The 72,089-nt window shown below is 41.1% G+C and overlaps 1 protein-coding gene across 1 annotated transcript; it reads left to right on the top strand.

Annotated features, from left to right (window-relative positions):
* Nucleotides 1–27,664: 27,664 nt before the first annotated feature.
* On the top strand, nucleotides 27,665–52,106 carry hcrt (hypocretin (orexin) neuropeptide precursor). The gene is made up of 3 exons (XM_043674967.1): nucleotides 27,665–27,683; nucleotides 49,166–49,205; nucleotides 51,431–52,106. Exons 2-3 carry the CDS (start codon nucleotides 49,173–49,175, stop codon nucleotides 51,878–51,880), a joined length of 483 nt encoding a protein of 160 aa, XP_043530902.1. The 5' UTR covers nucleotides 27,665–27,683; nucleotides 49,166–49,172; the 3' UTR covers nucleotides 51,881–52,106.
* The last annotated feature ends 19,983 nt before the right edge of the window (nucleotides 52,107–72,089 follow it).

The following is a 72,089-nucleotide window of genomic DNA, read 5'->3' as shown; positions in this document are numbered from 1 at the left end:
GGTGCTTCCACTGGTTGTAAGAAGTACAGAGTGACCGGGTCACTTAGAAAATGTCTCTGATTTATTGATTCAAAAGTCCCAGCTCACAGCGACTGCTACAAGGTAGGTAACTGGTTTTCTTCATGTTTACACTGAGTTTCTGACAGCAGAGAACAAGCAGCTTCTGGGCTGCAAGAAGATCAACACACTTCTTTCCATCTCTCTCACCCCCTCCCCCCCCCCCCAAATCCCAGGTCTTTGTAACTTGTTTCCAGCTCCAAGCTGCTCAGTCTCCTGAGAACCAATCAATCTCTTGTTGTCAACAAGAACAGCAGCAGTACACTCCCTCAGATCCAGATTATTTGCAAACTGAATGTCCATTGCTGCTTGTTCAAACAGTTGATTACAATGTCTACCTTGGGAATCGGATTTCTTGCTTTTAAAATTACAGCCACTCTTTCAAACACTGATTTTTACAAACTGTTCTTTCTCATTTAAGTCACCAGTTTTTAAAATGACAAAAATAAATAGACACAGTCTTTACAACAAGCAGAATGGCCATCATTTATGGTGCACGTTTCTATGATAGTAGTCGATGAAAAGCTATCAGATTAACCATTTATTAATATATTTTAGGATTTTGAATACTACCTCTTTTATTTGTACAGCATCTTCTGGATGCAACATTATAACTTTCCTGCTTTGAATTTCTATAGATGACATGATGACTTAATGCTATTTTTCATTTCAGCTTCACAGTCATTCAATCTGCAGAAGGTTCTAGACTGAGCTGTGAATATGGATTCTTCTGGATAGTGAACCTGCGCTAACCACAGCCTGTATAGAGTTTATTTATCTAAAGGTACCTTTGATAGGTCCTGTTATTCATCACTCCTGGTTACTGTGACATGGTGGAACCACATTTCTGTAATGATACTTCCAATCATCAATAATCTTGAAATCTCAAGATGGGATTCCTTACTAGCTTCCACCTTCAAGAGTTCAGCATAAGATTTGCAGTCGAGAAGATTGGCACAGTTGTGTCTTTCTTTCCCAATGTGTCTTTTCAAGTGTTTTTCAAAGTGTACAGTGAGAATTTCTTTTGGGGTTCTCCTCATCAGCAGCTATAACTGCAGGGGAAGTTCGAAGGAAATGATTGCTTAACTGGACAGAGTTAACAAGAACAGCAGCAGTACACTCCCTCAGATCCAGATTATTTGCAAACTGATTTTCCATTGCTGCTTGTTCAAACGGTTGATTACAATGTCTACCTTGGGTATCGGATTTCTTGCTTTTAAAATTACAGCCACTCTTTCAAACACTGATTTTTACAAACACCAGGTTATAGTCCAACAGGTTTATTTGTAAGCACTAGCTTTCAGAGTGCCACTCCTTCAGCACCACCTGATGAAAGCTAGTGCTTACAAATACAGCTGTTGAACTATAACCTAGTGTTGTGTGATTTTTAACTTTGTCTACACCAGTCCAGCACCAGCACTTCCAAGTCATAACTGGACAGGAACCACATAAACAGAGCTTCTGCTAATCTATTTTCAAGGTTATGATGTCCAGTTAGGAGTATCCTGGAGAACATTCTAATCATTAGTTTTATTTTTACGTTCATTAGATGTGGATGTCACTGACAGGGGATCAATATTTATTGCCCATCCCTAAGATGGCAATGAGCTCCCTTTTGAATACAACCAATTGGATTGTAAGCCTGTTTCATTAAAAAAATAACTACACAATCTGGAATCACAGAATGGTCACACGAGATAAAGACTACAGATTTCCTAAAAAGCATCAGTGAATCAGGGGATTTTTTTTTCACAATAATCTGATAGTTTCATGGTTGCCATTACAGATATTAGCATTCTTTAAAATCATGATTGACTTATTAAATTAAATTTGAATTTGACATCAATGGTCAGATTCAAACTGATGTCTGTGGATCAATATTCCTGGGCTCTGGATAGTTAGTCTTGGAATATGTTGATTAACACCCCAACCACCACCTAAACATTGACTACTGATGTGCAGTGGCAGCAATGTTTATCATCTACAAGATGCACTGCAGCAATTCACCAAGGCTCCTTGACAGCACTTTCGGAACCCGTGACCTCTACCACATGGAAGACATGAGCAGCAGATGTGTAGAATGCTGCCATTGACAATTGCTCTTCAAGCCATGCACCACCTTGCCCTAGAGCTACTTAGCTGTGCCTTCTCTGTTGCTGGCTCACAGGCCTGGAACTCACTGCCTAGCAGCACTGTGGATTTATTTACAGGGTTCAAAAAATTGGTTCACCACTTGCTGCTCAGGGACAATACAGGATCGGCAATAATTAATTATCTAGCCATCATCACACACATCCCATGAATGATTAAATAAGCATCACAACATTATTACTGTAACCCCTAATAAGGGTTGATACAATTGAATGTAACATGCTGGGGTGGGAGGTAAACCTTTGTACACTTTGCAACACAGCACTTTTGATCCTAGAGAGATTAATTGGAGTGTATACCAACTAACAGATGGTTGGACAGATCTGTCACAACATATTATTCCAATGTTGTTCTTTGCAGATTGCCATTGCATTCTCCCAGCAACATTTCCTCCATATTTTTCTTTGTCCTGTACAGACCTCTGAATTCCTTGCATGCCAGCATCTTCCAAAAGTGTAAGTCATGTGGTAGCATGACAATCCACCATGCATGGGGCTTCCCAGTAGCTACTTAACAGCAGAGCTCAGAGAGACGTTGCTCTCCAGTAGATACCAATGGATTGAGTCATTGTTAGCAGGGAGGAGTAGGTCTGCATTGATAACATTCTCCTCGATTGGAATTTTTAAGAAGCCCTGAAAAGGTCATGGATTGTTTCCTGCTTTTGCACAGAATCTGAGTTTGCAGGGTTCTGAAACAAAATCCAAGAAATTGAGATGTACATCTGAATGACTGGAATATGCTTTGATTCTGAATTTCAACTCAGTTTGGAAGCCATAGATCATCCTGCCGCACATTCTATGCCATAGCTTGCTTTTATTTTGGCTAGTACCAAATACTTATTGATATAATCGGTCTTCAGCAAGAAAACTGGCAGTTATGTTGGAAAAAGCCAGGCAGAGTGTGTCCCTGACTATAATTACATTAAAAGTAGAGGACTATCCAATTACTAAGAGATCCAAATGGGAATAACGTTTTTTTCTTAATTTCTGGCATCTTTCTTACTGTGATCTGAATTGCACTCTCTGTTTCTTGCTGGGATTCTTAATTATGGGATGCATTCGTCTTTTGACATGTTACCCAAGTGGCTGTTATTTAAATAGGGAGTTTGAAAATGAGTGAGCAGCTTGTTCCTACATTAGAACATATTCACTGAGGTCTGAGCATGGTCCTGTGTCTCCATGCACAGTTTCAGCAGAAGTAGTTTAATTATCATCAGAAACAGGAAATTAGTTTCTATTTCTATTGTTTTGGGAATGGAGAAAAAGAAACCATCTTGTTGAAAGTTTCTTAGCGTATTGGAGTCATAGGGCATGGAAACAGGCCTTTCAGCCCAACTCATCCATGCTGACCCGGTTTCCTTGGCAATTAACTGTCGATCAGCACCTATCTGCTGCATTGTCTATGGCAATACCTCTAGCAAAAAGAGTCAATTTGCCAACCAATCAACATATTCTTCTCGTACAGTACAAAAATGTTGTTCAACTTTGTGTTGGGATTCTGGTGAATTGTCCTGATATGCACAAGACAAATCTTCATCAAAATTTGTTTTTTTTTCAGCAATACTCGAAAGAATTTTCTTTTTCTTCTTGCCCCATTAACCAGATTTCATTTATGGCAACCTACCATATTTCAACAGATGAGATTATTTTGGATAAGGGTTGAAGCTTATTGTGTTCTAGACCTTGTGCCTCATCTATTCCCTGTCATTACATTCTACAGCATAGAAGGAGACCATTTAGCCCATCATGCCAGTGCTAGATCTTTGAAGGAGCAATTCAGTTAGTACCGCTCCCCCATTCCTTCTTCCTGTCTTGCAGACTGTTTCTTTTTTGAGTATATATCCAATGGTCTTGCTGTATAAGCTCATTTTCTGTTTGGGTAGCACACATGTTATTCCAAATTGAAGTTAATTATATAACATGAATATGTATCAAGATTTTGTATATAAATACACATGTACAGATTTATCTTTGAAAATACCTGAGACCTGTAACATGCTGCTAAAGTGTGGCAACAAATGTTTTAACTGAGGTTTGGACAATTCCCAGGCACTGAAAAACGTGATTAGACAAAGATACTGCTCTTGAGCTCCCATGGCAGATTTGGCCATTTTCATTAAAAACCTCTAAGTTCTCACCAGCATTACAGTGGAAGAGTGGCAAAACTTCACAACTAACACATCAATAAATTCCAACATTGCATCAATGAATCTTTGCTGAATAATTTACACACTGGATGGACTGAGGTGTCTCAACTTTTTTTAGATTACTTACAGTGTGGAAACAGGCCCTTCGGCCCACCAAGTCCACACCGACCCACTGAAGTGCAACACACCCAGACCCATTCCCCTACATTTATCCCTTCACCTAACACTACGGGCAATTTAGCATGGCCAATTCACCTAACCTGCACATTTTTGGATTGTGGGAGGAAACCGGAGCACCCAGAGGAAACCCACGCAGACACAGGGAGAATGTGTAAACTCCCCATAGAGAGTCGCCTGAGGCGGGAATTGAACCCAGGTCTCTGGTGCTGTGAGCCAGCAGTGCTAACCACTGTGCCGCTGTTATTTAAATAGGGAGTTTGAAAATGAGTGAGCAGCTTGTTCCTACATTAGAACATATTCACTGAGGTCTGAGCTTGGTCCTGTGTCTCCATACTTTGTCAAATGGAAATCAGGACTATGTGACTATAACCTTCATCTTGTAGACCACATTTGTTGCGAGAACACTCCTGACAAATCTATGTAAGATGTATTTGGGCCTTTGGGTCATTAACAGGGTCCATTTTGCTAATTAAACTGCAAAGGATGATTCCAGGGCCAATTTCAAATCTCTCCATGCCTGCCAAAAATTGCATGTGCCCCGACTGATTGTTTTACCTGGTTTGTTCCCACCACCACACCCAAACTACTGGGTCCTTCCCACTTCACTCCTCTGTGCTCCCCTGGCTCTCTACGCTTCCAAGCCCAGTCCTACTCCTTACCTCTCCCTGTCCCCCCACTGACTCATTTCCACTGGTCCTGAGACTCCATACAAGCTGCCCATTCTCCTGCTCCCCTCCTTTGCACTGTGGATTTAGACAAGGAAAACTGCTGACCTGACACACAACTGCGCGAGGCCAACTCATCTTGAAATGAGCAAGGTGAGATTCTTGTGCATCACTGACATTTTTCCTGTAGGGAGGAGATACTTTTCAAAAGGTTTTATGTTGATACGTATTCATGGTTCAAGTATAAACCTGCCAAGGTCACAAGAGGCTCTAAACAATACAAATACAACTTTATCTCTGCATCTTCAGGAAATTGAGATTTCACATACTATCTAATAAAGTAGTCCTCCCTGCCATGTTTCTCAGGCCCCTCCCCACTTGCTTATTCCAGTTAGATAAGTAAATTAAAAACTGGAGTTTCAAAACTGCATCTGGTATTGAATCCCTACAGGGGCTCCAAAATACTTTGCCCATTTCTCCATTGCTTATTCTGGTTTGATAAGTAAATAGAAACTGGAATTTTCAAAATTGTTTCTGGTAGAAATGAATCATCTCAGCTAAAAATAATAGCATGGCTATAGCTTCAGCCTTCCAAATTTTGTCCATTCAGAATGTTTTATTATGAATGAAATCCAGGTGCTCTTGCCCAAATCTTGATCTTGATATCAAACAGCTTCAAATTGTGGAATGAAGCCTAATAATAGATATTCCCTGGATAATCCTTCCTGTAATTTACTGTAAGCCTAGAGCGACTGCACAGCAGTAGATGTAATAAAGAAATGTAAAGGAAAATTTATATCCTTCCATTGCTCTGAAGTATACCCAAAGGCTTGATATACAATAGATCTCTTGACAATGCAGAGATTTTCAGTGAGCAAATGTAGTGACTCAATAAATATTTGACAAAAATTGTACTCTGAAGCTGTGGAGAGACTTAGTATGATGAAGTACTCCATTATTTAGCAGTGTATAATTTAAGTAGATGGCATCACTTTTGTTTGTAAGTAAAACTGTGTTTTAGAAATTATTGCTATATAATGTCCATTAACAATTTAAATAACTTGAGAAGTTAAAGCCATTGCAAAGTTTAATTGAATTCCAGTTCTAGTTAACTAAATACAATAATTTCCATGGTTCTTACAAGCTCCTATCCTAATAACTGTGGATTATTTAATGTCATTTTTAAAATGTCCAGTATTTCATTTCTCAGTAAACAGTCTAAATCTCTTGTGGTCAGTTGATGCTGTTTACGACCCCTGCCCTAGTATGTATATATTGTCTTTTCATAATCAGTGGATATAAAGGCAATGTAACCAGTTTAAAAGTAAAGATATGAACTGCTGCATAAAATCCAATTTAAATAATAAAATGTTCACACTTAAAAAACTCTTCTTAAATGGTCGTAAAACCAGTTGAAGGAATTCAACAAACATGGGTCAATCCTGTAAAAATTACTTGGGTTTTCCAAATATTAATATCTCTTCTTGATCTGGCTGGAATTTGAATCTGAAACTGTGCATGAATCAATGGGAAAAGCAAACCAGGCATGTTGTAATTGGAACTGTAGTTTCACTCTGACTATACGCTAAATTTAACACTACAACTTCATTATTATTTGGCTTTTTAATTTAGGCCAGCTCTGCATGTGCAGAGGTATGACCAGTTAGATCTAAATTATAAAAAGGGAAGAGTAATTATTTATGCCAATCACATTCAATATTTGTACACTCAGGATTAAAAATGCCCCGCAAATTAAATGTTTTTTGTTCATTCATGGGATGTGGGTATCGCAAGCTGGGCCAGCATTCATTGCATTAAACTAGCTGCTCTTGGGACAGCATGGTGACACAGTGGTCAGCACTGCCAGGGATCCAGGTTCAATTCCTGCCTTGGGTGACTGTCTGTGTGGAGTTTGCACATTCTCCCTATGACTGTGTGAGTTTCTGCTGGGTGCTCAGGTTTCCTCCCACAATCCAAAGAGGTGAAGGCTAGGTGAATTGGCCATGCTAAATTGCCCATAGTTAGGGGTGAATATGAGGAATGGGTCTGGGTAGGTTACTCTTTGGAGGGTTGGTATGGACTCATTGGGCGAAAGGGCCTGTTTCCATCCTGTAGGGAATCTAATCTAACCTTGAGAAGGTGGTGGTGAGCTGCCTTCTTAAGTTGCTGCAGGCCTTTTTGTTCTAGGTTAGACCAACAATGCAGTTAGAGGTGAATTTCCAGAATTTTGACCCAATGACACTGAAGGAACAAGATATATTTCCCAGTAAGCATAATGATTGGCTTGGAGAGGATCATGCAGGTGATATTATCTTGTAGATAGTACACACTGCCCATACTGGGTATTGGTGATGGAGAGGGTGACTGTTTATGGATGTGGTACCAATCAAGAATGCTGTTTTGCTTGGATGGTGTCAAGCTGTTGAAGATTGTTTGAACTGCATTGTTTCCAGGCAAGTGGAAAGTATTCCATCACACCTCTGATACATGCTCGGGGGAGTCAGAGGTGAGTTACTCACTGCAGGATTCCTAGCCCCTGACCTGTGGTTGTAGACACAGTATTTACATAACTAGTCCATTTTAGCTTCCAAACAAAGGTAACACCCAGGATGTTGATTGTGTGGGATTCAGTGATGATAATGCCATTGAATTTGAAGGGGTATTATTTAGATTCTCTCGCAGAGATAATCATTGTCTGGCACTTGGATGATGTAACTGTAACTTACTACTTGTTACCTGAATCTTTGTCCAGGTCTTGCTGTATTTGGACACAGACTGCTTCAGTCTGAACAGTGCTGAATATTGTACAATCCATAAGCAAATATACCCACTTCTGACCTTATAATAGAGGGAAGGTAATTGATGAAGCAGCTGAAGATGGTTGGGCCTAAGACATTACCCTGAGGAACTCCTGAAGAGATATCCTGGAGTTGAAATAATTGACCTCTAACAACCATAACCATCTTCCTATCTGCTAGGTATAACTCCAAACAGGAGAAAATTTTCTCCCGGTTCCCATTGACTCCAGTTTTGCTCAAGCTCCTTGATACTAACACCATTAACTGATGGCACTCTCACTTCACCTTTGGAACTCAACTATTTTTCTCCATGATTGGACCAAGGCTGCAATGAGGTCAGGAGCTGAGTGGACCTGGCTGAACCTAAACAGAGCATTAGTAAGCAGGTTATTGCTAAGCAGGTGCTGCTTAATAGCTTTGGTGAAGACACCTTCCATCACTTTACTGATGATCAAGTGTAGACTGATGGGGCAGAACTTGGTTGAGTTGAATTGCTCCTGCTTTTTGTGTATGGACATAGCTTGGCAATTGTCAGGGAGATACCAGTGTTGAAGCTGTACTGGAGCAGCTTGGCTAGGGAAGTGGCAAGATCTGAAGCACAGTTCTCAGTACTATTACTGAAATGTTGACAGAACCCATAGCCCTTGCAGTATCCAGTACTTCACGCTATTTCTTGATGTTATATGGAGTTAGTCGACTTTGTTAAGGATTGTGAAGCTGGGGACCTCTGGAGAAGGCCAAGGTGGATCATCTACTTCTGGCTGAAGGTTGTTGCGAATTCTTCATCTCTATTCTAGCTCGAATTGCTGCACCTCTCATTTACAAGAGAATTGACTATTACATTTAATCTGTTCTTTTTGAGAGTATATTTCATTTTTTATTAGGATCCGCACCACATTTTTCACTAATTTTCTTTCCCATTTTGCCTTCCTGTTTTTCCAGTCCCAGAAATGAAGACAGATTAACCTGCAGCCATGATTAATATCACTTTGGACCAATTCTTAGACAAAAGAAACAGAAGCAAAGACATACCATTCATTTCTTTTAGAGTCATAATATCTCTAATGTCTGCAGAACATATCTCTTTTCCATTTTCCATTGATTAATATTTCACTTCCTTTTACTGTCACATCCACAAGACATTGTTAAAAATCACACAACACCAGGTTAGAGTCCAACAGGTTTGTTTGGAAGCACTAGCTTTCTGAGCACCGCTCCTTATCAGTTGGTTGTGGAGGTTAAGATTATGCTGACATAATTTATAGTCAAGGATGGGCTTTTGGACAAGCAACAACGCAGAGTGGCTGAGCAGAAGCTGATAGCAAAGTTCGGTATCCATGGGAATGGCCTCAACAGGACCCTGGGTTTATGTCATACTACAGGTGATCCCACTGCACGATACACACTCTCTCTCTCTCTCTCTCTCTCTAGACCATAGAACATAGAACAATACAGCACAGAACAGGCCCTTCAGCCCACGATGTTGTGCCGAACATTTGTCCTAGCTTAAGCACCTATCCATGTACCTATCCAATTGCCGCTTAAAGGTCACCAATGATTCTGACTCTGCCACTCCCACAGGCAGCGCATTCCATGCCCCCACCACTCTCTGGGTAAAGAACCTACCCCTGACATCCCCCTATACCTTCCACCCTTCACCTTAAATTTATGTCCCCTTGTAACACTCTGTTGTACCCGGGGAAAAAGTCTCTGACTGTCTACTCTATCTATTCCTCTGATCATCTTATAAACCTCTATCAAGTCACCCCTCATCCTTCGCCGTTCCAATGAGAAAAGGCCTAGCACTCTCAACCTATCCTCGTACGACCTATTCTCCATTCCAGGCAAACATCAGGCAGTCCATTCAACCTTGTGGCATATTGAGGCCTTTACATGGCCAGAGCTTCATTCCAACCCTGTCATCATTTTATTCGCAAGAGAGGGCAGCTGAGGAAGTAAGGTGGTGGCATAGTAGTTATGCCATTGGGCTAGTCATTTAGAGCCCTGAAAAATACTCTGGGGATGTGGGTTTGAAATCCCCCCCCCCCATGCCAGATATTGAAATTTGTATCTGGAATTAAAAGTAAACATAATGGCGAACATGTAACCACTGTTGATTGTCATAAAAATCCACCTTTTGTGACAGAAATCTGCTGTCCTTACCTGGTCTGGTCTATGGGTAACTCCAGACCCACAGTATTATGGTTGATTTTTAACTGTCTTCTGAAATAGTCAAGCAAGCCACTCAAGGGCAATTAGGCATGGGAAATAAATGTTGGCCTAAGGCAGTGATACCCACATCCCATGACTGAACAAAATGAATTAGGCAGCCCATTTGTTTTCTAAATAAAAATTAAGTAAGCTGTTGTAAGGCAAATTAATGGTGAAATTCTTTTGAAAATCCCCTGTGCCTGACTCAAGATCATGCCCCATTGAACTTGCTCACTGGCGTCTCATATCTGGCACTGCACTGTCACATCCCTCAATGGGGTCTACCAGTCAGTGACCACTGTTTAAAACTGGTGTTTCTGGGACTACAGAGTTACCAGTCAATTTGATTGGTTGGCAGCTGAAAATGTGTTGCTGGAAAAGCGCAGCAGGTCAGGCAGCATCCAAGGAGCAGGAGAATCGACGTTTCGGGCATGAGCCCTTCTTCAGGAATGGCAGCTTTATAAAGTGAACCGTCCTCCTCAGATGAGTGTGAATATCTTGGCCTGAGCTAACCCTCAGGCCTAAATGACTGCAGGGCTGAGAACACCTTGTCAGCAGCCTCCTGACTAACATATTGGCCAGGAGAATATGGTGTCCAGTAAAATTCAGTTCTAGAATACCGAAAATGTTCAGAAAAGATAGCCAAGAAAACATAGGAAAATGTGTTTGCAGAACAGATTAGAGAACAATTGAATGTTGGGAAATAATTTTTTTTACTGGAGTAAGGAGAAAATCCATTTGGTTGGCTTTGGGAAGTAAAAAGGTTGTGATTACACTATTTGTGTAAATAGGCTTATGAGAAAAATAGAGGAGGAGGTTTGCAGAGCAAATGTATGCCCAACAAAGTTTTATGTAAATAAATGTGAGGTTACCCAATTTGGGAGAAAAAGCAGGACTGCAGATTATCACTGGAATGGCAATTAATTAGTAAAGGGGAAGTTGCAACACCACCTGGGTATCCTTGTACATTAGTCACTGAAAGCATGGCAGCGCAGCAGGCAGTGAAGAAGGCAAATGGTATGTTGGCCATTATAGCAAGAAAATTCATGTACAGGAGTAGGGATGTCTTTCTGCAGTTGTATATGGTCTTGTATGCAGTTTTGGTCTCCTATCGCAGGAAGGATTTTGTGGCTATGAAAGAGTGCAACAAAAGTCTTACCAGGGTACATACGTATCAAGGACACGTCGTATCTGTTCCTTGAAGAAGTTCCACATTTCCACGACATCCTTCCCTGCCAGCCTATGCTCCCAACTTATGCTCCTCAGATCCTGTCTTACAGCATCGTAATTACCTTTCCCCCAATTGTAAAACCTACTCTGTTGCACGCACCTATCTCTCTCCATAACCAAGGTGAAAGTTACAGAATTGTGGTCACCATCACCAAAATGTTCACCCACTATCAAGCCCATCACTTGTCCCGGTTCATTTACGAGTACCAAATGCAATATGGCCTCCCCTCTGGTCGGACAATCTACATACTGTGTTAGAAAAGCTTCCTGGACACACTGCACAAACACCATCCTGTCCAATCTACTTGATCTAAACAGTTTCCAATCAATATTTGGGAAGTTGAAATCGCCCATGACTACTACCCTGTGGCTTCTGCACCTTTCCAAAATCTGTTTCCCAATCTGTTTCTCCACATCTCTGCTGCTATTGGGGGGCCTATAGTAAACACCCAACAAGGTGACTGCTCATTTCCTATTTCTGACTTCAGCCCATACTACCTTCAAAGGCAGATCCCCCTTGAACTGCCTTTCTGCAGCCGTTATACCATTTCTAATTAGCAATGCCACCCACCTCTCCTTTTTTACCACCCCCCCTAATATTACTGAAACAAGATTAGGGGGGGTTTCTGTGATGGCCACAACATCGTAGTCCCAAGTACCGATCCACGCCTTAAGTTCACCCACCTTATTTCTGATACTCCTTGCGTTGAAGTATACACACTTGAGTCCATCTCTGTGTCCGCAAGTTTTCCCTGTCAGTGCTACCTTCTCCACAGCCTCACTACATTCTTGGACACCCTGAAAAACAGCTAACATACTTGTTGGACTACAAGTCCGGATCCCATCCCCCTGTCAAATTAGTTTAAATCCCCCCGAAGAGTGCTAGCAAACCTACCTCCCAGGATATTGGTGCCCTTCTGGTTCAGGTGAAACCCATCCTGCTTGTACAGGTCCCACCTTCCCCAGAATGCAGTCCAATCGTCCAAATACCTGAAGCCCTCCCTCCTACACCATCCTTGCAGCCACGTGTTCAACTGCACTCTCTCCCTATTCCTTGCCTCACTGTCACGTGGCACCGGCAACAACCCAGAGATGACGACTCTGTCCGTCCTAGCTTTTAGCTTCCAGCCTAACTCCCTTCTCTCTTCTGTCTCTCTCACACACAGAGACACTCCTATGTACTCACGCACCCACATAGACCCTCCCTCATACCCCATCACACTCACACTTAACCAAGCTTACCCACACACACATATACACACACTGTATTACATACACTCACACATACACACACATGCACACTCAATCTATCATTCCCACAGTGCACACATTTAAGCTTATGGGGTGAATTTGGTTTTTCAGAATTCCATTTTATTTTGCTCAAAAACTGCATGAATCCATGTAAAACTCTGTAAAACTGTGCAGAGGGTATGTCAGGCTGACATAGCATTGGGACACAGACTGACTTCACACCTATTGCTTAAAAAGCTGAGCTATCTTGAGAAAGTTAAAAATCACACAACACCAGGTTATAGTCCAGGTTTATTTGGAAGCACTAGCTTTCGGAGTGCTGCTTCTTCATCAGGTGGTTGGACTCTTTGGCTATAGATTCTGTGAGCATGATCTTAGCCTCCATCACCACGTGATGAAGCAATGGTGCTCCAAAAACTAGTGCTTCTAAATAAACCTGTTGGACGATAACCTGGTGTTTTGTGATTTTTAACTTTTTCCACCCCAGTCCAGTACCGGCACTCCAAGTCATCCACAAGTCATGACAGACATTATAAATTGTTTTTAAAACAATGTTTTTAATGAACTTTGCTGGCCATGAAACATGGCTGACTTCAATCATATGATGTGAGTTGAGAGGAGTTCCGGAAAGTTCCAATAGTAATTAGAGCAGTTAGATACTGTCCTTCTGGAACACACACCTTTCATTGGGTGAACATTGCAATCAACAAACACAAAAACACAGCAGCTAGTGTGTCTCCCCAGTCGGTGTTCTTCGTGTTATTCTTGGGGAGATGCTAATAATCCCAGATAGCTCCAAAAGTGAGCAATGAACCCTTGACCAGAGAGATCAAAACTAACTGCGGTGAAACGAACACTGTAATCATCATGACACGTAATGAAAACTATCCTTGTACCTGAAAAGCTTCATTGCACCCTCTTCAGGCTGCTGATAACATTGACTCTGTTAAGAATCTAACCAGTTGGTAATACACAGCCATACCTCAGGCTGATAGCTAACTCTGCCTCAAATCTAAATTTCCCTGTTTCTCTTGAAATTTCTGTCATCACCTGAAAAGTGGACCAAGTCGCTGTGCACCAACCTCATATTGATATGCCTTTGTCACAATGAAAAGGAATCCTGCAGCTCCTGACTTTGAGATAGCTGAATCCATCTGAATCTGAGTTATTATGGGAAAGAATCTTCTGGTTGTTAACTTACTGGATCCTGGCATGCAAGTGAATTAATATCTTTATGTTATTCTATGTTATTCTAGTAAACTCTTTTCTTATCATTTTTTCTTTGTTTATTTTGTCCTTTTGTGCTTGTGCGTGAACGTGTTGCAATAATCATTCCTTTACACTCGAGTCTGAATGCAGAACCAAATCATAATTCTGATTTAACCCTAAAAGGATTTTGCTATCATCGAGTCATAGAGACATACAGCACAGAAACAGACCCTTCAGTCCAACTCACCTATGCCAACCAGATATCCTAAATTAATCTAGTCCCATTTGCCAGCATTTGGCCCATAAACCCTCTAAATCCTTCCTATTCATTTACCCATCCAGATGTGTTTTAAATTTGTAATTGTAACAGCCTCCGTCACTTCCTTTGACAGCTCATTCCATACATGCACCACCCTCTGTGTGAAAATGTTGCCCTTTAGGTCTTTTTTAAATCTTGCCCCTCTCACCCTAAACCTATGCCCTCCAGTTTTGAACTCCCCTACCTTGGTGAAAAGACCTTGCTATTCACTCTATCTATTCTCTCACGATTTTATAAACCTCAATAACCCCTCAGCCTCTAACGTTCCAGAGAAAACAGCCCAAGCCTATTCAGCCTGTCCCAATAGCTTAAATCCTCCAACCCTGGCAACATCCTTGTAAATCTTTCTTAACCCTTTCAAGTTCACTAGCTCTTTCCTATAGCAGGGTGGCCAGATTTGAATGCAGTACAGGTTGTTCTGCTGTAATGCGACAGTTGCATTGCTCTGCAACCTCACACTAAGGAAAGTTGCACTGTCGAGGATCGCTAAAGGAAATCTCTAGACCCGTTCAGTAAAACATTTTCATTATCCAAACCAACATCCACAAATCGTCAATCATACTTTAGCCAATTCGTGTTGACTAAACGCACGTTACACCAGAAAGACATGTATTCCAAAAGTAGTCTAACCAATGTCTGTACAGCGACTTTAAAATTTGATTTCACAAAGGGGTTTGGGAAAACATTTGACAGCCTGTTTCAAATGAGGAAGAAAAGAATTAAAAATTAAAACCACTTTGCTTACTGGGGGTAAGGTGAGGAGATTAAAGAGTTCTGTCTGACTCATTTCCAGTCTAGAACAACACATGTTCCCTGGACTTAGCAAACAATGAATGGTTCAGCTTTAATGAAGGATATGTGAGACACACAGTGCGAATAAGTTAAGTAGAAATGTTAAGGCTTATTGCAGTTACCCAGTTACATTTATCCTGTTATTGTATCTCTCAGTTTTAAGATAACATTGTCTAGAATCTGAAATAACACATCTTATTACACATTATTAAGATGTGAGTCAAGAAACTAACCCTCTTACTCATCTATCCTGATGAATCTTAGATATTATCAGAGCAGTATTGTATATCAATGGAAAACTATTTTTTGCCATTATTCTCTACTTATTTGTTCTCAGCCTGAGGTTGCCAGAACAAGATTAGTTTAAGTAGACATCCTACTATCCAAATTCAAGATTATATAAGCAGTCAGAATTCCAAAGTTGATGAAATGCCATGAAAAATCTTGAATAGGAATTGATGGTTACTTTATTACAGCCGTATTTGAGATCTGGCAAGTACTAAAGTTTCTCTTTTAATTCCATATTTGGAGATCGACGTCCTCACATGGAGGATGTGATGGCCTGAATAGGTTTTGTCCTTCTCTGTTATACCTATGAATCCTCTATATGCTCTCAACATTCCAATAGTAGCTGCTAAGTGCAACAATGATAGGAATATCCCTATGGATGGTTTACTGAATGAACAAAAGCCAAATGTCAAAAGTCATAGGGTTTGGAGATACAGGTCATTCTGGTTTAATGTGCATTTTGTCATCACACATTGACTATAATGCAATTGACAAATTGTAGACATTGTTTGGATAATGCAAACTTTCTACTGAATGGATATAGCAATTGTCTAGAGCGCGAGGTTGCAGAGGAAAGCAACTGTCGTGTAATAGCAGAACGACTGGTATATAGCACAGAAACAGACCCTTCAGCCCAACTTAACCATGCCGACCAGATATCCTAAAAAAAAACAAATTCCTGTCAGCATTTGGCCCATCTCTCTCAAAACCCTGTCTATTCATGTTTTTTATCCAGATGTTTTTTAACTGTTATAATTGTGCCAGCCTCCAGCACTTCCACTGGCAGTTCATTCCATACACATACCACCCTCTGCGTGAAAATGTTGTCCCGAGGATCCCTTTTAAATCTTTCCCCCCTCACCTTAAACCTATGCCCTCTAGCACTGAGCCTTGTGGCACATCACTGGTCACAAGCCTCTAGTCCAAAAAACAATCTTCCATCACCACCCTCTGTCCTCTACCTTTCAGCCAGTTCTGTATCCAAATGGCTAGTTCTCCCTGTATTCCATGTCATCTAATCTTGCTAACCAGTCTACCATGAGGAACCTTGTCAAACGCCTTACTGAAGTCCATATTGGTCACGTCCACCACTCTTCCCTCATCAATCCTCTTTGCTACTTCTTCAAAAAATTCAATCAAGTTAGTGAGACATGATTTCCCATGCACAGAGCCATGTTGGCTATGCCTGATCAGTCCTTGCCTTTCCAAATATATGTAAATCCTGTCCCTAAGAATTCCCTCCAATGACTTACCCACCACTGATGTCAGGCTCACTCATCTATAGTTCCCTGGCTTTTCCTTCCCACCTTTCTTAAATAGTGGAAACCATGTTAGCCAACCTCCAATCTTCCAGCACCTCACCTGTGACTATCGATGATACAAATATCTCAGCAAGGGCCCAGCAATCTCTTCCCTAGCTTCCCACAGAGTTTTAGGGGACACCTGATTAGGTCCTGGGGACTTTTCCACCTTTATGCATTTTAAGACGTCCAGCACCTTCTCCTCTGTAATATGGACATTTTTAAAGAGGTCACTATTTATTTCCCCTCGTTCTCTATTTTTGATATCCTTCTCTACAGTAAACACTGATGCAAAATACTTGCTTAGTGTCTCCCCCATCTGTGGTTCTACACATAGAAGTCCTTGCTGATCTTTAACGGGCCCTATTCTCTCCCTGGTTACTCTTTTCTCCTTTATATACTTGTGGAATCTCTTTGGATTCTCCTTAACCCCATTTGCCAAAACTATCTCATGTCCCCTTTTTGCCCACCTGATTCCCCTCTTAGGTATATTCCTACTGCCATTATACTCTTCTAAGGATTCACTTGATATCTGCTGTCTGTACTTGACATAAGCTTCCTTCTTATTCTTGACCAAAACCTCAATTTCTCTCATCATCCAGCATTCCCCACACCTACTGGCCTTGCCCTTCACCCTATCAGGAACATAGTCTGCACGCCTGTTATCTCATTTTTGAAGGCTTCCCATTTTCCAGCTGTCCCATTACTTGTGAACATCTGCCTCCAGTCAATTTTTGAAAGTGTTTGACTTAGGTTCATGCTGCATAAAAACAGGCCGTTTGGCTCAACTCACTGTTGTTGACCAGGTTTCTAAACAGAACTAGTCCCATTTGCCTGTGTTTAGTCCTCTAAACTTTTCCTATCCATATCCCGGACCAAATGTCTTTTAAAGCTAACTTAGGACAGCATTACAGTGATCAGCAACAAGTTGAATTAGTATAAAATCCTTACGGTGTGGAAGCAGGCCATTCAACCCATTGAGTCCTCACTGACCCTCTGAAGAACATCATACCCAGACCCAGGGGTTACCTATCCCCGTAACCCTACATTTCCCATCGTTAATCCACCTAACCCACACATTCCTGGACACTATGACCAAATTAGCGTGGCCAATCCATCTAACCTGCACATATTTAGCGTGTGGGAGGAAACCAGAGCTGGAAACTGGAGGAAATCCAAGCTGGGAGAATGTCACACCAATATTCACCCAAGGATGGAATCAAATCCAGGCACCTGGCACTGTGAGGCACTGTGCCACCCATAACAACATTATAGCAATAAAGCAATGTTAGCATTGTAAAATATCCCATGGTGCTTCACAGGAGTGTTATGAAGCAAAATTTGATACTGAGTAAGGAGATATTTGGGCAAATGACCAGAAACTTACTCAACAAATTAAGTTTTAATGGGGTCTTAAAGGAGGAAAGAGAGGGAGGGAAATGAAGAGATTTAGGGAAGGATTTTCAGAGCCCAGGGTCTTGGCAGATGAAGGTCATCAATTAAGGAATAAGGAATGTTGGAGATGATCAAAGGCTTGAATTTGAAGAGCAGAGAGATTTCAGAGGTTTTTGTGCCTGGAAGAGATTAGAGATGTCTTTTTTTTAACAATGCATTGACAGAATGGTAGGTGACACATGCAGATCCTACTTGTATTCTTCACTTCAATTCCTGGCTAACTAAGCATCAGAATATTGCGCACAACAATGTCATCTCACTCTTTGTCTTACCTCTGTTATTGGTTCAGCTGCCTAGACTATATCTAAAAAATCTCTTGGTCTGCCACTCAGATCTCCATCTTGTTTGACATTAAAAGTGTTTTGTTAAAAGATCATTGACTTGAAATATTAACTGTTTCTCCCTTCATATAATCTTCGTGGCTTGCTGAGTATTTCCCACATTTTCTGTTAAAATTGTGAATTGTAAAATCCTACTGATGTTCCCAACCTATTCATCAAATGTGTTGCCTATTGAGCATCAAGCACTTTACATCAAGGTTGGCTTTCCACTAAAGTTATTTCTTTCTTACATGGGATGAGAGAGTCACTGGCATGACCAACAGTTGTTGCCCAGCCTTAATTGTCTTTGAGCTGATTGGCTTTCTAAGTAATTTTGGAGGGTAGTTACACATAGGCCAAACTGGGTAGGGATGGCAGATTTCCTTCCCTGAAGGACATTTGCATGTGGACCAATGATTTTTGATGATGTGAGAGCTGTAAAAGATGAATATTTATGAGGAGAGAAAAAGATGGTTGGATTCTCCCCATTAACTTGCCTGACAAATTAAAGGTATTCCATCCCAGATCACCATGCAATGTGAATAGTTGGATGAAAATTTGGCTTAGAAAATTAATTAAGCAATTGCCAATGTCCAAGAAAATCAGCTGTCAAGTCACATGGGGTGGTGTGTTTCTAGACTTCTTAGACAACGGGAGATGTAGTGGCCTATTGGTATTATCACTCGGGTATTAGTTCTAGGCTAATGTTCTGTGGGAAAGTGAGGACTGCAGATGCTGGAGATCAGAGCTGAAAATGTGTTGCTGGAAAAGCGCAGCAGGTCAGGCAGCATCCAAGGAGCAGGAGAATCGACGTTTCAGGCATGGGTCTTTCCCTCCGTGATTCCCTTGTCAGGTCCACACGCCCCACCAACCCAACCCCCACTCCCGGCACCTTCCCCTGCAACCGCAAGAAATGCAAAGCATGCGCCCACACCTCCCCCCTTACTTCCCTCCAAGGCCCCAAGGGATCCTTCCATATCCGCCACAAATTCACCTGCACCTCCACACACATCTTTTACTGCATCCGCTGCACCCGATGTGGCCTCCTCTTTATTGGGGAGACAGGCCGCCTACTTGAGAACACCTCTGGGACACCCGGACCAACCAACCCAACCACCCCGTGGCTCAACACTTCAACTCCCCCTCCCACTCCACCAAGGACATGCAGGTCCTTGGACTCCTCCATCGCCAGACCATAGCAACATGACGGCTGGAGGAAGGGCATCTCATCTTCCGCCTGGGAACCCTCCAACCACAAGGAATGAACTCAGATTTCTCCAGTTTCCTCATTTCCCCTCCCCCCATCTTGTCTGAGTCCCAACCCTCGAACTCAGCACCGCCTTCCTAACCTGCAATCTTCTTCCTGACCTCTCCGCCCCCACCCCCACTCCGGCCTACCACCCTCACCTTAACCTCCTTCCACCTATCGCATTTCCAATGCCCCTCCCCCAAGTCCCTCCTCCCTACCTTTTATCTTAGCCTGCTTGGCACACTGGCCTCATTCCTGAAGAAGGGCTCATACCCGAAACATTGATTGTCCTGCTCCTTGGATGCTGCCTGACCTGCTGCGCTTTTCCAGCAACACATTTTCAGCTCTAATGTTCTGGGGATCTGGATTTGAATCCTGCCATGGTGGAATTTGCATTCAGTAAAAAGAAAACCCAGAAGTAAAAGTCTAATGATGAACCTGAAACTGTTGTTGTCCAACAGGTCGATTGGGCAGCACTAAGCTCCACAATCACCTGATGAAGGAGCAGCGCTCCGAAAGCTAATGCTTCCAAATAACCCTGTTGGACTATAACCTAGTGTTGTGTGATTATTAACATTGTCCACCCGAGTCCAACACTAGCACCTTCAAGTCACTGGACCTGTTGTTAATTGTTGGGGGAAAATAAGCCATGTTCACTAATCCCTTTAGAGAAAGAAACTGCCATCCTTACCTGGTCTGGGTTACATGTGACTTTAGACCCACAAGCAGGGTGGTTAACTCCTAACTGCCCTCTGGGCAATTAAGGATGGGCAATAAATGCTAGTCTAGTCACATACCGTGAATGAATAAAATAAATATTGTTTTGGAAATGTAGAAAGCTCAATAAAGATCCATTGGGATTCAGAAGCTGATTTGCTCCACCTCCGCTATCCCTACTGCTGATGTGTTTGTGTGTGGGATTTCAAACTTCACTATTTATATTGCAATGATGAATAGGAAAAGAGCCCGTGAGACTCCAACGCAAAAAGAATCAACAAAACATGAGTGCACAAACAAACGCTGTGCTCAGTGACACAACACTCAGCCTATTCCAATTCCCTGAGGCATAACAGGGGATGTTGGCGATGCATATGAATAATTGCACATTAGACATGGATTTGCATAAAGGAATTGGAATTAACTAAGACTTTGAAATGACTGCAAAGAGAAAATCACAATATATCCGGTGCAGGATTTAGTAACATGTGTGATTATGTTAGTTTTACCAGTCATTTTTCAAGCTCAGATTGGAATAAATCTTCTTACCTCATTTCATCTTCTTAGATAAGTAATGTAGTAGACTCTTTCAATGGCCTAAATGTGCACTGAAAATGGCAGTAAAATGCTGGTGCTTACTGTCATTATGGTGACAGCAATCTTTGGCACCCACACATGCACAGGTAAAAATAGAAATCTGGAAATTGTTGACAGTGATATTCTATTCTTCACAGGATACACTGATGCTTCTTTGCAAATGCAATAAGTACAGGATCAGCAAACTGACATGACCCTCAGTGGGTAATTTATTGAAAAGGCACGTTGAATGAAGAGTAAATGAGTTTTTAATGATGAACAATATAATGACTACTAATGAGCAATTTTTTACAAGTGTGCAGTCTCATCCCCTTAGGAGAACATTTAAAAGTTCCATTATTTTGCAAAACACAAAACATTGTATAACTTCATAGATGAAATTTTATCTTCCAATTCAATTCCAAACTTTAGTTTGCTCTCTATAAAATGATTGAAATGTTAACTATGAAACCTGATTTACTTCCTAATTTGCAGTCTGTGATTGGTCAATTGACCAATTTGCTGTCTATAAAGTTGTTACATATCAAAGATGGCAACAAATTCAAAGGCACATCATCTCAAAAGAAACTAATAAGCTGGAGTTTACTAAATTTTTGTGGACAATTTTTTGAGGTCAGTGGTGAGCATCCCCCTTCACTGCAGGTTGCAAAATCCGAGCCATTTTTTTTTCTGGATTGGCTGAATAAAACATGTTTGTTGTGACAAATGTGCAGAGAGTTTCAGCTACTGTCAGCTCACAAATGATTTGTCTTAACTTGATACACACAAGTTTTGGCATTGTGACAAGGGGCAGTCTGCAACTAGGAGACCGTTGCAATCACTGGTCCATGTCAGTAGCCAGGACACTGATGACGTTTCATTTTCATTTTCAGTATCTCAGCACACTGTGTGACTCAGAGAAGAAAGTGAATTGAACAGTACACTGAATTTGTATCTTCCCACTGTTGCCCCTATTACTCTTGTATGGGCAAGCTATTTTGAAATAGTAGTCTACACAATGCCATTTCTAACAAAAATCTTTACTTATTCAGAAACAGAATCAACCCAATATTGTTGCTTGGCAGCTGCAAAACCACAAGCAACTACACAAATAATAAATGATATTTTATCTCTGCAGTGAGAAAGAGACTTTAGCTTATAGGATTGAACTATTTTTTCAATAATTTGAACTGATTAAGTAAGTGAGGAATTAAATTATATTCTGACTACTTGTAGTCAGTGTAACAGGAGTGTCCTGCTGCAGGTGTTTTCACATTACAGAATGAGAATTTGCAACTGTTAAAGGTTGCATGAGCAAGTTCACATCCTTTCACGTCATGGTGGAATTTGCATCAAATCACATCATCAAATCCTTATTAATACCTGGCCTCGTCATTATAAGGGGAACATTGAAAAGGCTTATTGTGTAAAGTGGGAATAAAGAAAATAAATGCTTTGTTCTACTTTGGCTTAGCTTTAATTTTTAGTGATTAAGAGAGAAAAGCCATACCTTATTGCTAAATGTTTTGTTTGAATTACAATGTATAATTGTGTGTGATTAGTTTTAAGGTTGCTTAATCCTCTTTTGAGTTTCGTTACTCAAGACTATATCAACGGAATGCACACTAATTATCACTATGCATGATGTGGAGGTGCCAGTGTTGGACGGGGTGGACAAGGTCAGAAGTCAGATGACATCAGGTTATAGTCATCTGTTGAAGGGGCAACACTCCGAAATCTTGTGATTTCAAATAAACCTGTCAGACTATAACTTGGTGTCGTCTGATTTCTGACCTTGTTTGACATACACTGCATATAGTTTTCCAGTGCTATGTATGTTGTAAGTTTCTGTAAGCTTTCTGCAGTATTTTGCTTTTATTTAATTAAGAATTGACTGAATCCACTACCTTAATAAGTATCATTTATTTTGTATTTCTTAGGCTAGTCTTAATGAATTCAGTGAAACCATGCTTGTAAATGGAATGGATCTTGTAATTATTCAAGGCTATTAAATCATTTGATTTTTTTTTAAACTGACTTAGGTCCAAAAATTAAAGTTAAAATGAATTCTTTATTCTTACATCACTATTTATTGTCAAAATTGAAATCTTGTAATTCAATCATACTTGCAACATGTAATGATTGGAACATTGCTTAGATGTGAATGTCATGATTTCTTAAGCCATTTGTTTCCTTCATTTGGTCCCATTATCAGGATAGCTGTCTCCGAGGTAGTACAATAGAATATGAAGGGCCCTCTTGTTGCAGAGAGGTAGTGTCCATACCTCTGAACTATAAGACCTACCTTCAAGTTCTACCCGCTCCTGAGGTGTGTAATAGTATTTCTGAACAGGTTGGTTAGGAAAAATAGGTTAAATAAAAAACAATACAGCAAGTTTTTGATCTGAATAACCAAAGAATCCCCCACTCATTTTGCTTCACGGGAGGCAAGATTTCTCTCTCTATGTGATTTTTGCACTTCCTCGGAAGGACCATAACCTTGACCCATCAGCTTTGTTCATCTGGATCTGTCTCCTGTTATTGCTAATTTGTTATCTGGGCTCCAACAACCCTTTCCCATCCAAATGGCATAATATATGAAGAATCATTTAAGTAACTTGGTTTATTCACCTCATGTGTCCACATAGACGCACTCTCTGATTACATGTGTTTCTTTGCAATTTCAAAGAAGTGCAATTGGGAAAACATTATAAATTATTTATCAGTGGTCGTGTGTCACAAAGCTGGTCCCTTTTTCTAAAAGCTGTTCTTTTTCTCAAGGGTACTGTGTCCTTGATTTTTTTTCAAAGGGGTCGTAAAACAATCCGGGCTCTGAATCGGGGGCTGGATTAGTATAGAGATAAAAAGGGTATTGGGAGGCCTTTTTGTTTATTTGTAAATAGATGAGACTTTAGGCCACAGCTTTCATATTTTAGAAGTAACCCATATAACGAGAGAGGTCAGTCCTGAAAGCTGAATTCTTGATGTTAGTTCAGTGCAGCAGTGGGCTATGTAGAAACAGGCTGCTAGACTCTCTCTCCTTCTGCCCTTCTAACTTTGACCTGTAAGCCTCTGTTTCAGTTTTATTCTATGTTTAAGGGGTGTGTTTATTGGGATTGTTGTGTACATTCCGAACAGCATCATTGAGTCTTATTTGGATAGACTGAGTTCTGTAGGTACTCTTTTTCTGTTCTATATGTTTCATATTGGAATTTTATGAATACATTTTTGTCTGTTTTAAAACCTGGTACTCAACCTAGCTAACTTACTCCGGTTAATTTTCACTGTACACTCACCAAAACAATAGCAAAGTTATCATCTGGGCTGCCTGTTTAAGAATGTTTTGAATGGTCTGGTCTCATCCATAACAGATTGGGGGTTCTTTGGGGGATTTAAACAGTGAGTGTCTCTATTTCGGGTGTTGGTTTGATTGGGTAGACAAAGCTTGGGATAGCAATGGCTCTTTCAGCCGCCGAGAGTCTTTTGCGTAAGTCCCCTGCCTCAAACAAAAAGTGGGAATAAGTATTTATTAACAATAATGGATGTATCGACTAGATTTCCCATTATGCAATATCACAGCTAAAAGGGTTGGAGAAGAATTACTCAAAGTTTTTACTAGATACGGACTACTAATAGAATACAATCAGATAAAGGGTCAAACGTCACATCCAAACTATTCAAGGAGGTTATAGATAGCTCGGGAATAAAACAAGTCACATCTACTCTGTACCATCCAGAATCGTAGGGAGCGCTAGAGAGATGGCGTCAGACACTAAAGACAATGTTAGGGGCTTATAGTCAGGACTATCCAGATGATTGGGGTAAGTGAGTTCCATTTGTCATTTTTGCGATCAGAGATGCTCCAAATGAATTGCCCAAATTCAGTCCATTTGAATTAACTTTTGGGCATGAAGTAAGAAGACCATTAAAATTGATTAAGAAGAAATTAATAAGACAAAATTCAGAGATCACTCATTTGGACTATGTGTCAAATTTTAGAGAATGACTAGAGCTGGGGAGTTGGCTAGACAGCATTTAAAAGTATCACAGCACACAATGAAACAGGAAACAGATAAGGAATCAAAAATTCACAAATTTGCCATTGGGGATAAGTTATTAGTGTTACTTCCAGTAATAGGTGAACCTTTAAAAGCAAGGTTTAGTGGACCTTATCAAATTGAGATGAAATTGAGTGAGGTGAACTACTTGATAGGGTCTCCAGACAGGAAGAAATCTCACAGAGTGTGTCATGTGAATCTGCTCAAAAGGTATTTTGACAGGGAAGGAAAGCAAGAGGAGGAGGTGATCATGATTACATGGTGCTAAGCCAGATGGTACCCAATGGTTTTAGATTATATTACTTACAGTGTGGAAACAGGCCCTTTGGCCCAACAAGTCCACACCGACCCGCCGAAGCGTAACCCACCCAGACCCATTACCCCTACACCTAATACTATGGGCAATTTAGCATGGCCAATTTGCCTAACCTGCACATTTTTTGGATTGTGGGAGGAAACCGGAGCACCCGGAGGAAACCCACGCAGACACGGGGAGAATGTGCAAAATCCACACAGTCAGTCGCCTGAGGCGGGAATTGAACCCGGGTCTCTGGCGCTGTGAGGCAACAGTGATAACCACTGTACCACCATGCCGCCCACAACAGTTATGTGTGGATTATTGAAAAGTCAATGCTGTTACAAAGACTGATGCATATCCAATTCTGCAGTTGGAAGACTGTGTCGAAAAGGTGGGACAAGCAACTTACATTTCTAAATTAGATTTTCTCAGAGGCTACTGCAGGTCACTTCAGCAGAAAGAGCAAAGGCAACTTTGGCTTTTGTAATGCCAAATGGACTATATCAGTTCAATGGACTATTTGGTACGAAAAATGCTCCAGAAACATTTCAAAGGCTAACTAATAAGGTAATTGCTGGATTACCCAACTGTGTGGTGTATGTTGATGACTTGGTGATTTTTAGTCACTCATGGAAGCAACATTTATAGCATTTATTGGACTTGTTCAGTCGACTTCAGAAGGCAGGCTTGATAGTAAACCTAGCTAAAAGTGAATTTTCCAAAGCTCAAGTCACCTTCCTGGGCTATGTTATTGGACACAGACAAATGGCCCCACCAGATGCAAAAATGAAAGTAATTGGGGAATTTCCCACACCGTCGAACAGTGCTACGGTTCCTGGGATTGAGTGGATTTTACTGAAAGTTTGTGCTGTATTTTAGCAGTGTGGTTGCTCCACTCACCGAAGTGTTAAAAAAGGGCAAGACGTTTCAGTGGACAGTGGACTGTCAAAAGGCATTTGACAGCCGGAAGACTGTGTTAACCACTGCCCCAATATTAGCCACACCTGATTACATGAAGCCTTTCAAGGTAGCTATCGATGCCAGTGATGTAGGTGTCAGTGTGGTGCTCCTGCAGGAGAATGACGAGGGGATAAAAGACCCATTGGGTATATTTTTCCAGGAAGTTGAATGTTTATCAAGTTGAGAAAGGGACTTCGAACTTGGTGTTAGCATTACCACATTTCAGTGTAATGCATCTGAGACAATCGTGCACACTGATCATAACCCTTTGACATTTGTGGAGAAATTTAAGGACAAAACTGCCACACTGTTTAAATGAAGCTTGTGGTTGCAGCCATTTAATTTGACAATTGTGCATGCGGCAGGTCAAGAAAACGTGATTGCCAATGTGTTGTCGAGACTCAAATGAGATAAGGAGGCGTTTGGTGGCAGGTGTGCCACGGCCTGAATTTTGAATGTGGCTGTGTATGTTTGCATGTGTACAGTCAGTGCAGTGTATATGTGTGTATTAGAGTACTAACCTTTTTTTGAAATGATGCCATCTTTGAATATTGATGGTTCTTTTTTTTAAAGGAGGAGGTGTCACAAAGCTGGTCCATTTTTCTAAATGCTGCTCTTTTTCTCAAGAATACTGTATGCTTGATTTTTTTTCAGAGGGGTCATAAAACAGTCCGGGTTCTGAATTGGCTGGGTTGGTACAGAGATGAAAAAGGATTGGGAAGGATTTTTGTTTATACGTAAACAGATGAGACTTTAGGCCACAGCTTTCATGTTTTAGAAGTAACTCGTATAATGAAAGGGGAGTGGTCAGTCCTGAAAGCTGAATTCTTGTAGTTAGTTAGTTCAGTGCAGCAGTGGGCTATGTAGAAACAGGCTGCTCGACTCATTCTCCTTCTGCCCTTCTATCTTTGACCTGTAAGCTTTTGTTTCAGTTTTAATCTATGTTTAAGGGGTGTGTTTATTGGGATTGTTGTGTACATTCCGAACAGCATCAGTAAGTCTGGTTTGGATAGACTGAGTTCTGTTGCTGTTCTTTATTCTATTCTTTGTGTTTCATTCCATAATTTTATGAATAAATTATTGTCTGCTTTAAAACCTGGTAGTCAAACTAGCTAACCTACTCTGGGTAATTTTCACTGTACACTTAACCAAAACAAATAGCAAAGTTACCGTCCGGACTGCCTGTTTAAGAGTGTTTTGAGTGATCTGGCCTAGTCCATAACACGTGTGTTCAAAATGTGATCACACAGGTTCCAATTATCAAATTAAATTATGATCAAGAGTTGATATTTAGTCAACTAGGACTACATGGTAACTAATGGACTCAACTAGTTTTTAATCTTGTGAGGGACCAATCAAATTTTGCAAAAAGGTCACCTGCTGTATTTTCTTAGGTCATGAAGAGATTTGATTGAATGCTGATAGAAGGAAGATTCACGTCCAGGGCACCAGGTGTGGATGGGCTCATAGAGCAAAGTTTTCTGCCCCTCTTCCAGGTTTATGTTGGCACTGAGATTGCTGTTAAGCGGGAGAATGTAGTGTCCACATGACCAGTGGGCATGCAGAGGCTGGGTGTATCATTACCTTGGAGTGCATTATTACCCCAGATATGACATTTTGATTGAATGTTGACAAGCTTCTGTTGCAGCTCTATATGTTTCTACTGAGCATTTGATTTTGTTTTTGTTATAGCGCCCCATTGGGGGCTATCTAACTTGTTTAACTTTATTTCAAAAGAGTAGGGAGAAGACTCATTAAGAAGTGATAGCTCCTTTGTGTAGAATTTGATTTGTGAGTCTTGCTTGATTAGAAACAAACTTGTTTTATAAAGGCTATTGTTCAAGCTGGCCTTTGCATTTGTTTGACCAATTCCGATTCTGCTCGGCAATTGCTTTTTCAATCTCACTTCTAAAAATTGGTATCAGCAATTTGATTATTAATATTTTCAGATGATGAGCAGAAATCTTCCAATTATTTTTCCATGTGTACATTAGCAGTTAAACCCAGTTAAATGTAATTAGCTTTTAGTGCAACATATTTTTCTGATTAAATTCATTCCTTAGGGATGGAACAAAAGAAAAAAAAATCCAGAGTCAAATATAAGGAAATCAACTTAGTGTGGCTGGTTTGGATAACATATACAAAGTCTCATTAAAAAGCTGTTTCTGTGGGGGTGATCCCATCAGCTACCCAAATAGAAAATATGCAGTTATACCTGGTGTGCACAGATATAGCATATCTTTGTATTTTAGAGTGAATGAATGTGCAAAGTGAATCCTTATGTGTGCAGTCCTTTATAGCAATTCTTTTGTTTGGATGCTTACAGTAAGTGCTGATCTCTTTTCCTCTGGAATTAATGTACATATTCAGCAACAGATCTGCCATTATTTTTTCTGAGTGAGACCGTAGATATAGGAGCCAAATTAGGCCATTCTGTCCAGAGAGTATGCTCTGCCATTCAATCATGGCTGATATGGTACTTAATCCCATCCTCTTGCTTCCCTTACTAATCAATAACATAGCTCTGTCTTAAAGACATTCAATGACTCCCCCACAGCCCTCTGCATCTGTTCCACAGATTCACCAGCCACTGGCTGAAAAAGTACCTCCTTCTCTCGATTCTAAAGGTTCATTGATGAAGGTAGAGCAGTAGATGTGGTGTACAGGAATTTTAGCGAGGTGTTTGATAAGGTTACCCATGGTAGCATCATTCAGAAAGTAAGAGGCATGAGGTACAGGGAAATCTGGCTGTCTGCTTACAGAATTGGCTGGCCCATAGAAGACAGAGGGTGGTAGTAGATGGAAAGTATTCAGCCTGGAGCTTGGTGACTAATGGTGTTCCGCAGGGATCAGTTCTGGGACTGCAGCTCTTTGTGATTTTTATAAATGACTTTGATGAGGAAGCGGATGGGTGGGTTAATGGGTTTAGCGATGACACGAAGGTTGGTGGTGTTATGGAACATGTGGAGGGCTGTTGTAGGTTGCAATGGGACATTGACAGGATGCAAAACTGGGCTGATGAGTGGCAGATGGAGTTTAACCTGGAAAAGAGCAAAGTCATTCACTTTGAAGATCCAATCTGAATGTAGAATACAGGGTTAAAGGCAGAATTCTTGACAGTGTGGAGGAACAGAGGGCTCTTGAAGTCCATGTCCATAGATCCCTCAAAGTTTCCACCCAAGTTGATAAGGTTGGGTTTAGAAGGTGTATGGTGTGGTGATTTTCATTAGCGGGGGATTGGGTTTAAGAGCTGCAAGAATATACTGCAACTCTGTAGAGTTCTGGTTATACCACATTTGGAATATTGTGTTCAGTTCTGGTCACCTCATTATAGGAAAGATGTGGAAGCATTAGAGAGGATGCAGAGGAGATTTACCAGGATACTGCCTGGACTGGAGGGCATAACTTATGAAGAAAGGTTGAGGGAGCTAGGGCTTCTCTCATGGGAGAGAAGAAAGATGAGAAGCGACTTGATAGAAGTTAACAAGATGTTGAGAGGCTTAGATGGAGTGGATAGCCAGAGACTTTTTCCCGTGGTGGAAATGGCTATCACAAGGGGGCAAAATTTTAAAGGTGATTAGAGGAAGGTTTAGGGGAGATGTCAGTGGTAGATTCTTTTCACAGAGTGGTGGGTGTATGAAACGCATTGCCAGTGGTGGTGTAGAGTCAGATACATTCGGACATTTAAGCAACTCTTAGATAGACACATGGAAGATATTACAATGAAGGGTAAGTAGGTTAGTCTGATCTTATAATAGGATAAAAGGCTGGCACAACATCGAGGGCTGAAGGGCCTGTACTGTTTTATGTTCCTTCACTCTGGTTGCAGTCTCTCCTACTAATGGAAACATCTTATCCACATCCACCCCATCCAGTTGTCTCAGTATTCTGAGATCCCCAGAATAGAAATGTGAACATTTCACCCTTTTTAATAAGCCTTCAAACCTGAGACCTGTCCTCCTTGTGAAACTAATACCTTTTTCAATGGGACCTTTTGAAGTATTCCAGTGAACTAAGAGATCGGTAAACCTGACGTTTATCAGACTTGTTCCTGGGATGGCAGGATAGCCCAATGATAAGAGATCAGGCAAACTGGGCCTGGATTCTCTGGAGTTTCAAGGAATGAAAATTGACCTTATTGAAACTTACAAAATAGTCAAATGGTAGTCAGAGTGGATACAGGTAACGTTGAAGAATATAGGACTCAAATTAAAAGTAAGAGGAATGCACTTAGGTCTGGAATAAGGAGAATCTTTTTTTACTCAGAGGGTGATTAATCTTTGAATTCTTTGCCACAGCAGGCTGTGGAAGCTCAGTCTTTAAGTCTGTTTAAGGTTGGGATTGGTAAATGTCTGATTACCAATGGTGGACAGGGTTATGGGGGTGGGGTGGGTAAAAGGCACTGAAGTGTTTGATTAGCCATGATTGAACTGAAGGGAGGGGAAAATTGATGGGCTAAATAGCTTGCTACTATTCTTTTGTTTCTGACCCATAGTCATACAGAGGGAGAAATATATTCTAATGGATCTTTTGAGAGATTAATCTAATTTTTAAAAAATTCCAAAACTATATGTGTAAGTATTTCCCATGGGGTTGTATATAAGAAATTTAGATGAGGTGTATTCTTGGAGAGTTGGAACAATTGAACTAAGATGTGCTAATATTCCTAATTTATTTTTAGTTTTATATTATTTGTAATTATGCAATTGTTATTATATGTAACTATTTGTAATAGTGCAGTTTGGGAAGGTGAAGTTGGAGAATACTCTGCAGTTGAAGCTTTGAGATGCTGTGTGACAAGGCCAGTAGTTGTAGCAAGATGTAATTATGTTGTGATTTGCTTAAACTAGCAATTTCTATCACAAACAAGGATGTTAAAAATTTCTGTTGGAGGGTTGGAGGAAAATGAGGTTTTGCAGATGGAAAGTGTTGTAGGTGCAAGGTTAATATACCACAGATTGAACTCAAACAAATGCTGTATCTGGTACAAATGGTTGCAATTGTCATTAGTACAGATTTCTGAGTCATTCTTGAATATATAAAAAAGGCCAGCCTGACTTCTAAGTGGCCTTAGCAACTACTTCAGTCAATCAACCTCCAAATAACCAAAGCAGAGAAAACACCTTCCAAGTACCTTGGAGATGTCAGAGATCTCAATTGATCTATTTATTTTCTGAAGTATGTATTTTGCAATTTGATTAGCCTGGAATTTCATCTTCTAATCATATTCAAGATTCTCTTTAATTACACAGGAGTGCCCCTGAGCAGCAGAATAATCATATGTTGTTACATGGTATAATATCATCATTATCTGGAAACAGTACAAAACTATTAATTTGATATGATCAGTGCCAAGGAAATTCTACTAGTTTTTACAAATATACAAAATTATTTTAAGACTGCATATCCTGGAAACTCTCATTAAAATTAAATAATGACATGCAGCTTTAAAATTCAGTTATGATTTGCCGACGCATTTTACGTTATAAAGGAAAATGATCACATGATGTGGGCAGAATTCAACACAAATATTTCCTCTCAGGATGCCCCTTAGCAGTTTTCAATTTTAAAATGGGACAAGAAGTGATAAAGAGAAGGTCCAAATTTATATCTCCCTCTAGAACATTCTGGAACACGCAACTGTTCTGAAGAGTGTCTATGGTTCCTTAAGTGTTTGGATCCATTCATTTATGGAAAAGATGAAAATAGAAAAAAAAAACAAAATATGTAATTTACAGAGTTAATTTTCAAAATGCAGAAAAAAAATAACTGGACTCAGAGAAGAGTTAATTAGACTATGTCTTTTGTTCTAAATATTAATTTCTCCATTCTGCACTGCAATCACTATTCCCTAATTCCTTCTCTTTGACAGGAATATATTCTCAGCAGTGTTAAATTTTCACTCTCAGACAGTTAAGAAATTACTGGAGTTAGGTTTCTAAGAGATGTATTGTGTACTCATGCTGCAGCCTTCCTTGACTATGAAGTTTATTAAATTCTACAATAATTAAAGATGCATCATATAACCTTGCAATCCCATTTATTCGTTATTCACTCGTGGGATATGGGCGTCATGGGCCAGCATTTATTGCCTGTCCCTAGATGCACTTGTGAAGGTGGTGGTGAGCTGTCTTCTTCAACCTGCTGTAGATAGACTCACAATGCCATGAGGGAGGGAATTCCAAGATTTTGTGACAGTGACAGTGAAGGAAAGTTGATATATTTAAAAGTCAGGATAGTGAATGGCTTGATGAGGAACTTGCAGGTGGTGGATTCTCATGTATCTACTACCCTTGTCCTTCTAGGTGTAAGTGATCATGGGTTGGGAAGGTGCTATTTGAGGATCTCTGTTGAACTTCTGCTGTACATATTGTAGATAGTACACACCGCTGCTACCAAACGTCAGTGATGAAGGGAGTGGATGTTTGTGGATGTTATACCAATCAAGCGGGCTGCTCTGTCCTGGATGATGTCAAGCTTCTTGAGTGTTGCAGGAACTATACTTATCCAGGCAACTGGGGAGTTTTCCATCACACTCCTCACTTGTGCCATGTTGATGGTAGACAGGCTTTAGGGAGTCAGAAGATGAGTTACTCAGTCTAGGATTCCTAGTCTCTGACCTGCTCTTGTAGCCACTGTGTTTATGTGGTGAGTCCAGTTGACAATGACAATCCCCAGGAGGTTGATAGTGTTGGATTCAGTGATGATAACACCATTGAATGTAAAGGAGCAGTGAATAGATTGTTCCTTTTTGGAGATGGTCATAGCCTGGCATTTATTACTTGCCACTCATCACCCCAAGCCTGGATATTGTCCAGGTATTATTGAACAAACAATGCTTCAGTATCTGACGAGCTGCGAATGATACTGAACATTGTGCAATCATTCCTGATGAAGAGCTTATGCCTGAAACGTCGATTCTCCTGCTCCTTAACTGCTGCCTGACCTGCTGAGCTTTTCCAGCACCACACTCTCAACATTGTGCAATCATCAGCAGACATCCCTACTTATGATCTTATGATGGAGGCAAGATCATTGATGAAGTAGCTGAACATGATTCGGACAACCCTAAGGACTTCCTGAAGAGGTGTCCTGGAGTTGAGATGACTGACTTCCAACAACCACAATCATCTTTCTATGTGCCAGGTATGACTCCAACCAGCAGAGAGTTTGCCCCTGATACCATTGATTCCAGTTTTTGCTAGGGTTCCTTGATGGCACACTTGATTGAATGCAGCCTTGATGTCAAGGGCTGTCACTCTCGCCTCACCTCTGGAATTCAGCTCTTTTGTCCATGTTTGAAGCAAGGCAATGTAATGGGCTCAGGAGCTGAATGACCCTGGAAGAACACAAACTGGGCACTGAGCTGGTTAGAATCATAGAATTCCCACAGTGTGAAAGCAATCCATTTGGCCCATCGAGTCCACACTGACCCTCTGAGGAGTCCTACCTGACCTCCCACCCCCCACCTTAACCCTGAATTTCCCATGGCTAGTCCACTTAGCCTGCACATCCCTGGACTCTATTGACAATTTCGCATGGCCAATCCCCCTCACCTGGTTTTTATTGAGCAGCTGCTGCTTGATAGCTGTTTGATGACACCTTCCATCACTTTCTCAATTATCAAAAGTAGACTGATGGGGGAGTAATTGGCCGGGTTGGATTTCATAAAAGCCCTACAGTGTGGAAACAGTCCATTTGGACCAATTCCACATCAACCCTCTGAAGAGTATCACCCCCAGCCCCAACCACCCCCACCCTATAACCCTGCATTTCCCATGGTTAATCCACCTAGCCTATACACTGCTGGGCACTATGGACAATTGAACATTGCCAAGCCACCCCAGTGCACATCTTGGAAACTGGAGCATCTGAGGAAACACGCACAGACAAGGGGAGAATGTGCAAACTCCACACAGACAGTCACCTGAGGGTAAAATCGAATCTGGGTCCCTGGTGCTGTGAAGCAGCAGTACTAACCAATAAGCCACCCTCAATTTGTCCTGCTTTAGTGTACAGAACATACATGGGCAATTTTTACATTGTCAGATAGATGCCACTGTTGTATCTGTACTGGAAGAGCTTAGCTAGGGGAGTGAAAAGTTCCAAAGTACAAATCTTCAGTACTATTGCCTGAATGTTGTCAGGGCCCAAAACCAGTATTCAGTGCCTCCAACCATTTCCTGATATCATGGGGAATGAATCAAATTGTCTGAAGACTGGTATCTGTAATGCTGGCTACAACTGGAGGAGACTGAGATGAATCATCCACTTGGCACTTCTGCCTGAAGATTTTTGCAAAAGCTTCAGCCTTGTCTTTTGCACTGGTGTGCTGGGCTCTTCCATTATTGAGGATGGGGATTGTTGTAGAGCTTCCTCCTCCAGTGAGTTGTTTAATTGTCCACCACCATTCATGACTGGAAATGATGAGTGCAGAGCTTAGATCTGCTACATTAGTTGTGAGATCATTTCACTTACTGCTTAGGCTGTTTGGCATGCAAGTAGTCCTGTTTGGTAGTTTCACCAGGTTGACAGCTTATCTTCAGGTTTGCCTGGTGCTGCTCCTGGCATGCCCTCCTGCAATCTCTATTGAACCAGGGTTGATCCCCTGGCTTGATGGTAATGGTTGAGTGGGGGCTATGCCGGGCCATGAGGTTACAGATTGTGGTGAAGTAAAATTCTGCTGCTGTTCATGGCCCACAGTGCCTTATAGATGCCCAGTCTTGAGTTGCTGAATCTGGTTGAAATCTGTTTCATTTAGCACAGTGATAGTGCCACACAACTCTCAATGTGAAGGTAGGGGTTTGTCTCCGTAAGGATTGTGCAGTGGTCACTCTTACCATACAGTCACGGACAGACACATTGACAGCCTGCAGATTGGTAAGAATGAGGTCTAGTATGCCTTTCCCACTTGGTTCCCTCAGCACTTATTGCAGACCCAGTCAAGCAGCTATGACCTTTAGGACCCGACCAGCTCCACCAGTCATGTTGCTGCCAAGCCACGCTTAGTGGTTGACATTGAATGCCCCACCCAGAGTACGTTTTGTGCCCATACCACTCTCAGAGCTTCTGCCAAGTGTTGTTTAACATGGAGGAGTACTGATTCATCAGCCGAGGGAGGACGGTACATGATAGTCAGCAGGAGATTTCTTGCCCATATTTAACCTGAAGCCATGAAACTTCGTAGGGTCGGGAGTCAATGTTGAGGACTCCCAGAGCAACTTCGTCCTGACTGTATCCCACTGTGCTGCCAGCTTTGCTGGGTCTGTCCTTCCGGTAGAACAGGACATATCCAGGAATGGTGATGATGGTGCCAGGGACAGTATCAGTAAGGTATGCTTCTGTGACTATGAACTACGTCAGTCTGTTGCTTAATTGGTCTGTGAGACAGCTCTCCCAATCTTGGCACTCGTCCCCTGATGTTAGTAAGGAGGACTTTGCAGGGTCAACAGGAGTTTTTCTGCCATTGTTTTCTTTTTGGAGTCCGGGTTGATGCCAGGTGGTCTGGTTATTTTTATTTCTTTGGTGAGATTTTGTAGCAATTGATACAGCTGAGTGGCATGCAAGGCCATTTCAGAGTTCACAGTTAACCGAATTGCTGTGGGTCTGGAGTCATATGTCGGCCAGACCAGGTGAAAATGGCAGATTTCCTTCCCTGAAGGACATTAATGAGTCAGATGGGCTTTTTCTGACAATTGACAATAGTTTCACAGTCATCAGTAGATTCTTACTTCCAAGTTTTTTTTAATTGAATCCAAATTCCATCTGCTGTAGCAGGGTTCAAACCCAAGTCTCTAGAACATTAGCTGAGTTTCTGGATTAATACTGTCCATTGCTGCCCCGATCTGGGCTTAATCTTTGATTGGCTTTGTGGAACATCTGTAGGTTTGACACTCATCCAAAAAGCTGAAGTCTTAAATAAGCTAACATTCTAGACTGTCTATGTTTACCCTTCTGATTTAAACCATGGAACCTTTATGGTATTTAGAGTCATAGAGTCATAGAGATATACAGCACTGATACAGACCATTCACTCCAACCCGTCCATGCCGAACAGATATCTCAAACTAATCTAGTCCCACTTGCTAGCACCCAGACCATATCCCTCCTAACCCTTCCTCTTCATATACCCAGCCAGATGCCTTTTAAATGTTGCAATTGTACCAGCCTCCACCACTTCCTCCAGCAGCTCATTCCATACATGTACCACCCTCTGTGTGAAAAGGTTGCTCCTTAGGTCTCTTTGATATCTTTCCCCCTCTCACCTTAAACCTATGCCCTCTAGTTCTGGACTCCCCGCCCCAGGGAAAACACCTTGTCTATTTATCCTGTCCATTCCCCTCATGATTTTATAAACTTCTATATGGTCACCCCTCAGCCTCCAATGCTCCAGGGGAAACATTCCAGCCTATTCAACCTCTCCCTATAGCTCAAATCCTCCAACCCTGGCAACATCCTTATAAATCTTTTCCAAACCTTTTCAAGTTTCACAACATCCTTCCAATAGGAAGGAGACCAGAATTGCACATATTATCCCAAAAGTGGTCTAACCAATGTCCTGTACAGCCGCAACATGACCTCCCAACTCCTATACTCAATGCACTGTCCAAGAAAGGAAAGCATACCAAACGCCTTCTTCACAATCCTATCTACCCGCGATTCCATTTTTAAGGAGCTATGAGCCTGCACTCCAAGGCGTCTTTGTTCAGCAGCACTCACTAGGACGTTACCATAAAGTGCATGATGAAATTTTGTATCTATTTCAATGTCGAACATCAACATTTCTATCTGGAATTATGATTAACAGCCTTGCCTTCAAAAGAAATACTGTGGGTGCTGGAAAATCTTTTGGATTTTACTTAAATTTCTGATGCTTGACTAGTCCTTTAGATCGTCATAAACATGTTGCCTTGTGTTGTGAACAGCTGTACCTATTATATACAGTAAAAAAAGACAAGGAACTGCAGATGCTGGAAATCAGAAACAAACATAGAACTTGCAAGGAAAGCTCAGCAGGTCTGGCAGCATCTGTGGAGAGAAAACAGAGTTAATATTTTGGATCCAGAGACTCCTTTCAGAACTGTTTGTAGCTAGGAAAAGTTTGGTCTACATGCTGAAGATGGGGTGGGGGAAGGAAGGGAGGAGTAAACAATAGGTGGAGATTGTGACAAGGTCAGCCAGGTGTACCTCATAGAATATGAGTTCCCTGATTCGAGCTGTTAATCTGGTCCAATCAGGGAGACCTGATGTAGACAGGAGTGTCAGAGGTTTTGTTCACTCTGACAGCTGGCTCTGAGGGAGCTGGATCAGTGTCAAGAACTTTCCACTGTAAAAGGTGACTTGGTGATGGGATACCGGCCTCTGAGAGGTTATTGCAGAGGTGAAATTTAAAGCTTTTGTGAAGATCTGTAGCTCGGGAGCTGGTTGGATTTGTTGTTAGTCTGTTTGCCAAGCTGGTAGGTTTTTTGGAAGATGTTTTGCCCCTATCTAGGTGACACCACCACTGCAGTATTGTCTCCTATGAAGTGCTGCTGTACTGTTCCACTTTGAATTGATGTGGTTCTGTTTGAGCCGTTTCCAGTTGGCACTGGTTCTTGTTTTTCCGTTGCCGTGGTTTGTATATTGGGACCAGCTCAATGTGTTTGTGATTGGTGTCTGAGGATGAGTATCATGCTTCCAAGAATTCCCTTGCTGTTCTTTGTTTAGCGTGTCCTAGTATCATTGTGTTGTCCCAGTCAAAATCCTGGTTCTTGTGGTCTGCGTGTGGGGATACCAGGGAGAGTTGGTCATGTCACTTCGTTGCTGGTTGGTGTTCATGGATGTGGATCTCTAGCTGTCTGCCTGTTTGTTCTGCATAGTGCTTAGTGCAGTTGCTGCATGGGAAGTCTGGAGAGAGAAAACAATGGACAGAAAAAGGAACAGGACATGATCAGGTGTACCCTATAACTCTGTGGGAAGCTAGGAAAGTGATTGCTGGGCCTCTTACTAATATATATTTGTATCATCGATAGTCGCAGGTGAGGTGCCGGAAGACTGGAGGTTAGCTAATGTGGTGCCACTGTTTAAGAAGTGTGGTAAGGACAAGCCAGGGAATATAGACCAATGAACCTAACGTCGGTGGTGGACAAGTTGTTGGAGGGAGTCCTGAGGGACAGGATGTACATGTATTTGGAAAAGCAAGGACTGATTAGGGATAGTCAACATGGCTTTGTGCGTGGGAAATCATGTCTCACAAACTTGATTGAGTTTTTTGAAGAAGTAACAAAGAGGATTGGTGAGGGCAGAGTGGTAGATGGGACCTATATGGACTTCAGTTCAACAAGGTTCCCTGTGGGAGACTGGTTAGCAAGATTAGATCTCATGGAATACAGGGAGAACTATCCATTTGGATACAGAACTAGCTCAAAGGTAGAAGACAGAGGATAGTGATGGAGGATTGTTTTTCAGATTGGAGGCCTGTGACTAGTGGAGTGCCACGAGGATCGGTGCTGGGTCCACTACTTTTTGTCATTTATAAAAATGATTTGGACGTGAGCATAAGAGGTATAGTTAGCAAATTTGCAGGTGACACCAAAATTAGTAGACAGCAATGAAGGTTACCTCAGAGTACAACGGGATCTTGATCAGATCGGCCAATGGGCTGAGGAGTGGCAGATAGATAAATGCGAGGTGCTGCATTTTGGAAAGGCAAATCAGAGCATATTTATACCCTTAATGGTAAGGTCCTAGGGAGTGTTGCTGAACAAAGAGACCTTGGAGTGCAGGTTCATAGCTCCTTGAAAGTGGAATCACAGGTAGATAGGATAGTGAAGAAGGCGTTTGGTATGCTTTCCTTTATTGGTCAGAGTATTGAGTACAGGAGTTGGGAGGTGATGTTGCAGCTGTACAGGACTTTGGTTAGGCCACTTTTGGAATGCTGCGTGCAATTCTGGTCTCCTTCCTATCGGAAAAAATGTTGTGAAACTTGAAAGGGTTCAAAAAAGATATGTAAGGTTATTGCCAGGATTGGAGGATTTGAGCTATAGGGAGAAGTTGAATAGGATGGGGCTGTTTTCCCTGAAGCGTCGAAAGCTGAGAAGTGACCTTATAGAAGTTTATAAAATCATGAGGGACATGGATAGGATAAATAGACAATGTCTCTTCCCTGGGGTGGGAAGTCCAGAACTAGAGGGCATAGGTTTAGGGTGAGAGGAGAAAGATATGAAAGAGACCTAAGGGACAACTTTTTTCACACAGAATGTGGTATGTGTATGGAATGAGCTGCTGGAGGAAGTGATGGTGGCTAGTACGATTGCAACATTTAAAAGACATCTGGTTGAGTATATGACTAGGAAGGGTTTGGAGGGATATGGTCTGGGTGCTGGCAGATGGGACTAGATTGTGTTGGGATATCTGTTCGGCATGGATGAGTTGGACTGAAGGGTCTGTTTCAGTGCTGTACATCTGTATGACTATGACTCTATGAATGGGTAAAGGTCAGCCTGAGGGAAATCACAGCAACCACAGTAACAGCTGCCTGTTTACTTTCTTCTTTCACACTATTCAAGGCTCCAGACACACCTTCCAGGTGAAGCAGTGATTTACCAGCACTTCACTCAATCTGGTCTCCTGTATTTGCTGCAGACAATGTAGTCTCCACAATGCTGGGGAGACAAAATGCAGACCGGGCGACTGCTTTGCAGAACATCTACGTTCTGTTCACAGAAATGACCCTGAGCTTCCAGTTGCTTGCCACTTCAACACATTATGTTCCCAGGTCACCATGTCTGTCTTGGGTTTGCTGCAGTGCAGAATACCAGCAACACATTTTCTGCTGTGAACCCTGCAGCTTTCAGGACTCCATATCAAGTTGAATAATTTTAGGGTCTGAGCTACTTCTCCAACATCCTTACCCCAACCCTTACACACCAGGCCTTGTCATCACAATGGCATGCTACTACAAACAACACATTGTCAGCTACTAATAGTCCCAAGGAGCATCTATTGATTCTCCCAGGCTAACCTTTACCCATGCAGTTGTCTTTCCAACTCCTGTTCTCTTTCTCTCTGGGCCTCATTTCCGTCTCTTGTTTACTCTTTCCATGCTCCCCGCCCCGCCCCCTAATTTCCATCGTCAACATATATATGAATTTTTTCCTAGCCACAATCAGTTCTGAAGAAGAATCACTGAATCTGTAATTTCTGTGTCTGTTTTTAAAGTAATTGCTAGATTATTTTTTTTTGTGAAGGATGAAACTTTGTCACTACCATACTTGTGCTGTACATTAATTGTCTAATATGCTGTTCTTTAAATATAACTAAAAATAAATTTGTTTATATGGCTTTAGTTTTAAGCTACCCTCCATTTTCTTGAATGACTGTAGACTTTGTAAGAATCCTACAAGCAAACAATTATAATTTTTCTTTAGATGTTACACAAGGACTTAACATTAAGAATATAACTGTAGGAGATGGATGTAATATATGTGTTTTCATAAGCCCCAGTATGAGACTTGTCTGCTTTTGTGTTGCTCAGTTATGTACTTGAATGTATTACTGCTCAGGATAGGGACAGCATTTAATAATGCATTCTGCTCACTTTGGTGAAACCTTCTCTTGGTAGAAAGAACTATACTTTCTCGCAGATAATTGTGATTGAAAGCTGTATCTTGACATGCTGTGGATATTGGCACTTCATGTCCCCCGGCCAAGGTGCACACCAATGCGGCTGTAGCATTAGAAAAAAACATGCTTTCAATGGATCAATAATTGCTACATCTTTCTATTTAAAGAAAATACACTTTTTTTGTAATAAGCAAACACTAAATGCAGAAACAACAACAAATTTCTGGAGAAACTCAGCAAGTCTGTAGAGAAAGCAGAGTTAACATTTCGGGACCAGTGACCCTGCTTCAGAACACAGAAATATTCAGTCCTCCCAGTAACAGCTGTTATAATTAATCACTGATGTTAGATTCACCTAATAGTAGTTTCCACTTATTCAACAAATGGCATCATGATCTGGAAGCATTTGATTTTGTAGGTATCCTCCTTACTGCCAATAGTGTGAGAATGTGAATGCTCAAATCCACCAGGTGGTGCTATCCAACAGTCTATAGATAAAAATTATAAATAATTTACACAATGTGCTTGCTCAATAGGTGAAAATAAGTTCATAAGTTCATTTTTTTTGACAGGCTGCCTGTTTTATTTCGACCATGTTTATAGTTTCACCTTTTTTGTTTCTAACTGGTAATATTTCCTAGCTTCCATACTAAATTCTCTTGAAGCAGCAAGTATTTATACCTCAATTCTGTTTTATCCTGTACTCAGAGTCAGAATATACATAGAATCATAGAGTTGTACCGCATGGAAACAGACTTTTTGGTCCAACTCATCCATGCTGACCAGATATTCCAAAATTAATCTAGTCCCATTTGCCAGCATTTGACTGTTAAGCGAAGGTATTTTCTGAACTCTACAATGCCTGTATGATCACTATGACACAACTCCTCACATGCATGCTTAATAGCTGTCCTTAGAGTAAACGTATAGTTAACCCTTTACAAAAGTTTCATAAATGTTGAATGAAATAATGGACAGTTCATTTGTTTCTCGTGCAATTAGTTAGGTGATGGTCCACCCAGTGGACTCTGAAGGTCTTTGTGTAACACAATGTGTACCTTCAACATCCAACTAAACTGGCTAGTAGATCAATGTTTTCAAACTGAATCCAGTTAGTGCTACCTGCAGCCATGCAACACTCCCCAATACTGTACCAGAGTCTCATTGGCAATGGAAACTGGTGTAAAGTCAGTTGAGTTTTTTGAAGAAGTTAAGAGGATTGATGAGGGCAGAGTGGTGGACATATGGTCCATATGGTCTTCAGTAAGGTATTCAACAAGGTTCCTCATGGTAGACTGCTTCGCAAGGTTAGATCTCATGGAATACAGGGAGAACTATCCATCTGGATACAGAACTGGCTCGGAGATAGAAGACAGAAGGTGGTGGTGGAGGGTTGTTTTTCAGGCTGGAGGCCTGTGACCAGTGGAGTGCCACAAGGATTGGTGCTGGGTCCACTACTTTTCATCATTTATATCAATGATTTGGACGTGAACATTGAGGGTATAGTTTATAAGTTTGCAGATGACACCAAAATTGGAGGTGTAGTGGACATTAACAAAGGTTACCTCAGATTACAATGGGAGCTTGATTAGATGGGCCAATGGGCTGAGGAGTGGCAGATGGAGTTTAATTTAGATAAATGTGAGGTGCCGCATTTTGGAAAGGGAAATCAGCAGGATTTATACACTTAATGGTAAGATCCTAGGGAGTGTTGCTGAAGAGACCTTGGAGTGCAGGTTCATAGTTCCTTGAAAATGGAATCGCAGGTAGATAGGATAGTAAAGAAGGCGTTTGGTATGTTTTCCTTTATTGGACAGCTCATTGAGTATAGGAGTTGGGAGGAGCTGTCGAGGATATTGGTTAGACCACTTTTGGAATATTATGTGCAATTCTGGTCTTCTTCCTATTCGAAGGATGTTGTGAAACTTGAAAAGGTTCAGAAAAGATTTACAAGGATGTTGCCAGGATTGGAGGATTTGAGCTACAGGGAGAGACTGAATAGGCTGGGGCTGTTTTCCCTACAGCATTCGGGGTTGAGGGGTGACCTAATAGAGGTTTATAAAATCATGAGGGGAATGGATAGAGTAAAGAGACAGTCTTTTCCCTGCGGGTGGGGGAGTCCAGAACTTGAGGGCATTGATTTAGGGCAAGAGGGGAAAACTTTAAAAGAGACTTGAGGGGCAATGTTTTCACGCAGAGGGTGGTGAGTATATGGAATGAGCTGCCAGAGGAAGTGGTGGAGGCTGGTACAATTGCATCATTTAAAAGGCATCTGGATGGGTACATGAATAGGAAGGGTTTAGAGGGATATGGGTCGAGAGTGTGGTGCTGGAAAAGCACAGCAGGTCAGGCAGAATCCCAGAGCCCTTCACCTTGCCCGAAACGTCTATTCTCCTGCTCCTTGGATACTGCCTGACCTGCTGTACTTTTCCACCACCACACTCTCGACTCTACCCGCCAGCATCTGCAGTCCTCACTTTCTCCTTAGAGGCATATGGGCTGGGTGCTGACAAATGGGACTAGGTTAGATTGAGATATCTGGTCGGCATGGATGAGTTGACTCTCAGAGTCTGTTTCCGTGCTGTACACCTCTATGACTCTAAGCTTGTGCATTTCTATTGGATTCATAATCTTGAGTCTTCTCAGAAATAAACATGGTCTAGAATGAGTGAAAAAAGCAAATTTGTTTCAAAATTGTTTATCATAAAATTATGCTGTTGTCTAGAGAATATATATCACTGATATCTGTAAGCATACAAAAAAATACACAGCCCTCATTTGGCAGCAGGAATATGACTCACAGCCTGGTAATTTGAGAAAGGCCTTGTTGACTGTGCATTTACCTGTCTCAGGTTGATTGTGCAATGTCAAAGCAGCAGCTTGTACTTGAGAGAGATCAACATTGCATCACATTTTCTGTTTACTAAAAGTAAACATATGTTTGCAATCTTGCTCTCCATCCAGAGCAAAAATGTTGAACACCAGATAACCTTGTGCTGTCCAACTCCTGACCAACAGCATTAAAAGATAGCAAGGTAACAGTAGCAAATGTGACAGACACCAATAGTTAGTACAACGTATTTCTTTTAATAAATCATCTAACAAGCCAATTACAAACAACATGCAAAACTCTCAATTAACACACTATATTACGTCTCACCAAGTTGACTTGTCTCAGACTAGTTGGTCTGTTACTGAGTCTCTGTGCAAGGGTTCGATGCAAGGATAAGACTGGGAAATGGACCCAGAGAGCACATGTCACATTTCGTTGGAGGGATGGTGGAAGCTGATGCAATATTAACTTTCAGAAGAGAATTTGGCACATGAAAAGGCCAGCAAATTACAGGGCTATGAGGAAAGAGCAAGGGATTGGGTTTTGAAAAGAAACAGTGAGGTCTGAGGAGATGATTGACCTGCTCCTGCTGTCTAAGGTTACATGCTCTTCTTGTGACTGGTGATAGCAAACTTTTTTATATGTTAACTTTAAGCCAATCAAAAAATTTCTTGCAATAGTTATACGTCTCAAAATACAAGATGCTGCTGTTATACTGTATTATCACCCTGAGATAGGTAGTTGCAGAGTTTGGTTCACAATCAACAACATCCTTGTCAAATTACTTGACTATGAATCACATTCCTGGTGCTGGGAGAGAGCTAGATCTATATGAGCATCACTTTGCTCAAAAAAGACAAAGTCTTTTTAAAAGGTGATTTAATTTTCTTTCAAAAGGTGACTCAATCCACTTACGTTGGAGTACTAAAGGAAGAGAGTACAATTCAAACACTACAGCAGTGTAAACTTTAAAACAAATTATTGAAACTGAACTGGATCAATACAGAGTCAATAGATGTGGAGCTGGAAAAGCACAGCAGGTCAGAGAGCATCCAAGGAGCATTAAATTAGCATTAAATGTCAGTGTTTCGGGCCAAAACTCCCTTTCTGGTCCTTGGATGCTGTCTGACTGTTGTGTTTTTCCAGCTTCACATCTACTGACTCTACCTTTCAGTATCTGCAGTCCTTACTGTTTCCTGGATCAATTTGGAATCCTGTTAAAGTATGGATTTGCATTAATATGCCAATGTTCATGAGTGATCTCAAAATTGCTATATAAGAGTCAGGATCTTTTGAAATGTAATTGCTATTATATATTACAAAATGCAGCAGCCAATTTATACACAGCTCAATCCCAAGAACAGCAGTGTTTTAATGACTATGTAATCTGTGATGTTTAGTGAAATTGAAACAGGAAGGAAAACTTCCTTGCTCTTCTTTGAAATAATGCCATGGGTTCTCAAACTCGCATGTAAGCAGGTAAATGATATCTTGGCTGAATTCACCAAGGCTCCTTAGGTAGCACCTTTCAAACTCACAATGACTATTATCTATAAAGACAAGTACAACAAAAACATAGGAATGTCACCATGTGCAAGATCCCCTCAAAGCCACACATCATTCTGACTTCAAAATGTACTACCTTTCTTTGGTGTCACTGGGTCAAAATCCTGGAACTCCCTACCCAATGGCATTTCAAGTCTACTTACAACAAATGGAAGGTAGCTCACCACCATCTTTTTAACAGCAATTAGTTATTAGCATTAAATGCTGGCCCAGCTAGTGATGCCCACATCCAATGAGTGAATAAGAAAAGAAATGTTGCATCCAAAAGACTGCACTGGAGTATCAGACTTGTTTCTTTTTGGAATGAGACCTCAGACGCTGTTTCAGGAAGAGTACTACATCTGGGACACAGCTGACAAACAAGTTCATGTAATTTTCAGGGAGGAGAGGACATGAATCGTAAAATCCCTACAGTGTGGAAGCAGGCCATTCAGACCATCAAGTCCAAACTGCTATTCTGAAGACCATCCGACTCAGAAACACCCCCCCACCTATCCCTGTAACCTTGCGTTTCCTCTGGCTAATCCACCTAGCCTGCACATCCCTGGACATTACCAGCAATTTAGCACATCCAATCCACTGCACCTGTACAGTATTGGACTCGGGGAAGACACTGGAGCACCCAGAGGAAATCCACACAAAAGGGGGAAGAATATGCAAGCTCCACACAGTCACTTGAAGGTAGAATTGAACCCAGGTCCTTGGTCCTCTGAGGCAGCAGTACTAACCACTGATCCAACGTGCCACCTGGCATGGAGAGGTCTGAGAATTGTGGGCAAGACAATTAGATTTCTCACCTCTCTTCTGCCCCTCACTGTCACTCAACAGCTGATAAATGCAATAGTACTCTTTTTTAGTGGTTCCATTATTAACCCAGCCTCTGTTTGTTATTTCTTCCTTCTCTGTGAACTGACAGAAAATAAAAATGAAATTTGTATTTTTTCTTTGGAAAGCTAATGTTTCAAAAGATCCTTGAAAAAAACCTTAGTATGGAGAAGAAAAATCAAAGATTATATATTTTTCCAAAGCTAAGAACAAAATGTAACTGCAATTAAGACTTTTTTTTTGTTCGGACAGGAGCTAAAAATGATAGTCAGATGACAGTAAAAGTCTTTTGTAAGATTAAAATGGAGACGTCCTCTGCAAAACTAAAGAAATACCAGTGATTTTAAGCATTAATACTATAAACTGAATAATTATTATCTCCAGGAAGGGAAGCAAATGCCTTTGGTGATCAAAAGCTAATTAGTGCCAGGTTACAGACACAGTCCATTCAGGTAAAATCAAATGAAAGCTAATGTGATGAGTAGAATAGACAAACTAAAAGCTGAAACAAATTGGGTCTGTTCTCAAAGGCTTGGCATACTATTAACAGCATGAATTCTCCAGTAACATGGTGATTTTAGATAATATCCAAGTTTACATGTTTTCTTTCCATTTTTCCTTTTCTTTAATGAATGACTTAATAGCTAATGAGAGTCTCTACCTGTTGAAAATGGTGTGAATCATTGATATGTGTTGTGCGCTTTGATAGTGTCATTGACCATGGACAAAAGATACTGATGTATTAGGAATGGAAGAAGATATAAATATGGAGTTAGAAGCTAATTCTTCTTCAGTGCAACAGCAAGACTGGAACGTTTCTGTCAAGTGTATGCTGTATATGTGTGTGTGCTCGCTGCTGTAACACATTCACCAAGATGGAAACCATTTCAGTGAAAGTAATGTTTACCTGTGTTTTTATGAGTTGGGGAGTTGGGTAAAGTAAAACTTGGAAAGGGGGGAAAAACTATGATTAGAAGAAAGGTTCTTTGAAAAAGAAAAGTAGTTGATCTGAAACATTAATTTTGTTTCTCTCTCCATGGATGTTGGTAGATCTGTTGAGTATTTTCAGTATCTTCTGTTCATTTTATAAAAAAGAGAGGCCAGATATGCCAAGACAATTGAAGAAAAATGTGGAAGAATTACTTTTGATATTTGACATTTATTGTTCACTTTCTGAATTGCAGTCATGTTTGATTGGAATGCATTTACCTCTGTTATATATCTATATTTCTTGTAGTTAGCAATGTCTTACGACGAGAACTACTGTCATTTGTTTTCTTCCTTAACACATTGGCTTCCTTTTAAAGGTTGTTTTCTATGGAATCTGTTTTGGTGTCGGAATCAGCTTTATGTTATGTAATTTATTTGTCAGACATAGGTGGCACAGTGACTCAGTGGTTAGTGCTGCTGCCTCACAGTACCAGGGACCAGGATTTGATACCAGCCTCAGGTGACTGCCTGCACGGAGTTTGCACATTCTCCCTGTCTCTGGGTTTCCTCCGGGTGTTTCAGTTTCCTCCCACAGTCTAAAAGTGTGCAGCTTAGGTGGATTGGCCATGTTAAATTGCCCATAGTATCCAGGGCTAGGTGGGTTAGCCATGGGAAATGCAGGGTTACAGGTTCAGGGTGGCCTGGGTGAATGCACTTCGGCCAATCAGTGTGGACTTGATGGGCCGAATGCCCTGCTTCCACACTGTAGGGGAATCTATGAAATAGAAGTGTCTTTCCTTGCAGTGTGTTTAAAACTAATTTTACCCCAATTTCTTTTAAGTTCTACATGTCCCAACTCATCCTCCAGATGTTAAGGACAGACCAATGAGCTGCCATCAGGCCTTGGAAATGACTCTGAAGCATATTCTAGAAGATTGCTGCTATTTTCCCATTGCTTCTCTTTTTGTTGGAGAATTATCTGATTACCACTCAGCACTTCGAGCAGTTAAGCAGCTGAGAGTGGAAGGTTACCTTGTTTGATGCTGATGAGGATCTCCCTGCTTGTTCAGAGTTGCTCAAGTGAAATGTTTGCATTTTAATTGTTGCTCTACATCTGCATGAATGTAATGTTAAATCAGTTCTGTCAAAGACTGTGGATGTGATGCCTGAAAGGGTAGTAAAAGGGGGTCCAACAGCAACTTTCGAAAAGAGAATGGGAGAAATGCTTTCAAATGGAGATGTTAGCGTGCCTGTGGGAAAAGTGAGATCTTTCGAAGGGAAGCTGAATGGTCTTCTGTCAGATTCCATTAAGCTACCACAAAGCATTTTCAACCAATTCTTTTAATTTGCTTTTAACAGCAAATCCATTCCAAGTTGCTTTTATTAAGTGATGGAAATGCTCATAATTCTAACCAGTTGTGAGATATGAAGCTAAGTATAATTTCATGGATTGTCCGTAAAAGCGAGTTATTTGGCACAGCACACCATTTCGTGAATTATGATGCTGGACGTGTGTAATATAGTTGGCTTCACAAATATTGCAGTAATCAATGGGAAAATGGATCAAGGTGTACGGAACATATCAGTTTCTGAGCACATCTCTGTGCTAATGAAGGCAGGCTGGCATGGTGGCTCAGTGGTTAGCACTGCTGCCTCACAATGCAAAGGACCTGGGTTTGATCCTAGTCTCGGGTGACCGTCTGTGTGGAGTTTGTACATTCTCCCTGTGTCTGTGTGAGTTTCCTCCTACAGTCCAAAGGTTTGCGGGTTGAGTGAATTGGTTAGGGGGAAATGTAGAGTAATAGGGGAATGGGTCTTGGTGGGTTACTCTTCAGAGGGTGGTGTGGACATGCTGAGCTGAAGGGCCTGTTTCCACACTGTAGTAATTCTAATTCCTGTGCATGTCAGCCAGCCAGCCTGCTCTATCATATTGATTTGCATGTATCTTTGCCACCAATGTTCTATTTCCTTCTGAAATATCTGTCATCATTCACTTATTATGCTGTGTAAAGACAGTTTTCAGACTATTTGTCCAATTCTCACTTTCACTGTGTATCTGCAGTAATGAATTTTGTTTGTTATCTTGTTTAAATATTATTACGCCTTCATGCATTCTTTATCCTCCTAGTCCTGGCTGTGTTCCAGTTTGCTTATCTTTGTTCGTCTTTTTCCCCAGGGGATGCATGTTGATGTCATGTTCCTGCCAAGATCCATTGGTACGGCTTAATTTCCACTGTTATTAATAAGGTAGTTGTAGTGAGTTAGGATTTTCACATTATTGTTATTAAGCACATTCAACTTGAATGCGCTTATCACATAGAAAATGTCAAATGACAACCAAAGGCACATTATAATTGAGGTGGAGCTATGGCTGTGAATATTATAAAGGAGTTTAAGATGAACCCTCTTACTTCTGTGAGAAGAGCAATTATAAACCTTGAGCAAAATTCTCAATGCATTTGCATTCATAAATATATGGGGCATGAAATACAAATAATAGGTTTTGATGCATGTTGGTTAGAAAAATTGCAGACTAGCACAGGTGTGGCTCTGGCAATGTTGTTTTAGTTACAGATGCTCACTTCAATAGGAACTGCCTCCCTGCAGCTGAGGTAACTCATTTGTGCATGTGTTGAACAAATTTCGGACAACGTTCAGTGATAAAGTAAATTAACCACTCTCTCAACAATCAAACACTTTGACAACCCTGTTTTCCCCTTTGCCGTGTTACCACCACGTACTAAAGTATACACGGCAATGAGGTTTTCCAAAAAGTATTCTTTCATGGGATGTGAGCATCACGAGTATGCAGGAGCAGAGACACAAATCACGGGCCCTGGTGGTGCTCATTGGGGCCTGAGGAGGATCAGGCAATGTCATTGGGACCTCTGTGCCCAGGCTCAGCTCAGAAGACTAGTATTTTATTGCTCACCTGTGATTTGCCCCTTGAACTGAATGGCTTGTGAGTAGTTAAGAGTCTTTTATTTATTCATTGATGGGATATGGGCATCACTGGCCAGACCAGCATTCATTGCCCATCCCTAATTACCCAGAGGGCAGTTGAGAGTCAACCACATTGCTGGGGGTTTGGAATTACATGTAGGCTGGACCAGGGACAAATGGATTTATTTATTGTCACATGTACTGAAGTACAGTGAAAAGCTTTATGAGCAGTACCGGCAGATCATAGTAAGCAAGGATGTACAGAGCAAAAGATTTTAACAGAGGCATGTAGGTAATATTGCACAGGGTATACAAGAGAGGGCAGCACGGTGGCTCACAGTGCCGGGACCCAGGTTCAATTCCAGCCTTGGGCGATTGTCTGTGTGGAGCTTGCACATTCTCCCCATGTCTGCGTGTGTTTCCTCCAGGTGCTCTGGTTTCCCCCCCACAATCTAATGATGTGCAGGTTCGGTGGATTGTCCATGCTGAATTACTTGTAGTAGGGGAAATGTCAAGGAAATAAGGGAATGGGTCAGTGTGGACTTTCTTGGTCAAAGAGCCTGTTTCTACACTGTAGGTATTCTAAGTTAAAAAAATCAGCATTATTTGAGGCAGTAGCCTTCCCTCAATGACATTAACGAAACAAATGGGTTTTTTCCCAAAAACTGGTATTTGTTTCATGGCCATCATTAGACTCTCAATTCCTGATTTTTAGCTGAATCCAAATTCCACTATCTGCCATGCCAGGATTTGAACCGGGGTCCCTGGTTGCTGGCATCTCTGGATTAATGGTCTAGTAATAATGCCGTGAGACCATTGTCTCCTCCTGAACCACTTTACTCTGGTTCCCAAGTCACATGCCAGTCAGACTAGCTAAGGAAAGCAGATCTCTTTCACTAAGGGAATGAGATGGGTTTTTAGACCAATCATTGGTAGATTTATGATTATCATTACCAAGACTAGTTTTCAATTCCAGATTTTGATTCATTTGAATTTAAATTGCAGGAGCTGTCATGGCATGATTTTCACCCACATCCCAGAACATCAGCCTGGGTCTCTGAATTGCCAATCTAGTGGCATTGCCACTATTCCATCATCTTCCCCCAGCTATGAAGCTCGCATGGCCACTCATGGTCAATGTTACTTGTATTTTATTAACCAAATGGATAAATGGTCAAGCAATAAGTGCAAAATGCTGAGTTCTGGAGCAGAGTTGTATTGGACTATGTTATTTCTGGTTTTCTCTCTTCACAGATGTTGCCAGACTATTTCTCCCACGTCTTTTGTTCTTATTTCAAAATGCTGCAGATTCTGGAGTAAAAACACAAATACTTACAAGATATCAGAATGTCAAGGAAGAACTAGAGAGAGAGAGACCTTAAGGAATGACATTTGCTTGATTCCTAATGAGTTATTAGTGATAGGTGTTGGACGACACCTGTTTACGCCTATCTTAAAACAGTGTCTTCCTTCTAAGAGTTCTCTCTTTGTCTTGCAGAGGTTGTGTGCCATTCTGACTCTGGTCCTGCTCTACTCATTAGCCTTCGCCTCTCCCAACATCCCCAAATGTTGTCGTCAACAAACCTGCTCCTGCCAGGTTATTAATCTCCTGCATGGAGCTGGAAACCATGCAGCTGGCATCCTCACTCTGGGCAAGAGGAAGACAAGTGCTCAGCCTTTCCATAGCCGCCTCTATCACCTCCTTCATGGCTTAGAGAACCAGGCTACTGGCATTCTTACAATGGGCAAAAGACACGAACCTCAGACCCTTTCACTGGAAGAAGTGGGAAGATGTCAAAATATTACTTCACTCCTGGAAACATATTTCAGTTGGGTTCTAAACCTAGATATACAGACCTATGCAGAGATTGAACTGGGCAATAAAGGTTTAAACCCTAGAGAATGTTTAAGCCAACTTTTGAAACTATGTATGTATGGACAGCAGTAATACCTTAGTGACTTAGTTCTTCCATATCTGTGGCTTGGATGGTTTCTGTCCATTATCTTGGAGATAGTTATCAGTGTTTGTTGGTTTTAAAAATGGCAGTTTCAAAGATTATTGTAGTGCAAAGCAATCTGAAAATTTTCCTGTGCCCGAATGTCTGTATTGCGAACATTAATGTCAATCTATACAAATGTATCCTTCTGAAAATAAAGTGAAACTTTAAAGTTTACCCGCAGCAAAAGAAATGTTCTCTGTTACATCTTGTATCTTAATTTTCTATTTTTAATACATTGATATTTAAATACATTCTAAAATTGGCAAACGTGGTTTCAGTTGGTCTTTTAACAGCCAGCTTTCTTTCAACTATGCTCACAAGTCACATGACACCAGATTTATTTGAAGTCACAAGCTTTGGGAGTGCTACTCCATCAGGTGACTTCACTTGATGAAGGAGGACTGCTCTGAAAGCTTGTGATTCCCAGTAAACCTGTTGGACTACAACCTGGTGTCCTATGACTTCTGATCTTATCCACCCCAGTCCAATACCGGCACCTCCACATTCTTTCAACAATGAATGTTCAGGTCTGGACTGCAGACCTTCCATTTGTCTGTGTTATCTCTTACCTAGGTGCACATAGGGATTAAATCTGATTTATTGCCCCACAGTCTAATAGCATCTTGAAGGTCTGGCAAGATTCCATTTGAGCTCCAGTTCAATGAGATTTATGAGAGACCTTTTTCGGATAAGTGTATCTCACTAATTTTGCAGTGTTTTTTCGGATCCCAGCCACTTTCGAGGCAAGTCCAAGAGTTGGTGTTTTTTTTATTCATCTCTGAGATGTGGGTGTTGCTGGCTGGTTAGTGTTTATTGCCCACCCTTAATTACCCTTAAGGTGGTGGTGAGCTGCCTTCTTGAACCACTGCAGTTCCCCTGCTGTGTTTTGACCCACAATGCCATTAGGGAGGGAATTCCAGGATTTTGACCCAGCGACAGTAAAGAAAACGCAATATTTCCAAGTCAGGATGGTCAGTGGCTTGGAGGGGATCTTAAACATGGTGTTGCCATACATCAGTTAGTGTGGATATTTTAAATCTGTTTGGACAGGATATTAGGTAGATTAGATTAGATTCCCTATAGTGTGGGAACAGGCCCTTCGGCCCAACAAGTCCACACGGACCCTCCCAAGAGTAATCCGCCCAGACCCATTTCCCTCTGTCTAATGCATCTTACACTATGGGCAATTTAGCATGGCCAATCCACCTGACTGGCACATTTTTGGACTGTGGGAGGAAACTGGAGCACCCAGAGGAAACCCACACAGACACAGGGAGAATGTGCAAACTCCACACAGACAGTCACCCAAGGCTGGAATCAAACCCAGGTCCCTGGCGCTGTGAGGCTGCAGTGCTAACCACTGAGCCATCGTGCCATGATAGGTAGAGCTTGAAACTAGGCTTGCTGGCCCAGAGGAAGGGATGCTACCATTGCACCACAAGAGCCTAAGAAGTGGTGAATTTGACTTGTTACCCCTTAGAGAATGTCCTAGTAAGGATCCTGTTTCCTCTAACAGCCTAACTGAGTTTAAAAAAAAACAATCAGAGTAAGAAGAATCCTTGTTCTGCCACTTCCCACTGAATCGATTCATTCCAATTTGAATCTCATGCTTGTTTGAAAAGCTGGTCTGAAAAAAAAGTTTCATCAACAGGACATGGAGGTTGGTACAATTGCAATGTTTAAAAGGCATCTGGATGGGTATTTAAATAGGAAGGGTTTAGAGAGATTTGGGCCAAGTGCTGGCAAAGGGGACTGGATTAGGTCGGGATATCTGGTCGGCATGGACAAGTTGGACCGAAGGGTCTGTTTCCATGCTGTACATCTCTATGACTCTATGAGGGCATGATTATCTCATTTTAGGGTCATAATTGATATTAACATTTAAGAAATATTATCACCATGGATATCATGACATGGGGAACAGCTGATTCTCAAAGGGCTCCTAAACTTGAGACGTCACACTCCTATAAAGATGTAAATCTATCCTCGTTAGTTTTTTAAAAGAAAAAGTCATGAATGTTGGAAACAATTAAACCTACATGTGAGGCTTTTTTCATCTTTCACTGAATGTGGGCATCACTGGCAAAGTCCGCATTCCTGATTGTCCTTGGTAGAAAAGGACAGTTAATAGTCCACTGCATTGCTTTAATCTGGCCTACATGGGAGTCCAGATCAGTATGAAAAGGACAGATTTCCTCTCAAATGGACATTAGTGGACCAGATGACATTGGTGAACAATCAACAATAGTTTGTTTTTCAGCAGTACTATAACTCACTTTATAGTTTCCAGATGCACCAGGAGAATCAGAATGTCATAGAATCCATACAGTGTGAAAGCAGGCCATTCCACCCATCAAGTCTACACTGACCCACTGAAGAGCATCCCACCACCTATCCCTGTAACCCTGCATTCCCCATGGCTAACCTACTTAGCCTGCACATTATGGTCAAATTAGCTTGACCAATTGACCTAACCTGCACATCTTTGGATTGTGGGGAGAAACCATAGCCCCCAGAGGAAACCCACACAGACATAGGAAAGAATGTGCAAACTCCACACAGACACTCACCCAAGCAGGAATTGAACCTAGGTCTCTGGTGTTGTGAGGCAACAGTGCTAACCATTGAGTCACTGTGCCACTCTGTAGGGTGTCATGGCAGCTCATTGGTTAGCACTGCTGCCTCACGTCACAAGGATCTGGTTTGATTCCATCCTTCGGTGACTGACTGTGTGGACTTTGCAGATTCTCCCTGTGACTGTGTGGGTTTCTGCTGGGTGCTCCGGTTTCTCCCCACAATCCAAAGATGTGCAGGTTGGGTATTTTTAGCCATAGTAAATTCAGGGTTATGGAGTGGTGGGTGAGATGCTCCTCGTAGAGTCGGTGTGGATCAATGGACCAAATGGTTTGCTTCCACAATGTAGGGATTCTATGATTGAAATCTATGACTATGACTTATTAATTGAGCTTAAATTTGACCAATTGCCATAGTGGGATTTAGAACTCTGATTCCCCAGAACCTTACAGATATGACTAAGAAATATGACCATGCCACTGTCTCTTCCCCCAGCACTAAGCACCTATTTCTCTTGGGCATTCTATCCAGTCCCTCACTCCAAATTCTCTCCTTAAACTGTTACCTCACCAATTCTCCATCCACCTTTTCAAAAAGCCCCGAACCTCATTTCTTTGTGATGAACAATTACATGAAATTGACAGCGTAGACCAGGCTTCTGTTGATGTCCATTCCATTTCATCCTGCTGTATCAGTGCATTGTGGTGTCTCAACCTTTACCTGTGGAATATTCTACAAAGACACTTCAACCAGTTTATTGCTGACAAAACACATTTACCCAGCTGCTCTTACTCAATACAAACAAAGGACTATGGTTCAAACATTTTCTGAATAAAAGACTCAAGTTAAAGAAAACAACTCTTACAAAAATTAAGATAACTTTTCCCAAACTAGGCTGACTGCCTGAAAAGCATAAATACTAACCACTCCAGTAAAGTCAATTGGGGTGCTGGATTCAACTCACTGAGCTCTATCGACTGGGTCCACTGAGGGTCTTCTTCGTTCGAAGGTGAGTCTTTCCTGAGGGAATGGCCACTTGGTGGCCCTTTTTATCCCCTTCCTTTCCAAGCCCTTCTGGAATGTTCTTTGACTTCAGCCAATGGGGGCCACAGGACAGGGATCACAGTGCCCAATGAGGTTAGGTCAGGTCATTCTCTGTGTACCCATCCCCTTTCCAAGATATAATTACTCCATAGTGCAAACGGTCTGGCCAAAACTGGGGAAAGCACAAACATAATGTTCTGGCTGAGTACATCCCAATGAGTTTCAGGTCATAATAACTCTCCCATTGTTAAGATCAATCACCTCTGTTCAATATGTAATACAGGTCTAGGCTGGTCCTTGGTGGCTTTTGACCTGTGGTAACCTTGGCCTCTTCGCATTCCATTAGGCCTTGCTTGCAGAAACTGTTCAGCCAGTTTTATGTTGGGCCTAGTTGGTTAGGCCATTGGCATCCAATCGGCTCTCAGACTAGGTATTCATGCCATGGAGGATATGGCCACAAGCTGGAAGTCAGTCGTGGTTAAACGTTAAAACGTCACTGCTCTCAGAATCATTATTGATGTTTTCTTGAATGTGCATAGATTAAAGAAAACAGTAGAGTTAAAAGGACATAGCTAGCGCCATCTTCAGCAGAATTTGCTGCTAGATTCAATCAAGGGATTTCTCTTGTACGATCTTGGTGTAATTTCTGGAAAACACTCCCAACTGTTTTCACATCCAATGTGTCTAAAATGCAGTGGACAATGAAAAATTGTAGTTGATTGAGTCCTTAATAGACTTAATAGCTTGGGGATGAGGACATGGGGGTGCAGGGTTGAGTGATGAGCAAAAAATTGAAAAGGTCAGCTATGTTAACTTCTGCTGGTTTAATACTCTGCTCAGAGAGTAGTAAGGGTATGGAATGCTTTGCCTGCAACGGTAGTAGATTCACCAACTTTAAGTACATTAAAGTTGTCATTGGACAAGCATATGGATGTACATGAAATAGTGTAGGTTAGATGGGCTTCAGATTGGTATGACAGGTCGGTGCAACATCGAGGGCCAAAGGTTCTATAGTGCGCTGTAATGTTCTATGTTCTATGTTCAGAGCAGGAATGAAAAATGGATCAACTGACTGTGAGCACAGATGAAAATACTTTGATGATTTATCATTGAGTTGTTGGGAAGGGAATGGAATATATTGGAAGAAAAACAAATCTTCAATACTTAAAGCCTTTTATAGAAATGATGAGGTAATGCAGTAACATTCCCTTTAGAAAATATTGGACAGAAATAGAAACATAAAACTCTAGTTCAGAGAAAAGGACAGTAGGAATTGGAATGTATTTGAAAAATTCCAGATTGACATATAAGAGGCAAGAATGAAGGAAAAAGTTTGCCTGATTGGAACAGTCAGACTCTTTTTGGAAGGCAGGCATATTGTGGCATTAATCTAAAAGTCTAGGTTGATGATCTGGGGATGGGCTCAAGTCAAATGGCAAATAGTAAGATTTCAGTAAAAATCTGGAATAATAACATTAGCCTAATAGTGACTGTGTAACTATTGGGGGATGGGGGAGAGGTTGCAGGGAATACTCTGCCATCTTTGCCTGATCTTGTGTAAAGTGACTCACACCCTCAGGAATGCATTTGACTCTTAACTGCCCTCTGGATAATAAATGCTGACCAAGCTAGTGATTCCAGGAGGAAAAATATTGGGCTACATTTTCCTTTCTTGTTTCTTCCATACCTATGTTTCTCTGTTTCAGATGCTTCTATGATTCTATTCTATGAACTCTGACTCTGTCTCTATGAGACCAAAAGTGTGGTGCTGGAAAAGCACCGCTGGTCAGGCAGCATCCAAGGAGCAGGAGAGTTGGCATTTTGAGCATAGGCTCTTCATCTGATTTCCAGCATCTACAGTCCTCACTTTCTCCAAGTTGATTATAACCTTACTGCAAAGCCTCTTCCAAAAATACCCACTGTGTCTCTTTATGAACCTACATTTCAGCTGGGAATTTTCCTACACTAGGTGGCAGTATATTTTACAAATGAGCCACTCTGAAGGAGTTAATGAAGCAGATCTAAGTTGTTGAATCTAGTTTATCATTATCATGCCCATTGAAAATGGAAATAGTTTTGAAAAAGCTGGCTCTACTGTCTGCATGGTAAATACAAACTGGAGTCATGGATGAATTTGTCATAAAGCAGTCTGTGGCCAGTGGTGTTCTGTAAGGACCAGTGCTGAGATCTCTCTATTTGTAATATATAAGAGATTTGGATGAAAATATCGCTGGTGAGTTTGCAAATTACACGAACATTGGTGGAGTTTTGGATAATCAGGAAGGATGTCAAAGGATTCAGCATGATATAGACCAGTTGGAAAGTTGGGCGGTGAAATGGCAGATGGAGTTTAATCCAGACAAGTGTAAGTTAGATACATAGAGATGTACAGCATGGAAACAGGTCCTTCAGTCCAACTCACCCATGCCGACCAGATCTCCTAAATTAATCTACTCCCATTTGCCAGCACTTGGCCCATATCCCTCTAAACCCTTCCTATTCATATACCCATCCAGATGCTTTTAAGTGTTGTAATTGCACCAGTCTCCACCATATCCTCTGGCAGCTGGTTCCACACATGCACTACCCTTTGCGTGAAAAAGTTGCCCCTTAAGTCCCTTTTAAACCTTTCCCCTCTCACCTTAAATCTATGCCCTCTAGTTCTAGATGGTATATTTTGGGAGGTCAAGTGAAGATGAAAGTATACAGTCAATGACCGGCCTGTTAGGAGCATTGATATACAGAGGGATCTTGGGGTACAAGTCGATAGCTCCCTGAAAGTGGTAACACAAGTGGATAAAGTAGTAAAGAAGTCATATGGCATCTTGCATTCATTAGTCGGACCACTGAGTATAAAAGTTGGCAAATTATGTTATAACTACATAAAATTAGTTTGACCACATTTGGAACATTGTGTGCAGTCCTGGTCACGGCACTACAGGAAGGATGTGGAAGCTTTCAAGAAGGTGCAGAAGAAGTTTACCAGGATGTTGCCTAAACTCGAGTGTATTATCTATAAGGAGAGTTGGGCAAACTTGGATTATTTTGCTGGAGTATCGGAGACTGAAGGGTGGCCTGATAGATGTATATAAAATGCTGAGAGACATGGATAGGATTTTTAGTCTTTCCCAGGGTGGAAATGTCAATTACTAGGGGGCATAAGTTTAATGTGAGAGGAGGAAAGTTTAAAGGAGATGTACAAGGACAGAGGGTTGTAGGTGGAACACATTGGCAAGTGCTGAGAAGTGAGGTGTTAGAAGCAGATATGGCAGCAAAGTTTCAGATAGACACATTTCGATAGACACATGAACAGGCAGAGAACAGAGGGACATGGACCGTGTGCAAGCAGATGAGATTATCTTGGAATGACATCATGGTTCAGCACAGACATAGTGGGTTGAAGGGCCTGTGCCTATGCTGTACTGTTCAATCTTCTGCGTTATGAACTAATAGTCATATTGACTTGAATAAGCACAAAGTTCACTCAGTGAAATGTTTGTAGATTCAGCTACATTTAATAAATCTGGTTATACTTTCCCTATTGCTTCCGTATTAATTCAATGGTTTGGATATATTAACGCTCTTACAGTCAGTGTTGATGCCAAATGTCATATCCAGACTGTTTCCTATTCTTCCTTATGTCATGAAATCATTTTCCTACATAGTAAATAATGTACAATACTGAATACTATTGATAGCTCTGCAGTTATTGCCTACGGTGTAATTTTTAAATTTGGGACATGGGCATCACTGGCAAGGCTGGCATTTGTTGCTCTTTCCTAATTACCTGTGCACTGGTTAATCTGGGAGGCCATTTCAGAGGGTTGTTGATAGTCAACCATATTTGTGTAGGTCTGGAGTCAAATGCATACCTGACTTGTTCAGGACAGCAGATTTCCTTTCTAAAATGTATTAGAGAATCAAGTGAGCTTTTGTGCGATTCGCCATGGGTTAAATGGTCACTATTAGTGTAGCTTTTTTAATGACACATTTTATAGACTTTAAACTTTGCTATCTGCCATAATGGGATTCAAACCCAGATCCCCAGGACATTAGCCCAGCACTCTGGTATACTAGCTCAGTGTCAACACCACTTTGCTGTCATCTCCTTGCAATGGGGTTATAGAAGCTGGGGGAAGAAAGTATGTGGCTGATGTAGGGTTGGAATGAGGTCAGCCAGGTAGACATCATGAGTATGAGTTTTCCTGATAGGGCCATTGATCTGGTGCAATCAGGGAGCCCTGGCTGACAGATATAGACAGGAGTGTTAAGAGGTTCTGTTCTCTCTGAGAGCTGACGCTGAGGAGCTGGATCAGTGTCAAGGACTATCCATTTGTAGGTAAAGGGGGACTTGGTGATGGGATACCAGCCTTTGTGGTGTTATTTCAGTGGTGATGAGAGTGGGATTAATGATAGTACCATGGAAAACTTACTAGCTAAAGCCCAACTGGATTTCAAACGGGCACTACAACTCACTTTGTCATTAGAAAATGTGGCAAATGGAGCATATGATTTACAGAGTACGTTGATGGAAGTTGACACCCTCGCTAGTTCAACTGAGCTTGGGGGAGCACCAATTTCATCGCCTCACTCAGGACATATCCTGACCAGAGGGACTCTAGATCAGCTCAGAGCAAAACCCCAAAGCCAAGCCTCAGTAAAACAGTTAAAAGTTTCATCAAGATCTGGACTGGCAGGTCATTGTAGTTGCTGCTGGTATGCAGACTTGAGACAGCAAAAAAGTCCCACTAGGCCTGATTGAGTAAGAGAACTCATAGGCCGGTATTCAGCAGAGTGCATGCCCTGGAAAGCCCATCCATATCTGGCTTGCAACAGTTCAATTGCTTAACAACATCCAAACCAGTCAAAATAAACGTCTGATTATATGGTCACTCAATTCTAATGGAGATTGATACCGGTGCAGCTGTTTAAGTAGTTGTAGAACCAGTCTTTAACAAAATTCAGTCTGGATGAGTCCAACCCTTACAGTTGCTTAAGGTCTCAGCTGGACTGAGAACCTATACCAGGGAACCTTTACAGATTAAGGGTACAACTTTGGTCCTGGTCACTGATGAGAAGCAGCTCGTTCAGTTTGCACTGATTGTGGTAAAAGGCTCAGGCCCAAACTGATGGGCACGAAATTGGTTCATAAGATTCACCTCGATTGGCTCAACAGTTTTCGATTAGAAAATAGCTGTCTGAATGAAGTCCTAATTAAATAAGCGGATGTTTTTCAGGAAGCTCTAGGGACTATCAAAGGAGCCGTGGCTGCCTGGCATGTTGACCAGGAAGCAATTCCATGATTCTGCAAGGCCTGCCCAGTGCCATACAGGCAAAAGTAGAGGCAGATATCAGGAGGCTGGAAAGCGAGGGAATCATCAAACCAGTCCAGTTGTGGAATGGGCAGCACCGGTTGTACTGATTCTGAGGTCACATGGGTCGGTTCACCTTTGTGGGAATTTTAAACAAATGGTAAACCGCTTCTCGCAGCTGCAATCCCTCACGTAGAGGACTTGTGCACTAAGCTAGCAAGGGGGGCTTTCCTTCAGGAAGCTGAACATGAGCCATGTGTACCTGCAATTCGGTTAGATGAGGATTCACAGAAGTATGCTGCAATTAATACCCATGAGGGTTTGTACCAATATTCGAGAGTGCCATTAGGGGTTTCATTAGCCTATGCAATTTCTCAGTGGACGATGGAGAACATTTTACAAGGTTTCCATTTATCTGGATGACATGCTAATAACAGGGGAGATCAATAAGGAACATTTAGACAACTTGGACATAGTCCTTCTCCAAGGTGGGCATATGCCTTAGAAGGCAAATATGTGTGTTCCAGGCACCTTACATGGGCTCCAGAGTTGATAAGACTAGGTTGCACCCACTGGAAGATAAAGTGAGAGTGATCAAAGATGCTCCAGCTCCCAATACTGTACTATAGCTTAGGTCTTTCCTTGGATTGGCAAATTATTTCAGAAAGTTCATATGTAACCTGGCCTTGCAGTAAGTGTATTCATATTATAAATAGTGACAGAAGATAAACATTTAGTATTGCCATTTTAATGACATGCAGGGCAAAAGGTAAGTATAATATTTGCAGTGGAATGCGATGTTATTTTTAAGCATTAATCAGCAGAGGTTCTGGACCATCCAAAAAATTAAACATGCCAGATTGATCAAAAGGACTTTGCTTATTACTTTGAGCTAGATATTATACATGTCTGGATGTTTCAGCATCCCTGTATTATGTTACTTTATTTCTTCCAAATATTCTTTTACTGTACATTTCTGATAAAATGCAGGCTCTGATCTGAATGTCATCTCCACATCAATCTTTTTTATGTCATTATGAACAGTATGCACTTAAGAACTAACTGTGGGATATGCTCTTTGCCAGGTCACTCTGATTAGAGCTGTTACTGTTGACAACTGTCTCACTTTTAACAAGCAAATACAATATGGAATTTACAACATCTTTCTTTAGCTGCAAGACAGTCGTGAGGGACCTTTATGAAAAGATTTTCTGCTTGTCAAAATGAACATTAGTTACATTATCATCACCAATTATGATTCACTTTAAAAAGATTGGAATAAGCTTGTCGGATCAGTCTTTCTGAGATTGATGTTGAATTGGAATTGCCTTAGTTCTTGTTTATGTTTTCTTGAATCAGAGGTTCCAAAAAAAGCAAGATTTTTGTCATTGTTAATAATTGTACTCAGTGCTTATAATTGAAATTTGCTGCAATGTTGCCATGTACTGTAAATCACCAAACTAACTAGGACAACAGAACAATATTCTAAACAGGCGAAAATATCATTATGCTTGGGATGGTTAACATGCTCCAGTGACACCTAGAAACCAAGCTGAATTCTTTTGATTAACTCTTGGTGAAGGATCTGTAGCTAATTAAGCTTTTTCTGTGTTGGTATTTTAAAATGCAACATAAAGAGATGAAGATCTTTCGAAATGAATGAAGTCCTATTTTAATTAACGCTCCCAGTTATATGGAGCCTGACTTTTGCTACTGTCAGTATATTTATATCCAAATACAGCTCTTCCTTCTGCATGTTCATCCAGTGTGCTTCAGTATGATATATAAAAGGGAACAAGGCAAATCATTTCCTAAAGCTCGCTCTACCCCGGCTGGTTGACAAGAAATCAGTATTTACCCGCAAGAAACTACAGATTCTTTGTTCAACCCTAATTGATTTCAGAACTTATTAATTTAGGTCACTGGTCCACAAGGAGCAGTGGTCTTAAAGAGACAAGCAAGTTAAGAACTACAACTTAGCTAACTAAGAAAACAAGAATTTTGAAAAATTCCTCTTCCACCATTTTAAACATGTTATGCCACCATCAAACATATGCTCCCCTCACCTCACCTCTCAGCATTCCTTAGGGACTGTTCCTTCTCCAACATCCATTCCAGTTTCCACATTACCTTTCCATAAAGTGAAGAAGATCAACACTTTATCTCCAATTTTTGCTGGTTCTGATGAAAAGTCACCATCTGAAACATTGTGTTTATTCTTCTCCCCACAGATGCTGTTATACCAGTTATCTTTTAGTTTCTAGGGAAACAGACAAGACTCCCAATATAATGTTAAAATGTTCGTATTTATTCTGCAATCTATTTTGAGAATATCATTACTCATTGTGAATCAGAGACTTCAGTATTTCAAATGGGTACAACTTTAGCATGATCTATGAAGAAGTTTGGAAAAATGTTTCTCAAGTTAATCCCACAAATAGTGAAAGAGTGTTTCTGTTTTAATTAATATAACTTAGATTTAGACAGTGACAACCAGGCTCAAATTTCCTAGTGAAGCACAGGTCTCTGAAAATGGTTTGTAACAATTTCTCATGCATTTAAGCAATTTTTAAAATATTTTTGTAAATTAGTTCTTTTTTATCTTATATTATGGCTCCTATCTTCAGGGGGGGGCGGGGGCGGGGGGAGTGCAGTTTTCTCACTAGGCAAGTCTGTACTGCAGAGTGATGCTAACAGCGTAAGTGCAATTCCAGCACCAGCTGAGGTGACCATGAAGGGTTCTCCTTCTCAACTTCTCCCTTTACCTGAGTTGTGGTGACCCTTAGGTTAAATCACCACCAGTTATCTCTCTCTAATGAGAGAACAACCTTATAATGTAGTCAGCCTGGCAGCAGACCCAGGACCACAGTAAAAAATATTTTGCGAAATAATTTTGTGTCATTGGATTGGAAATGCTTGTACGTTAGGCAGCTTCTGTGGAGAGAAACAGAGTTGATGTTTCAGTTCAAGATGATCTTTAATCAGATCTGGTTTGTTGCTCGCTCTGAAATGTTGGCGTTAGTGCATCTGTGCTGATCAGTGCAAGATGAAAAGCTTTGACAGCAAGTTTCTTTCTCAGCTTACATTACTACCCAGATTTATGTCATTGGCACATTTGGAGATGTGACTTTCTGTCATATCATGTGAGTTTATAATGACTGCAGTGACCAACTGAAGGCTTAAAACAGATCCTTGGGGGAAACCACTGGTCAAATCTCACCAATAAGAGTAACCCCCACTATCTCTACACTCTGGCAGATGGCCAAATCTTTTAGATAGAGAGTGGTTCACGTGTGGAATGAATTTCTTGAGAAAGTGGTGGATGTGGGTGCAGTTACAACATTTAAAAGATATTTGGATAGATATATGAATAGGAAAGGTTTAGAGTGATATGGGACAGGAGCAGGCAGATGGGTCAAATTTAGTTTGGGACTTTGTTCAGCATGGACTGGTTGGACCGAAGGGTCTGCTTCCATGCTGCATGACTTCTATAACATTCGGGCCAAGCCAAAATTGGGAATGGATGTGAATAAGGCTTGAATGTTATGGGGCTGACAGACATGCTGACTTCCTGATGTTGCTTCCAATGTTAGCTATTTTGAACAATCCTATTTCATGCCTCCAAATGTTAGACAGGTTTGTAAGAGTCATGAAAAGTGAGGTGATGGGTCCTAATGCAGTTTTTCAGTGGGCATATGGTTTCTTTTGCAAGAGGAGTTGTAAACACCCAGCATAAGGCCTGGTATCAATGCTTCTGGCAGACTCAACCCCCCTGCCTGGTTAAAGGGGCTAGAGGGGGGGCTCCTTCCCCAACCATATTCCTCACATTGGTGTCCTAGCTCCTTTTTGCCACTTTTAAAGTAGATTTATTACAAAGTAGTTGAGAGGGCGCTTTCTCATTGAGATGCATTCCCAATTACCTCGCTTGAACTGCATCCTGGATTTTCTCTGAATCTGATGGTTACTAATGTTCTCTCCAGCTTTGAGAGACAGCCTGCCACCCAGAATTGGTCAGGGAACCTACTTCCATGCCAGTAAGAGCTCACTTACATTGACAATCTTGACTTTAATCAACATCCAACTGGAGGCTGGTTCAACTCTGAAACCAGTCCCAACTCCTGTGTCCTGCCCATATGAGGAAAGTCCAATCCTACTGTCTCCTTCTACTCAGCAAATTTTCTTATTAGTTCCATAATTTACTTTCAATTTCATGACTTGCCACCTTTGGCTAACAGTTGTATCTTTCATATTTTTATTTCATTCTTTTCCTGCGTTTTGTGCTACATACTTGTTCTGAGCATCTATCGGCTCATTTACTGTGGAGACACAAGTTGCAGCTAAATCAGAATTCTATCTGATGTTACTAGTTTGAGAAAGAGTGCCAAAGACTTTTTTTTTGCTCTGTTATATCTGAAGACACAATGATCAGACAGGTACTGGTCTTTTTCTAAAACTGATCAAATTGGATTGCAGGTAGTAAGTTAAGAAAATACAAAATATGTTGAATTATTCTGGAAGTAGATGTGACAATGACAAAAGCAACTTAATATGGTTAAAGGTTGGTCCATATTGGAGGAAGATGCATTCTAAGTGAAATAACTATTGTTAATGTAATTAATAAACATAGTGCCAAACATGACAAAAAAGCTGCAGAAGAACAATAAACAAAGTAAATGGAATGACGGTGATAATGTCAAAGCAGCAAAGTGGTGGTCAAAGTCATGCTTTGATCAAACACATTAAGCTTGATTTTATCTTTGTGCAAGAGGGTGGGTTTGAATGAGTGAAACCTCAATTTTCTGCAGCAACTGAATGGGTAAGACAAAAAGGCCAAAAGCTGCTCCCTCATTCCAGAAGGCTGGGAGATAATGCCATGGTAATAAGGCCAGAAATTACGGGACTCCAGTTAATGCTCTACAGTTGTGGATTCAAATCCCACCATGGGAGCTGGTGGGATTAATTTTAAAAAATCAAATTAATAAATCTGCTGAAGCTGTCATGAATTTGCTTAAAAACTCATCTGATTCACTAAGTGCCCTTCAGTGAAGGCAATCAGCTGTCTTCCCTGGTTTGTTCTACATGTGACTCCAAGTCTGTGGCAATGTGGTGGATTCTAAAATGGCCAGGTAGGCTCCTCAGTGGTGAGGAGGATAATAAATGTTTGGCATATCAGTGATACCCACATCCCATGAAAGAATATATTTTTTAAAAATGTAAGGAAAAATGTTTTGCAATAAATCCACCAAATTACTTCAAAGTAAATAGTTAGTAAGTTTGCAGATGACACCAAAATTGGAGGTGTAGCGGACAGCGAAGAGGGTTACCTCAGATTACAACAGGATCTAGACCAGATGGGCCAATGGGCTAAAAGTGGCAGATGGAGTTTAATTCAGATAAATGCGAGGTGCTGCATTTTGGGAAAGCAAATCTTAGCAGAACTTATATACTTAATAGTAAGGTCCTAGGGAGTGTTGCTGAACAAAGAGACCTTGGAGTGCAGGTTCATAGCTCCTTGAAAGTGGAGTCACAGGTACTTAGGATAGTGAAGAAGGCTTTTGGTATGCTTTCCTTTATTGATCAGAGTACTGAGTACAGGAATTGGGAGGTCATGTTGCGGCTGTACAGGACATTGGTTAAGCCACTGTTGGCATATTGCTTGCAATGCTGGTCTACTTCCTATCGGAAAGATGTTGTGAAACTTGAAAGGGTTCAGAAAAGATTTACGAGGATATTGCCAGAGTTGGAGGATCTGAGCTACAGGAAGAGGCTGAAAAGGCTGGGGCTGTTTTCCCTGGAGCATCGGAGGCTGAGGGGTGACCTTATAGAAGTTTACAAAATTATGAGGGGCATGGATAGGATAAATAGGCAAAGTCTTTTCCCTGGCGTCAGGGAGTCCAGAACTAGAGGGCATAGGTTTAGGGTGAGAGGGGAAAAATATAAAAGAGACCTAAGAGGCAACTTTTTCACACAGAGGGTGGTACGTGTATGGAATGAACTGCCAGAGGATGTGGTGGAGGCTGGTACAATTGCAATATTTAAGAGGCATTTGGATGGATATATGAATAGGAAGGATTTGGAGGGATATGGGCCGATTGCTGGCAGATGGGACTAGTTTAGGTTAGGATATCTGGTCGGCATGGACAGGTAGGACCTAAGGGTCTGTTTCCATGCTGTACATCTCTATGACTCTATGACTCTATGAAAGTTGTATAAGGGTTCACAGATTCAAAGTAGTAAAAAGTTAACGATAGGAAATTCTTCACATAAATACTAATTGATGCATAGTATAGACTTCCAGATAAATCAATGGAAAATTCTAAAATTATTTAAGCAAAATGTGAATATCATATAGAGGAATCAGGAAATTTGGTGATTACAATAAACTTGTGATTTTGAGTATTTTCAAATTAAGACAGAGTACATCAGATTGATTCTCTGAACAGTTCAATTGTGTGCTCATTTTATGGCCAAATGCATGTTCTTGTATCAAGTAGTATCATGACTGGGATTGTCTAGTCCAAAGATTCTGTTATGTTGTTGTGACAGATGATCAAGCAAAGCCTAGTGATCGCTCGTACTTCAATAAATGTCCTTTACTCATTTACCTCTCATGCCGTTATAGTCCAAGAGTAAAATGTGAAAGTAGATCCACGGTTCAGAACTGCACTATTCATTGTTTACCCTGATTAAAGACACAATTCACCAAATTGATTCTTAGTTATCACAAATCCTCCATAAGCCCTGAGATATCTACTGTTCTAACCTCCCATCAATACTTATGCTCTACCATTCTTACTACTGGTTGCAACATCTTCCTTCACTCACCCAAATCTCAGGCATCACTAACTCTGCATTGCTCGTGTGCTGCCTATTCACTTGCTTTGCCCAAATCCCTGACTGCACCAAAGTAACAACTGTGCCACCCAGTTACATGTTCCTTAATACCTGCCTCTCTGTCACTCCAGAAGGAAAGCAATCCACAACAGGGCATAAAGAGACAAGGTGGTGTGCCTGACATTCGGTTTGTCACCACTAATGAAGAGATTGTCCTGTCTCTAACTGCCTACAGCAGCTAACTGATCATATTGATGCTATCGGAGGCTGACTTGACAAGACCCTGACTGAAGGCCATCTCCCTTGACTTGAATAAGGGGTGTTGACAACCATGACGTGTTTCCTAATTTATTGTTTAGTCTCAGCAGCATGACAACATAGCAGTGCTGTGATCCTGATATCGCTGGCTGAGGGACAGGGCACAAATCATCAGGTTAGAGAGTGCTAAAAGAACAAACAAACAGACCAGAGATACAGCCTGGTGTTGTCCATGAGCTGGGTGAGTGTCCCTGAACACAAAGTGTCCTTGCTGCAACATTATAGTGATAGTTGCTAGTGCCCCCTGAGTTACAACCCTTAAGTGCAGAAGCATCTGCAAATGAATTGGAGAGGTGCCACGTGTGTTCGTCGAGGTTGGAGCATGTCAGATGCCAGGTGCCTGCTGTAAGTTCCAGGTCAAGAGCCCTCAGTATCTCGTTGCTCCTGGCAAATAATGTGATAAAAAAAGTTGCATATTAATAAGGTGAGATCTGTAGTTAGTAAGGTAATTAACAAGCAGTAATCCCCTTTTAATAGCCAATTCATTGCTGCCCAGTAAGAACCTCCCTTGATGCCCAGACCTTAGTTAAAATATGCAGCAAGTTGTTCTCTCTGTCAAGATAGGCTTTGCTGGACTTCTGACATAGTTTTGCCACATATCTCACCATTGCCCATGTTGCTCAGGCCCCTAGAAGATTCTGCCCATTGAGTCTATTCTTGATTAAAAGCTACCAAGTACTTGAGGGTCAGCCAAGAGCAATTAATTCTCTCGATTAGGGAAATACAACCTTACCTTACATGTTTCATAACTACTTACCAATACTTCTCTCCTTGCTACAAAAAAGCTATTGTCCCAGACATTTAACTTTGGGACAAAACTCAGTTGCAGCAACAATTGCATTTATGTAGCATTTGTGATGATAGTGGTTGAATGTAGACTATTTTTGCATTCCATCATATAAGTTTGATCTGGGTCAGCCATGTGCTGAATTGGTTTAACAGGTGGAAAAAAAACTAGCTTAAGATGGCCACATCAAACAGCTGACCACAAGTTAACTTAGCTTCATGAAATTAACGTGGAATAAATTCAACAGTGAGAACCGAAATTAAGAGACACTGCAACTAATTCACCCAATCGGCATAAGAAATACTTGTCTCCTATTTTGATTTGCAACTCTATGAACAGCTCCACATTTTGGAGATGAAAGACACTACCTGTGATTATCAAGTTTGCAAATAGGGTAGACAGGGAGAATGTTTCCAATCATAAAAAAGCAAAAGAACGATTTAAAAAGACATGCAAATGAAGCAACAGTGATGTAGAAAAAACATTCACAAAGCAAGTAGTTAGAGTATGGAAGGCCCTGCCTGGAAATGTGGAAATTGAAAAAAAACTCAGTTGAATCTTTGAAAAGATGATTATTGAAGTGCTGTGCAGGGGTGTGAAATCAAAGGAGGAGATTGCCATCAGGAAATAGAATCACTGCAGGCATGATGGGCTGAGTGGCCCCCTTCTCCATGCTAGCAATCCTGTGATTCTGTGAAATATACAAGCTTTCTTTTAAAAAAAAACTACTTTTGGGGGAGTAAAGGAGTTGGACTTGTGACTGCAGAACCTGAGTAAGCTCTCTTTATTAGTCTCTTAAGACAGAAAATTGTTTGATAACCGAACTGATTAAAAAGAAACATCAGACCATTGAAAACTCTAAGGACAACTAAAATATTTGTAACTGCCAGACATCAATTAAACAACTATTGTTTCAGTCTCAGCCCAGCCCTCCTTCAGGGCAGGCTTCCAGCCCAGTATTCCAGTTGCCCTGGTGTACTGGTCTCATCCTGGAATGGTGGTCTCATCCTAGCTGTGTTTTCAGGATATTCCATCATTCCTTAATTGACTTTTCCTGAACCCAGGAGCCAGTAACTGAACTGTGATGAACTTTGTCTTAATTTTACATTTTTCTTCTTATTATGTATAACAAAAGTCATTGACATAGGTGTCGTGCTGGGACTGCTTCTCAAACTTTTCACTGTATTTTTCATGTAGAAAAGCACAGGCAAATAAATTTCTATTCTGTTCTATTCTATTATGTCTTGAGGACAACTTAAAGTATTTAGACTGTACACTTCTTTGGTATTACGTTTGTAATGGACACCAATCCTTTTTAACTTGGTATCATTGTGTATGTATTCGTAATGCCACATCTTCATTATTTTTCTTGAAGTTAGGAGATAATAGAATTCCTCTTTCTTTCATTTACGAAACTTTGTAATTGACTCCTTATTAAAACAGTGTTTAAATAAGGAGCCAATCCTATAGCAGGGTAATAGCATTTTTGTTAGAGGGGTGTTTCTCAACCTAAAAAGAACGTAACCAAAGAGGTTGAAAAGAGGAGGCCACTTTATCCCTCTTCATACATTTCAGACTTTTAAGGATGCCTGACTTTTAGGGGAAAAGTTTTTTAAAAACTAATTTTCAAAAAACATTGTCGAAAAAATATTTTTGTACATTAGGAAACAATCATAAGGAATTTTCAAAAAAGAGAGGGCTGATATGACATACAATCATACATGAAGAAAAATGGGGAATGAGCATTAATAAGAGAAAACTAAATTCTGCAAAGTGAAATGTATTGTTGGAGAAGTGGAAATGTTATTGCAGGATTGAAATATTGAAATAAACAAAACTCATTTATTTCACTCTGACACAGGTACCCACTGAAGCTTGTGAAAAACATTATTACAATATGTGACTTGGTGCAGAATGTTGTTGAGCAGAGAAACTTAAGGATACAGAGACATAGTTCCTTGAAAGTGGAATTGCAGGTAGACAGTGTGGTGAAGAAGGTATTTGGCACACGAGCTTTCATTAATCAGAGCACTGACTACAGGAGTTGAGCCGCCATGTTACAGCTGTACAAGACATTGGTAAGGCCAACATTAGGAGTTTAATCTGATTGTCCTGCTATGGGAAGGATGTTATTAAACTGGAAAAGGGGCAAAAAATATTTACAAGGCTGTTACTGAAACTGGAGGGTTTGCATTATAAGGGGAGGCTGGGACTTTATTCCCTGGAATGTAGAAGGCTGATAGGTGACCTTATAGAGATTTCTAAAATCATGATGGGTAGAGATAAGGTGACTAGCCAAAGTCTTTACTCCAGAGTAGGGGAACCCAAAACTAGATGGCATAGGTCTAAGGTGAGATGGGACCTGAGGGGCAACTTTTTCACCAAGTTTGTTGCGTATATAGAACAAGCTGCCAGAGGAAGTGGTAGAGGCAGGTACAATTATAACATTTAAAAGGCATTTGAGCGGTATATGGATAGTAAAGGTTTAGAGGGATAAGAACAAATACATGCAAATGGAATAGTTCTGTTTAAGAAACCTTGTTGATATGGATGATTTGGGCTAAATAGCATGTTTCCGTGCTGTAGGACTCTGTGACTCTATATACCTAGGTGCAATATTTTAGGATGATCTGAAGTCAGAGAAGCTGAAGAAAAAAGGATTTAAAAAGAAACCTATGTGGTACAGCTTAACATTTTAGTGAAGTGGATGAGGATGAGGACGTACATACATAAAGGAGGCAGATAAAAGTGTCACAGACTTGAGGCAACATCCCACCAGAAGGTTCAAATGATTCAGTGCAGAATTGGAATTGACTAGAGTGGCTGCTTGGGATTTTGATAGAAGCGTAGGTAAACATATGCAGTTCGTAAATGTTTTGGTTTTGATGCCTGAATCTCTTATCAAATAAGGAGCTGTATCCATTTTCAATAATCCTTCACCAGCTCCCACAGAACCAGTCGAGCAGTTATGTTCTTTAGAACTTGACTAATAGTGGTGCTAATGATGACATTGAAACCTCTTGACCAGAACACACTCTCCACTCTTGCCACCCTCAGTACCTTCTCCAAATAATGTTCAGTATGGAATGATGTTTGCAGGAAAGAGGTGTGGTATATGGTAACCAGCAGGAGTGTTAATGTTGAGGATTCCCAGGGCTGTGTATCACAGCACCACCACTTATTCAGGGATGGTGATGGAGCTGTCTGGTACATAGTCTGTAAGGTATAATTCCTTGAGTATGACTATATTACATCATAGCTATTGCAATTTTGACACTAGGTGTCAGC

Source organism: Chiloscyllium plagiosum, chromosome 33 (genome assembly GCF_004010195.1).
Source record: "Chiloscyllium plagiosum isolate BGI_BamShark_2017 chromosome 33, ASM401019v2, whole genome shotgun sequence".
Lineage (NCBI taxonomy): Eukaryota > Metazoa > Chordata > Chondrichthyes > Orectolobiformes > Hemiscylliidae > Chiloscyllium > Chiloscyllium plagiosum.
This window is presented reverse-complemented; position numbering and strand designations above follow the sequence as displayed.

Excerpts from the sequence above, each read along its gene's own strand:
- hcrt (XM_043674967.1), top strand. The coding sequence starts at position 49,173 with ATGTTGATGTCATGTTCCTGCCAAGATCCATTG. Across the intron at positions 49,206-51,430 it reads GTTCCTGCCAAGATCCATTG|AGGTTGTGTGCCATTCTGAC; the intron begins GTACGGCTTAAT and ends TTTGTCTTGCAG.